This window comes from Aristolochia californica, unplaced genomic scaffold (genome assembly GCF_029961685.1).
Source record: "Aristolochia californica isolate CCGP_79_NKW_82.1479 unplaced genomic scaffold, dmAriCali1.0.hap1 SCAF_5, whole genome shotgun sequence".
Lineage (NCBI taxonomy): Eukaryota > Viridiplantae > Streptophyta > Magnoliopsida > Piperales > Aristolochiaceae > Aristolochia > Aristolochia californica.
In genome coordinates this window covers 38,248,804-38,320,892 of record NW_027182214.1, presented here as the reverse complement: position 1 = coordinate 38,320,892, position 72,089 = coordinate 38,248,804, and the positions used below count along the sequence as shown (strand labels likewise).

General features: G+C 38.5%; 2 protein-coding genes and 2 non-coding genes across 5 annotated transcripts; 1 reads left to right on the top strand and 3 right to left on the bottom strand.

Annotated features, from left to right (window-relative positions):
- Window positions 1–12,799: 12,799 nt before the first annotated feature.
- On the top strand, window positions 12,800–12,872 carry TRNAE-CUC (transfer RNA glutamic acid (anticodon CUC)). Its single transcript has one exon. It is a non-coding gene; the product is annotated as a tRNA-Glu (tRNA).
- A 348-nt stretch (window positions 12,873–13,220) lies between these two features.
- On the bottom strand, window positions 13,221–18,023 carry LOC137965736 (serine/threonine-protein phosphatase PP1). Of its 2 annotated transcripts, none has more exons than XM_068812068.1 (4): window positions 17,551–18,023; window positions 14,708–15,267; window positions 14,224–14,446; window positions 13,221–13,511 (listed from the first exon to the last, which is right to left on the bottom strand). In XM_068812068.1, exons 1-3 carry the CDS (start codon window positions 17,747–17,749, stop codon window positions 14,258–14,260), a joined length of 948 nt encoding a protein of 315 aa, XP_068668169.1. In that variant the 5' UTR covers window positions 17,750–18,023; the 3' UTR covers window positions 13,221–13,511; window positions 14,224–14,257. The 2 variants fall into 2 exon arrangements, with proteins under 2 accessions (XP_068668169.1, XP_068668170.1); XM_068812069.1 differs by having other exon boundaries at window positions 13,221–13,490.
- A 14,199-nt stretch (window positions 18,024–32,222) lies between these two features.
- On the bottom strand, window positions 32,223–58,200 carry LOC137966144 (serine/threonine-protein kinase ATG1b-like). Its single transcript, XM_068812672.1, has 13 exons — window positions 57,802–58,200; window positions 56,392–56,509; window positions 56,248–56,306; window positions 37,748–37,812; window positions 34,816–34,909; window positions 34,649–34,729; window positions 34,421–34,529; window positions 34,218–34,290; window positions 33,782–34,137; window positions 33,319–33,683; window positions 32,879–33,191; window positions 32,667–32,734; window positions 32,223–32,592 (listed from the first exon to the last, which is right to left on the bottom strand). The coding sequence occupies exons 1-13, from the start codon at window positions 58,060–58,062 to the stop codon at window positions 32,350–32,352; spliced, it is 2,205 nt and encodes a 734-aa protein (XP_068668773.1). The 5' UTR covers window positions 58,063–58,200; the 3' UTR covers window positions 32,223–32,349.
- LOC137966779 (U2 spliceosomal RNA) lies at window positions 37,391–37,588 on the bottom strand. Its single transcript, XR_011116270.1, has one exon. It is a non-coding gene; the product is annotated as a U2 spliceosomal RNA (small nuclear RNA).
- Window positions 58,201–72,089: the final 13,889 nt, after the last annotated feature.

Genomic DNA, 72,089 nt, shown 5'->3' with positions numbered 1-72,089 from the left:
CTAAAGTACTAGATTTGCAATTGCCAGCTCAATTAAATTTTGTTATTATCAAAATAAAGAAGGGAGCCAATGTTCGGTCAACAATCTCCCCTTTTTTATGATGACAAACCCTAATGTTGAAAAATTATTAATTACTAAAATGACTTACTTAAGGTTACCACTATACCCTTGAGAGGGTTATCAAATTACTTAAGTTGGGCGTGCTTGGTTAAGAGATTCCTGATCACTAGAAATCTTTTAGGACATTTGACTAAACTAGCTCCACCCATAGATGGAGATGATAGTTCCTATATTAAATGGCTCAAGAATGATAGACTTGTCATTCGTTGGCTAATTAATAGCATGAAGGAACATGTTGTCCACCTTGAGACCATAAAACATATACAGGACACTTGTTCCAAGTTCTACTCTAGCACTGAGAATTTACAAAAATTATATGATGTGTTTCACAACATGTTTAATACAAAACAAGGAGAGAACTTGCATGAGTAATTGGCTACGTTTAGAGCATTGATTTAGGAGTGTAAAATTATTCATCTCTATTCCACCAATATATCAGTTCAAGAAAAGTAATGGGAGGCCTTAGTAGCTGCTATTTGCTTGCCAAATATCAAGCCATAGCTTGAAGTGGCCAAAACCCAACTCCTTAGCTCCTCTATACTTCCATCATCTGATGACATAAGTGCAACATTACTTCAGATACCAAATCATTCCTCCACAACTCAAATTAAAGTATCATCTACTATGCACATAGGAAATAGGGGTATATCTTCTACCCCCAAGGGCGTGATAGAAATTATAAAGGAGGCCAAGCGAGAGGTAGTTGAAGTAGCTTTGGTCCTTCAAGGTCAGACCACCGGGTTTGCACTCACTATGGTGGGTTGAACCATCTGGTGTATACATGTTGGAAGCTTCATGGCAAACCAGACTAGGTCACTGCTAACCAAGCCTTGGTTCAAAATGAGAAGAATGCAGATCGATCAATCCCAAAGACGAAAGAAGACTATCAAAGATGATGATTATGAACTCTTACAGAGGATGAAAACTCTTATGGTATCCCATCCATCTTCACCAGGATCTTCAACTTCAGGTGCTATCACCACTACTTCAGGTATAATTTCTACCACTTTCTCCATTTCATCTTGGATCATCAAATCAGGGGCCTCCGAGTATCTTACAAGTAATAAGAGTCTATTATATTCTCTATCTCCATGTCTACCAAACAAGTTTGTTACCATAGTCGACAGATCCCAAACCAAAGTTCTTGGGAAAGGATCCTCCTTTGTTACTCCATCTCTTCCGCCTACTGATGTCCTATTTGTCCCTCAATTTTCCTTATATTTATTATATGTTAGCCGATTAACAAAATGATTGAATTGCTCTATCTCCTTCTCACCTTCTTCTTGTGTTTTATAGGATCACACAAAGAAGCAAGTGATTGGTGGCAACCATGAACAGGGGGCCTTTATTACTTAAACTTGCCTCCAGTCACTACGATTGCCACTTTTCAGACAAAGGCAAGGTTATAGCACAACAAATTTGGTCATCCATCAACATCATCACTTCAACATTTATTTTTCATCTTTAAAAACTTTATCAAATTTCAACTGTGAAGGCTTTCAGTTGTGCAAACACCATAGGACAACATATTCTCCTTGAACTAAACTTAAAGATGTTTCTCCCTTTTTACTAATTCAATCGAATATATGAGGACCCTTAAGTGTCTCGAACATATCTCAAGCTAAGTATTTTCTCACCTTTGTTGATGACTTCACTCGAGTCACATGGCTAATTTTGTTTAAAGAATGATCTGAAATTTTTTCCATATTTAAATCCTTACATGCCATGGTGTCCACTCAATTTGGAAAACAAATACAAGTGTTTCAATCATATAATACTAAAAAGTACCTATCAGGTGAATATTAATCCTTTTTTTTTTCAGAATAATGACATTATCCATCAAACATCACATGCCTACACCCCTCAACAAAATAGTGTAGTCCAAAGAAAAAACTGACATCTCCTTGAGGTAGCCCATGGTCTACTCTACTCTATGAAGGTGCCCTACTTTTACTGGCTTGTTACCATTCTTAGAACCCGCTTCTTTATTAATAGGCTACTTCATTAGTCCTTACCCATAAATCCCCATACTCACTATTATTTCTAGATGAAGACCTCTACTCCCTTCCATAGAAGGTCTTTGGTTTCACATGCTTTGTTCATATCACATCTCGTCCAAAGAGTAAGATTGAACCTAAGTCTCTTAAGTGTATTTTTTGGGTTATCTCGTACCCAAAAAGGTTATGTCTATCATAATCCTTCTATTCAGAAGTTAATTGTCTCTAGGGTTGTTACCTTTTTTTAGGACATATTTTTATTCTTCAAAAGATGCACCTCCGGGTCTTTCATAAGTTTTGGCAGCTCTGAAGCCCGTTGTGCCACTGGATGCGGTTCTTGTTGGAAGATAGGCCCAAGCACACATGACCAAGGAAAGCTAATACATCCAAGAAAGGTGAAAGATGGGCTCAAGGACCACAAAACAAGGAGAAAACCCACATGCCCACATAGTAATGGCATTACGGTAAATAAAGAGTCATCTCATAAAGATGACACTAATGTAATTCGTTTAAATTTTAGGGGCATAATTATAATATTATAGGATTATTAATCTATAAATTGAGCTTCAGGGGAAGGGATAGGATACAAGTCTACAACCTTTTTTCTCTCCTATTTTCTCCCAATGAGTCCCTTTTTTTTTCTCCATGAGCTAAATCCATGGAGTCAAGAAAGTCAACATGGTATCAAAGCATTGATTTTCAGGACTCATAACTATGGTGTCTTAGAATTCTATTTTTTTTATCTCTTTGTCTCGTGCCCTTGTTTTTGCATGGTTTTCTTCTTCTCCGTTACCCAGAAAAGTGCATCCAGTCTAATTTGAGAAAGAAAATTTGAAGGAAGAACATTTGCTTCAATGGAGATATCTCTGCACATTTGCATGTCTGTATTGGCGACTATCATCACCTATTCAAGGAATTGGTGTCAACTATGGAATGGTGGGGAACAACCTTTCTGACTACCTGCAAACATGATTTTTCGTTATGCTCGGAAAACATCTTATTACTGCTCTATTTTGGAAACATCTTGTTTGCTGATTATATGAATTGTTGTTCTTTGTTGGTTCCTGGTGCTACCTTGTCGTTATTCCAAGGTCTCCACTGGATTATTTTCTCCACTGCAAAAATAGAAAGATTTTTGAAGTCACTCACTGGTTTTCCACTGTCCCACTCTGTTCGAAAGTGTGGAAGACGATGACTTGAAATAAAATGCCAACTTAGGTGTTGCAGCTCTTTTAATCTGTCGAGAGACCCGAAGGGTTTATGCTTAGGTTAACCCAACAGGTCGGGTCAACTCAGTCTGGGCTAACTAGACTCAGCCCACTTATTTTTTGCCTTGGTAATACGTGTTTGGGTCCCGAGTTCTATACCTATTTCTTCCATGACTCAGCTATATTGGTCTACTACTTGACTCAACTCTATCCCTTGTCTCCAGCTAGATTATTATCTTGAAGTATTGGCAACTTACTTGGTTCCAACATGTTATTTGGTGCAACTTCCTTATTTAGTGATGGACTATTTACGAATTATTTTGTGGGATCCTTTTAAGAATTTTCATTCATTTGGTACGTGTTATTTGGGCCTAGGCCCATTATAGTTGTTGCTATTATGTCACTTTGGTTGAGACATTATTATTGAAGGACTTCTCAACTGCTGATTGTTGTCAACATTGGTTATTCTGATGGAGAAGAAAACATATGGTGCCCCTAGAATGTTATCTTTTGGTGATTACCTCCCCCCCCCCCCCCCCCCCCCCCCCCCCCCTGATTTGGCATTTGTACTCCTACCATTTGAGAGTTGGTGCCCTGTGAAGGAACACCGTGATGGAGGAGTTTATTATTATACTTCTGAGCAACTCCTATAGACCCAATACTTATAGAGGATAGGTGTGTGTGCCCAACATCTAGCATGAGTCAAGTCTATTATTCACCCAAGAGGTGTTTTTTGAGCTACCCTGAGAAAACTGGTAGACTTTGTGCCCCATAGTAGGGCTACTTTTTTGTCGATGAAATTGAGTGGAAAGTATTTTTGACTATGACCTTTTGACTAGAGTATGGAGTGATGTCTCACGGCTAGGAGTGTTTCGACTCTCTCTTATATTATGCCAATTGGGTCTCTAAAAGACTACCAGCTTGAGGGGGAGTGTTGGAAGATCCTATACACCATTTGCAGCAAGTTGGGCGCTCATGATGTTCTCTCACCCCCAACTTGAGGCCTGAGATCGAGTTTTCTCTCTCACGAGGCCTGAGATAGGGTCCTCTCTCTCATAAGGCCTAAGGTGAAAGCTTCCTTCGAAAGCTTGGTTATCCTCACATCTTTCGATTCGGAACTAAGAAGAGATCGTCTGGTGGCTGATCCATGGAAATGGGGCATACAACTTGGCATGAGAGCGGACCACCGTCAACGATGCATCTTCTCTAAATGATTGCAACACTCTGGTGAAGGAATTTCTGATCGAAACAGAACCACTACGCTGCACTCCACACTGGTATTAAGGAAATCCATGAGCTTATTCGTCAACTCACTCTTTGATTTGATGCAAATATTGCTCGGACTTCTGCTATTCTGGGTAGTGCCGCAGAAATGAAATCAGATAAATCGGCGATGCCAGAAATTAGAGAACCCTCTGTTTCTCCAGCGGCGGTGACATCCGAAATTGGGGACTCCACATGTCCGAAATCGGAAGGATCCTCCCCACTATCTTCGTCGGCAAAAAACGGAAGGGAGTTTGTCGTCAAACCGTTTCTCCCTGGACGCCATACGTCCTCCCAAACAGAAGACGCCGGAAATCCGAGAGCTCACTATCTCGGCCAAACTCCCCGAGCGTCCAAAATCAGACGGCGAGGCGACCTCCAAACCGAAGACCTACTTTGCCGGAGCGGAACCTCGACACATGTTCGTCGAGAAGAAGAAATGTTTTCAATTTAGGCCACTCATTCATCCTGTTCGCCATCCACAACATCTCAAGCTCGACAGGCTAGCAGTTGGCTTGGGCCTTGAAAATTACATAAGAGCACCATTGCCGGCGTCTACAAACCGACACCCACCAAAATCCAGAGATTTCAATTTCGAAGTCGAAATCGTGGCCCTGGCGGAAGAAGAGAGGTCTTGCACAGAAGATTTCAAATTGAAATGGGTTCAATAAGATGAGGCCCCTGTTCGGGGTGGTGTAACCGGCCTTCTATTCGTGGTTGCTAGGCACAAAATCAGGTCTGCAATTGCCGTTCCACCCTTTCTTACAGTGGAACGTGCATCCCTTTCTCTCTATGCACCTATTTTGCCATGCGTCAACGGGACTTCTAATGTTGGGGAGTTGTTCGAAGTAATGCCTCAACATGATGTTGTTGGCTGGTCGGCAAAGCCAACGTGGTTAATTAATCCTTCTGGAATCATGCTCATCTTCCAATTCAAGCAGCTGAGGGCCTTACCTATGTTTGCCCTCGACAATGTTTTTTTCACAAGGGCAGGGGAGAGATTCTATTCTGATGAATGCCTACAGCAACCAGGTGGCTGTTTTGGGTCATTTTGCCAGCAGTAATAGTCCATGTCAACATGTTGTGTTAATTTTTTGCGTGATATGGATGCTACTCATTCTTTGAGTAGTGTTCCAGTGACAGCTTTGTTCTTTGACATCCGTTCTTTCTGGAGATCAGCATGGAATGATCCGCACATTCAAATCTGAGCAAAACAGTACAAAACAAGGATGCAGCAACAACATTCATGACATCAAGCTTCTAAAGGTTATAGGAGCTGTAATGTCCATCCATATGAACTCCATTGTAAGGAAACTTGTCATTGGAACTGATGAAGGATCGGTTGCGACAATTAAGATGGAAGGGCCTACCATATTGTCTCTGAGACGTTTTTCAAGTGAACCATCTACTGGTGCTTTAAAATATGAGAATTGCAGCTCCAATGCCTCTCAGAAAAATATTTTACTGGTAACCCTGAAAGATTCATCCATTTTGGCCATTGATGGATACATTGGAAATCCACTCAGCAGTTGTGGGGTCCACTATAAAAAACCTGCACAAGCACTCTTCCTGCACCTTCTCGATGAGCAAGATACATCTGGCCATGGATACATTGCCTCAAGTCCACGTTTGAACCAAGGGCAGATGAGTAACACAACAATATCAAAGCAATCACTTGTGTTGGTTTGTTCTGAAAAAGCTACACATTTGTATTCCTTACTTCATCTGGTACAAGGGGATAAAAAAGTGCACCATACGAAAAAATTCCAGGGACTTGTTGGTGGGCATCAACAGTTTCCACTCCAGAGTTCTAGTATTGGTCTAATACTTCTGTTTACAAGTGGCAAAATCGAAATAAGGTCTCTTCTAGATTTATCCTTACTACTGGACATTTCCTTGAGGGATCTGACTGTTTCAAATTCAAAATCAAGCTCAACTTTGAATTTATCTTTCTGTTGTGCCTAGGAAGGATAACTCATTTTGGTGAACACAAATCAAAAAATCCTTTTCATCTCTATTTTGTCCAGGTTTGATATATACCGAAAGCTGAAATCCATTAGCCTACTTTACCAGCACTATTCCTATGCAAAATGAAGCCACCAGTTCAACCCCTAGTAGTAACGCAAGACAAAAGGGATTATTTGGTACAGTTATCATAGCTATAAAGGGCAATAAGACACAACACAAACAAACGCAAGACAAAAGGGATTATTTGGTACAATTATCATAGCTATAAAGGGTAATAAGACACAACACAACCAGGACGTAGTAGTAGATTCTGAAGCTAGTATTGCAGGGACTCTTTCATCAGCAGGTTCATCATATACTGGTGCGTGGGAGGTTTTCGTTTTGTGGACGGAGACTGACACTGCTGCAACCTCATGGGAACCATCACAGCCTTCCGTGCTGTCTATTGCTCCTCTGGTTGGATGCTCTACTTTTTTAGTCCAGAGGGCTAACCCAACTACCACGGTTGACACTTGTGCATGTATCGAGATGTCAGCATAGGCCAGCAAACGTACATTTGAGCTTGAGGGCAAGCTCGTTCTTCAAGAGGGGAGTGATGTCATGGACTCCATAGCATCTAGATTAACTAGTCGACAAAGAGGGTGGATTATGTAATTTTCACTTTTAACTCATTAGTCGGTTTTCTTGTAATTCGCTTGAAACTTATGGCCTCTTGCTTGGGCCCTTGTTGGCGTCATTCCCTAATTCCCTTTAAAGGGACGTCTGATTAATGAAAGACCAAGCATTGATCATAGTTGCGAATGAGATCGGGTTCTCTCTCTGATGAGGCCTAAGGTGCAAACTTCCTTCAAAAGCTTGCTTATCCTCACGTCTTCCGATCCGAAACCAAGAAGAGATCGTCTGGTGGGTGATCTATGGAAATGGGGCATATCATAGATCCATGGAATCCTGAAAATCAAGCCCCCCAAAGACTCGGCCAACACCACACTTGTGGAGTTTACGGATCCCTCCAAGGTAAGCCCATCTTCCTCTATTGTATTTGGCCCACAATTTGATACTTGACCCATAGCACTATGAAAGGAGCCTTGGACTTGCACTAGGCCCTCCATTTCTCATCCTATATGGAATTTTGTTTCTCACCATCGATTGTCTTCTTCATGTTGTCAATTTCTTGCATCTATTTCTTCCATCTCTGTTCCACAGTAATATTAGGAGGCTCTAAGACATCTAAAATGGAAGGCGGCCATGGTAGAATAAATGCATGCTTTATATGAGAATCAAACTTGGGCCCTTGTTGCTTTTCCTCCCATTAAGAAACACGTGAGCTATAAATGGGTTTTCACTATCAAGTACAATCTAGATGGTTATGTTGCTCGCCTCAAAGCCTGACTCGTTGCCAAGGGATACACTCAATGTTATGGAGTGGATTATGAGGAAACATTTTCCCCTATGGCTAAATTAAACTCGATATGCATTATCTCTAGCTCGTAATTTCTATTGACTGGTTTATCAATTGGATGTAAAAAAATGACTTTTTGAATGGGGTCATAAAAGAAGAGATATAAGCATCAATCAACTGGTTTTGTGGTTGACGGAGAGTTGGTATGCAAATTGAGGAAGTCTCTATATGGGCTTAAAGAGTCTCCTCAGGCTTGGTTTGATAAATTTAGCCAAGAGATGTTGCGGTTTGGATTCAACCAATGCTCAATAGACCATTTTATCTTTATCAAGAATACCTTAAAGGGAAAAGTATTACTATCAGTTTATGTGGATGATATCATCTTACCTAGCAGTGATGCAGACAACATAAAAGAAGTCAAAGATAATATATGTCAAGAATTTAAAACAAAGGATCCTGGAGTTTTAAAATATTTTTGGTAATTGAGGTATTCCAATCAAAGCATAGGGTTATATTATCTCAGAGAAAGTATGTCTTGGATCTACTAGAGGACATAGGGATGATGGGGAGTTGACTTGTAGACACTCATATGGATGCCAATGCAAATCTTTGTGCAAGCTCTGGAGAATATGTTGATATAAGTAAATATCAGAGGTTTGTGGAAAAGCTTATTTACCTCACGGTGAACAGACTAGACATATCATATATAGTAAGTGTGGTGAGTCAGTATATGCACAAACCAAAACTTACCCATTGGCAAGTCTTGGAGAGGATACTGAAATATTTAAAATGAGCTCTAGGAAAAAAGATTCTATATAAGAATCATGGTCATTCAACATAGAAGGTTTCTCATATGCAAATTGGGTTGGATTTCCTGATGATAGGAAGTCCACTTTAAGGTATTGTACCTTAGTTGGAGGTAACCTGGTTACATGGAGAAGCAAAAAGTTGAATGTTGCTGCAAGGTCCAGTGCAGAAGCAGAGAATAGAGTTATGGCCCACATAGTCAGTGAGCTTCTATGGATCAGATACATTCTGATTGAATTGGGATTCTATAAAGGAGCCTCTATAGAATTATATTGCATCACCCAAGCAGTCATTTACAACACTTCAAATCTTATCTTCCATGAGAGGAAAAAATACATTGAGGTAGACTACCACTTTATACGAGAAAAGTTTCAGGGTGGTATCTTATCTCTCAGACATGTTGCATCACAAGGGTAGGTAGCAGACATTCTTACGAAACCTATGACTTTCAAGATCTTAACCACTATATATGACAAACTAGGTATCTACAATGTTTTCTCTCCCCCAGCTTGAGGGGGATTGTTGGAAGACATCTCCAAGTGGCATTAAAGTAAATACCTTCCCCACATCAAGGAGGTGGCAAAAGACACAATTTAATGGTCTTTGCATAAGGATGACACAAGGGTGTAACTAAAAAAGATTATGTATGTCTACATATATCTTTTCTTTTTGAGTGCTTTTAGCCCTAAGGGCATCGTAGTCATTGTAAACTTGTTTCCTCAACTATAAATAGAGACTCAAGGAATGGGGCAGATCATTAAGTCTCATCTCTTCTATAGCAAGCTTTCCTTTCTAAATTTCTTGGCTCTAGGTTAGCCTTGATAAGAAATAAAAAATAAAAAAATAAAATGAAAACTTACACCCTTGAAATTTGGATAGAGAACATTTTCCTTGAGATTTCCAAGTCTCTAAGCTTTGATGCACAAGAGATGAGTATCTGAAGCTTGAATTGCTAGTATGCACGGAGAATTTGAAAGAGAGGAAGTTTTTGCAAGATTGTAACTTTTTTCTTTCAAATAGGTTTATAAAGGAATTTAAAAAAAAAACAATTGTCGAATACAATAAATTACCAATAAATGCTCTCATTACTCTTCACAATATGTTTGAAGCGGTATTTATAAGTTTTCCCACCAAAATAGTCGTTTGTTGCCTGTTTTCAAAAAGATAAAAAAAGTATTGATTAGTCACTGGAAAATTATAATCGATCAGCCTTGTATAATGGCTATATTATTGTGTTCCCTAGGCTTGTTGATCGATCAAGCCATCAATCAATTGAATTCTCAACTTCTCAAAAATGGTCAATTGATCTATCAATCTAGTCAGATTGATCAATCATGCTTTATGGGGTTGGCTATGTAGTGCTCAGGATCATCGATTTTTGGATAGGGTGTGGATCATGCTTTATAGCTCAATGTGGGAGTTCTTGGTATGATTGATATATCATGCTTTATGAGCTTCTGCCAAATTGCATTCTGCATGATTTCTCAAGCCTATGTAGGTCGATTAATCGTGTTTTATGTCAAATTTAAAAAATTGGTTTTAAGCATGATGATGATGTAGCTAAGAGGTTTTACAAGTTTAAAATACTATAGTGCATCAGTTAAACATGATTTTTATAAATGACATGCCCTAGAGCTCTATAGCTCACGTGTACATTAAAATCAAAGTTTGATGTTGTCCTTTGACATGGCTAGTGTTCTTGAGATATTTCTATGCAGTCTAGACTCTAGCATTCACATCGTCGTTTCTTTGATGGTAGGTGCTTCTTCAAGAAGACTTGACACATAGTTGAACTCAAGTTCGTAAATTGATTTTTGTCGGTTGTTTATGGAGACCTTAATCATTGTGTTTCTTGAATGAGTTACATTTGAAATGTTTGATTACAAATATTAGTACACACATAGTTAAGTTTTGTTTTCATCAAAATATAGATGGAGGTCAACTTAGGTCAATATTAAGTCTTTTGATGTAATGCTAAAACCTTTAACACTGCATCTCATATGGTTGATGAATTTTGGAACCGTTGGCCAGGTGACTTTTCAAGAGGGGGGAGGGGGTTGAATTGAGATATTCAAATAAAAACTGATTTGCACGTGTAATCAAAATATCATGCATAAAAGCAATTCAATGAAAATAGCAACATGTACACACCATAGGGACAAACTGATTTTTTTTTTTCGATGTTCCCCTAGTGGTAGTCATCGCCCAAGAACCAGTGCTTGGGAAAATTCCACTATTACACTCTAATAGCTAGAAGAAAATAGCAACATGCACACACAATAGGGACAAAAAGATATTTTTTTTATCGATGTTCACTTAGTGGTAGTCACTGCCCAAGAACTAGTGTTTGGGAAAATTCCACTAGTACGCTCTAATAGTTGGAAAATTACAAAGAGATTTCGGTTCTCTTTGGCCACGTGTAGCTCAATACATGATTTTTGCACAAGCCAATCTCCCCAAGAAATTGTTGCTACATTCTAGCTCTAACTAGACCTTTCTATCTAGATTAACAGGTTCTAGATGAACCTTTTATAATATCGTAAAAAGAAAGGGAAAAATTACACCCTTGGAGAGATTCAATTTGCCTTATCCTTTGTAACACATTGTGAATAGATCAAGGAGCTTGTACTATGATGTTTGCAAAGATGATTGAAAGAGATAAAAGCTTTTTAAAGGTAAGGCTCTCTCTCTTTTTCTCTAAAGCCCTTTTGGTGAGAATTTTTAAGATAAAGGTTTATGGCTTAAAGATATGCCAATAAGTACTCATTCATTCATTTACTCATGGTTTGGTGGGGGTATTTATAACTTCTCCAACTCAAACTAACCATTATTTGCCCATTTGCAAAAATTAGATCGTTGATTGATCGATTATTGGTAAGTAACTAATCAATCAATTGATCATAACAGCTACCTTTCTATTAGAGAGTGACTTATTTTTTGATGGACTGATCGATCAATATGTTATCGATGGTCTAAAAAAGTATAGTTGATCGATCAATTTGATTCCCTCTGGTTGTGCAATACATGTGTGGTTGAGTATAATTTTATTTGATGGATCATGTTTGAATTCCCTTATTGGCTAGGTTCTAACTAATCGATTACTCAGGAGGGATACAAACAAATGTAATTGATATTGTGGATAAACAAAGCCAAATTAATGAAGTTGTGAAGATCATAAATTTCCACCCAAATAGTTTGTTTGATCAGGTCAAAAGCATTACAACAGATTTTGAAGCTAATCCTAGTGAAGATACTGATATTATTTTTAATACAAACAAAGATATCGACACAACATATGCATACTTAATTTGTACTCTCATAATTTATATTTTTCATTTTTATGTTAATCCATAGTTTCAAAGTTTGTTAAATTATTATTTTATCAGCATTATAAAATTATATTTAAATTATCTAATTATATGATTTTTTAAATTTCTATATATAAATATGTTGGTTCTCATTTCAAATTTATATGATGTGATTTTAGCTATTTTATTCATCTTTTATATGTTTATTTTGATTATTTTTAATGTCATTCTTTTCCATAAATTATTTTAGGTTAAAAATATTGTTAAATAAAACATTAATTATTATAAAATTTTATGCAAATGATAAAGAAAATCGCGCCAATAACAACAACCAAGTGTAAGTATATCTCAACGTTTCTCATAAGCTTATCATCATGATATTGTAATAGTTCTACAAATATATACTACACCAGTGTATAGAATTTGATAATCTTCTTGATCTACTTGAGAAGGAAGATGAATCATCTTTACATACCCCAAAATAGTATGGGAAAGTTGAGGGAGAGGAGAGAACAATCAGGATTGGGGTTGATTGGTTTGTAATAGTTCTTATCATTTCTGCAAGCTTATCATCTTGTTTTATTTTTTTTGTTAATTTTATGTATTAATTATTATATTATCCATTTTTTTCTTGTGTGTTGGGATTGGGTTTTAGAAGTCCATTGTTAGTGCTTAGAAACTTTTGTGTGCATATACATGACTCTATTGTTTTCTATGCTGACCATGAGTTCCGTTGTAGTCTAGTTGGTTAGGATACTCGGCTCTCACCCGAGAGACCCGGGTTCAAGTCCCGGCAACGGAAATGATTTATATTTTGCGTCATGAGAAAAAAGGGCCAATCTGTTTGACTTGACCAACCTTTGGTTTTTTTTAAGGATTTGAACCCGACGTGAATCGAAAACCAACCATCTGATGGGAAATGAAACACGCTACTACGATTGCGCCAGAGATTCCTATTATATTTATTTTTTCAATCAGAAAACATTTAAGCAATTATTGTATAAAAATATTATTTATTTTTAACTACTAATTTTCCTGTTGCATTATGAAACAAAAACTAGAGAAAGGGGCCAAAAGAATTTTTAATTTTATTTTTAATTTTATTTTATTTTTTATGCGTCAAAAGAGTAGGATGAATTGGACTTGCAGAGAAGAGGAATATTGTATATACATTGAAACTTGCGTAATTCAAAATAAAAAAAAAAAAAAAAAAAAAAGAGTACCTCCAGAAATACACCCCGTTTCCCTGTTGGAAACTCATTAATTATTTATACCATTAACTTTTGACAGAATAATCCAATCAATCCACGGATGTGGAGACGATGACAGCTACTTCAGCCGCCCGCCTGCCCTTAAAAGACATTTCAGGGAGAAGAAGCTGCTGTCTACCACCACCTATCGAACGTATTTCCACTGCCCGCTGCATCCATTCATGAGCCAACTAAAAATGAAGGAAGGAATAGGAAACAATGTGAAATTATTCTCAACATTAAGAACATCAGAAGCATGAATGAAAAATAACGACGACTGGTTCAGGCTCAATTCTTTGTCTACATCTTTCGCCAAGTTTTCTCTGTGTTGGAGGGGAGTGTTAATAGAGAATAAAGGCCTATATCATCTAATAATTTCTCCACTTTGAGACAGGTCTCCCATTCTAATATTACTCAAATGACAACAGACTACAAGGTCTACTTAAATCCAACTCTCTGCACTCAAACATCCATGTATCAAAAGAGTAGCAGTACAACTCAAAAAATGCCAAGAAACCTGACACCAGATTATCAAAACAGTATAAATTTGAAAAACCCACTGTGACACCAGATTTATCAGTTCGAGCAAATAAGATTTAGCATATGCTATATATACCAAAGAGAACAAAATCAAGAAAATGGAACAGAATCAGACAGCTTCAAAATACACTAATTGCCTTCGAAAATAATTGGTCATCATTTATGAGACATCTGACATAAGCCAAAGGAACCAACCCAGACCATGCAAACCCACCACAACAAAACGTTTTCTTTGGCATGATGACTCTTAAATGTATTTGCTACCAAAAAAAGATTATTGTTGAAGCTTCTCACACAATGACTAAGAAAATAGCAACCAAAAATTACTGCACATAATAATAATGGAAGGATGGTGGAACTAACCATGCTACCACTTGACAATGACCAGGCTTTGACTTCATATTTTTGTTGACATAAGGTACTTAGCTTTCTTTTCTGCTGGCTTAAGGATTTGGAAAGAGCACATCAAGTTCTCATCAACACTCATCATTGCACCCGCATTATCAAATTCACCACAGTAGTTAGGGGCTGAGAATATTGTAACCAATTGTCTGTCAGCAAAGAACTCATAACCATCCTCCACAACCTGCATTTAACAGATAAATTTCTCATCAAAACCTACTCACCAGTAAGATCTAGGGCAGAAGGGGAAGGTTACTGCTCTCTCTTGAACTGATTAACTTAGTCCCATTAGTTAAATTATAACAGTACACAACATACTATTTCAGATATCGTCACCAAATTAATCCACTCTCTTCCTTCAATAAATATACAACAATAAACACTGCTCAGTCTAATGTCCCAATGCCAGTCTACCTAAAATAAGAAACAGGAAAGTTAATGTAACCTGATGGGCACGACAAACAAGGTCAAGATCATGCTTTGTCAAAAACTCTGCAACCTTATCAGCACCAAACGTGTATGATACTCCACGATCATTCATTCCCCAGCCCTGAACATCTCTACCAGGATCTGACCAAAGTAAATCACAAAGCAGGCCCGTTTCTGGAACATCAGTCGGGCGACTAATGTTTTTAATTTGATCCAAATTGGTAAGATCAGGAGAAAGACCACCATGCATGCATAATATTTTGTCATCTATCAGAGCTGCCACGGGGAGGCAGTTAAAACTTTCTGTGAAGACTTTCCATAGTCTCACATTGAACCGGCGTTTACATTCATCATAAAAACCATATATTCTATTTATAGAAGCACATTCGTGATTTCCTCTCAGAAGAAAAAAGTTTTCTGGGTATTTGATTTTATATGCAAGAAGAAGGCATATAGTTTCCAAACTCTGCTTTCCTCTATCAACATAATCCCCTAGAAATAAATAGTTGGCATGGGGAGGCAGACCACCATACTCAAAAAGTCTCAAAAGATCACCATACTGCCCATGTATGTCACCTAAAGATCAAATGAGATAAAAAAGACGTTAGGAAACATCATTTTAAAGTGAAGATAACCAGATTTGAAGAAGGAAATTCAAATAATTATTTTAAACATGCATGCGTCCAGGAGAACCAAAGCTGACTAGCATACTTTAATTTGCAAAATATCAGTCATTTAAAATATCCAAGTTAAAAAAATTTATTGAATGTTGATTACGCACAAGCACACATACTAATCCACCGAGTGACACTTAGCCCATGACCTCACACTTGAAACCCCTTTCCCACAACTGCCCATTGAACCAAAGGCACAAAAAAAAAAGGAAAGAGAAAACAAACTAGAGTCTCCATTCAAACAGCTGCACCATGATTATTAATATAAGATATTCTAAAACAGAAAAATGACCCAAATGAAACAACCAGTTCAAATTTGTGAGATGAAGGACAGGTTTAAGCTCCATCAGAGAATAGATCTCATGGCTTTAAAAAATTAAGAACTTAAGGAAGGGTATAACTGAGGTCCACCATACTCAAAACTAGGAGTGGGCAGTTTGGCCTCCTCCTCCGTTGTTTGTCTTTTTTTTTTGTTGCTCTTTTGTTTCATTAATAAAGCTGCAAATAAAAAAAAAAACTATAAAATAGATGCACTACTTTCCAACATTTCAGGTGCACTAGAAAAACTTCTCAAGGTATCAGTTCTAGCGGACAAAAATGGTCCAATTTGATAATCTCATCGATTTGGAGTGGCACATGACAGCAAATATATACACACGATTGCAAACACCTTCTATTAAATTATTTTGAACGGTTTTTTTGCACATAACATTCTATATTGGAGACATAATTCCTTATTCATATGCTTTCAAGTGCATGGATTGGACAGTCTTTACCATTCTCATGAACAGGTGAATAACAAAAACCTCAGAAAATACAGGAGAATTTGCTAATTAAGAATGTAGAAATGAGACAAGAAACCATGAGAATGTTAAACTAGGTAAAAGAAAAGATAAAAAAACCAAATTAAAGAAGAGCATGCTCGCCACATTATGGAGCATATTGTGAGGCATTAGAAGTACATGATGTGTTTCAACAATCTTATTTAACATCTTACAGCGAATTTTCTTTTGAGAATATTTTGAAATATTAAATTCTAATAAAAAAAATATTTTAAAATATTAAACAGTTAACTATGAATGATCCCCACGAACTATTTGAATGTATTTTCAGAGAAAAGGTGCATTCCTTCCTAATTGCTTGAAATTGTTCCCAAATCCGTGCTATTTGAACATAAGGAAAAAAAGATGCAGACTACCTTGTTCCTTTTTTTTTTAAGCAAGACCAGACCATACCATCTTGTTCTAACAAATTTGTTTTGACACCGTCACATCCCATGTTTAGAAAGTCAATATTTTGGATTTTAAGGTTCATAGAGTCCATTGCCTTCCTCTCAGTGTTCAGAAAAATAAAAGTTATTAATGACTAATCACAAGCAAAAACATACTAGCTAATGCTCCCCAAGCTTGCAGTGATGTTCGAAGAAACGGCACAAGACCAACAAAAAGACTATGAGTTGTGACTTGAGCCTTTGGCTCAATGGTCTCAAAGGGGGTTTCTAGTATGGCGTCCAGGATTTAAGTCTCACTAGGGGTGAGGGGTGTCTGTGTGTGTAATCAACACTAAAAAAAACAGAGAATATGAGCTGACTTGTGCAGAACAGGAGGGCGCCATACTAGTGTTTATAGTCGTTTTGTTTTTCCTTTTTTCTTTGAATAAAGGAAATTCAGATATACGGTGAGAGTGATTTCCTTCAGTAGAACCACCTTCTGGCACTCACCGGTTTAAAATGATCTAGCAACACTTTAAGCGATAGTGGTAATCTATTTTCACAACATTTGAAGCATGAGATGGAAGCAGCCTGATTTGCCATTACCCATCCACGCAACTTAAGATCCTGATGCGACCACAAACAATATAAAATCATTAACCCCTTCCTGTTGGGATTCTGTTTTCCGATAAAAGTATGAGGAGAAACAATTAGAAAACTAACAGTGCTGATTATTAGAGTAATGCAACAACTCAGTAAAACCTAGCGTGAAACAAACAACGTTTCATTTTCAGACAAAGGCATAAAATATCTCCACTACCGATTTCTAGTCTCTAAAACTCCTAGAGGTAAAAGACAAAAAAAAATCGCCCAAAATACAGCAGACTCAAGAAAACAACCAGATTCCGCCATCGAGACTCCCCTCACAAAAAAAAAAAAAAAAAAAAGGATAGGTAGTTAGTAATGGGTACGTACCGCAGATCTTGATCGGTGCTTCTAGTTCCAACAGGTTGGGCTGCTGGAGAAAGATCTCCCTAGATACAACGCAAAGCTGCCGTATCTCAGACTCGGAGAGCTGGACTTGCTTTCCCGGCCTAGACGATCGAACCTCCAAAAGTCGCTTTATGATGTCATCCAAAACGGCAGGGTCAATTCCCTGCCCTTGCAAGGCCATCGATCTCGATCTCGTTCCCGACTTCGAGTTCTCACCAACGCAACAACGAACAAACCCTAACAGAACCAAAAAAATACGAAAAAGAAAACTAAAAAAAAAAAAAAAAAAAACTCTTTCCTCCCTCTTCTGCTCTCTATTTCTCTCTATCCATCCGTTTCAATCCTACTCCGCTGCTTTTTTTCCCTTTCTATACGAATCGCTTTATTTTTTCCGTTCAAGAAATCGTGCGTAAAACGCAGGTAAGACGGGACTGCAACTCCGGTGTGGCGGAGCTGCCAATATAAGTTTTTTTTTTTTTAAAGAAATAATAAAAACTGTTGCTACAAAAAAAGATTGTGAGCACTAGTGGTGGTGGCCCCTTCTTGCAGAGGTAAGGATAAAATTGTAATTATTGGAGATATGAGGGGTGAAAAGTTAAGCAAAGCACTCGTCCTATGAGTCAAAGTCTTCTCTAGGTTTGTCGGAGAGGCGCTCTGTAGACCGACACCGACACTAAACTAATTTAAGTTAGATTTTAATAGAAATATTTATATTATTATTTATTTATTATATTCATGACTTTTAATATTATATTAAATTACTAATTTAAGAGTGATAGTTAAGATATAGTAAAAAGTAAGAATATGATCATAGTAAATATTTTATTTAAGTAATCTATTTTTTATAATTAATTAAATTAATATTTTTATTTTACTTTGTAATTATTGTATTAATTTAAACTAAACAAAATCTATCTTATTTTATTAATAAAATACCCCTACTATTTATTTATTATATTCATGATTTTTAATAGTAGATTAAATTACTAATTTAAGAGTGATATTTTATTTTAAAAAATTAAATTATTTGTCTTATTTTGTTAATTAAATTACTATTATGTTTGAATGATGCTTAACCTATTATAAATGAACTTCTTTATTGTTGGAGTCTATGACAATCATATATTAATCAAAAGTCAAAAATAAAAATAAAAAGGAGACTTGTACATCAAAGTTCCTCTTTCAATTTGCTCACTACACTTGCATTAGCTTCATTAGTTTTAGTGTGTCTTGTTCTACTAATCATATTACATTTTAAGTCTTCTAGTTTAGAGAGGGAAGTAAAAGAATTCTCTCATATATGAGTGATGCCGTGACACTTGGTATTAAGTATCTTTAATTTAGCCATTACAATCTTCTATGTCCCTTTCGATCTAGTTCATCATTTTTATTCTTTACTAAGCATTTGTTCTTTTCAAACGAAACCTTATTTCCTTTGTCACAAAATTGATTAATGGTAAGTAAATCAAACATCAACCCTTATACATAATATGTTGAATTTATGGAAAAGAAAACTACTTCATTGACTTGATCTTAATTAGAGTACATGAACCTTTATTTATAATAGAGGAAGTCCAAATACATTTAAACTATATTTGTCCCAATTATACTCAAAATCTAACACTTAAAGATAAGTCTTAGTATAATTAAATAACCCAATATAAATAAAAGACTAACATGACTAAAACACCTTTAAACTGAAACTATTATATGAGACCTGCTTCCATAATAATTCTGGCTCTATAAGACTTCTTATGCCATCTCACGTGATCATGGTGGGTCCCATATCTTATGGGCTTGGACCAATCTTCCAACACTTTTGGATATGACTTCTTATGTCATCTCACGTGATCATGGTGGGTCCCATATCTTATGGGTTTGGGCCCATCTTCCAACACTCTTGGTATGACTTCATATGCCAGCCCACGTAATCATCGTGGGTCCTATATCTTATGGGTTTGGGCCCATCTTCCAATACTCTTGGATATATAGGTCTTCCTTATTCTTATGGGTTTGTGCCCATCTTCCAACACACTTGGATATGTGGGTTTTCCTTGGTCGTGTGGGCTTGGGCTTATCTTCCAACACTCCCCATTAAACTGGGGGTGAAAAAACATCATGAACTCCCAGTTTGCTACAAATGATGTATAGGATCTTCTTGTAAAATTGGTAGTCCTCCATATCTTCCAACATAATAGACTTCGGATATGAAAGAGTTTGTGGTAGTAATTTTACCAATTTCTTTTATGGTATCTTTGTTATTGGGTCCAAATGTTACATGACCACGGTCTTTCGGTTTGAGTTCTATGAATTTCTTCTTATTACCACTCATATGCCTTGAAGACCTATTATCCAAAGTCTAACAGGTTTCCACAAGGTGGTTTTGACCACCACAATAAGGGCATACTCGTGGGAGAGGAACTAGAAATGATTCTACCACCTCTTGTTTGGTCTCTTCTAAAATTTTTGTCATGGCCTCAATTTGAGGATGATGTACCTCTATTGCTTGAATACATAGCATATGAAGCATCATTAGTTGAGTTAGGAGACGAATCAGGGATTTGCAGCAATGTGACACTTATATCATCTATTGGAAGATATGGAGGACTGTCATTTTATACGAGAAGATCTTATACACCATTTGCAGTAAGCTAGGAGTTCATGATGCTCTCTCACCCCCAGCTTGAGGGGGAGTGTTGGAAGATGAACCCAAGCCCACACGACCAAGGAAGACATGTATATCCAAGTGTGTTGAAAAGATGGACCCAAGCCCATAAGAGCAAGGAAGGCCCACACATCCAAGAGATGTGGAAGATGGGCTCAAGGCCCATGGATCAAGGAGAAGTCCCATAGGCCCATACAATGATGGCAGAATGGTAAATATAGAGATATCATTTATGTAATTAGGTAGGTTATAATTGTAATATTGTAGGTTAATTAATCTATAAATTGAGCTTAGGGGGAGGGTTTGGATATAAGTCCATAACCTTTTCTTCCTCTTATTTTCTTTCAATGAGTCCCTCTCTCTTTCTCTCCATGAGCTAAATCATGGAGTCATGAAAATCAACATCATCAAAAGGAAGGTAGTGCAAAGGAGCTAAGAAGTTGAGTCTGAGCAACTTCAAGGTATGACTTGATATTTGTCAAACAAATTGCCACCGCTAAAGCTTCCATTTCCCTTTCTTAAAGCGAAATATCGATGGAGTATGGTTGAGTGATCTTCCACTCTTGAAGTAGACCCCAAAACCGAGCCAAAAATTCATGAATATTGTCTCATTACTTAGTATCAACATTTCTTGCAATACATCAAATAACTTTTGTAAAGTAATCGTACTAGAATATAACTTAGTATAAGTGTTCCAATCTGTTTGGTTGATTCTAAGTGGACAACATTGTTTACTACATGATCGTCCATACTATTAATAAGCCAACTAATTACCAAATTGTCATCCTTAACCCACTTTAGATAGGATTGACTTTCTTCATCAATAGGTGGAGAAGACTTGGTTAAGTGACCGAGAAGGTCTCGAGTAATATGAAACCTTCTAACCGATTGAGACCAACTAAGATAATTGGATAATACCCTTAACGGAATAATAGTAATTTTGAGTATGTTATTCTTACTACTTGTATTTCCTTCAAGCATCTTAAGTCAACCAATGCTTAGTAAAGCACAAACAAGAGGAGGATATGATGAATATCCAATCAAACTAAAACTCCAATTAAGATGGTGTAATTGCTATAATCCATTATTGAAGAATTGATATGGACTGAAGTAGAACTGATATAATCCAATAATCAAACTTGAGAAGCAATTAAATCAATGATATGTTGACCAAAATAAGAGGTAACCCGAGTGAGGCGGTTGACTTCTACCAATCCGAATTTTAAACTCAAGAAGGACCTTTAAGAGTCCAAAAAATTCGAACTTGTATTCAAACTGAAACCCCAATCTCAGGAGGCTCATGTTTGTTGAAAATATCTATTTTTCAAATTTTAAATATAATCCACTTAATGAAATTTTAACAAACTTCTTTCAAATACCAGCCTCTTTCAAATAAAGATAAGTTCTTATCCACTACATTAGCCACTAAATCGAAGTCCAAATAAACCAAAAATTGTATCTTAAGTGAAGTAGATCAATTACTCATTGGATACCACTCATTGGATACCAATTCAAATCCTCTTTTTGGTCTTCAAAAACTCAAGAACTCATGGGAGGTTCTTAACCCAAGCTTCTCTTAACGTTTCCTTATGATAGGTGTCATATTTATCATTTAAAAAGACACATTTCCCTTACTCATTTCCAAAAAACCTTTAGGCAATGAAATTGATCATAATTCTTAAAGGGTTGGAGAAGGAATTAGCAATTCCAAAAAATCATAAATCACCAAAAACCAACTGCTATTTGTGCTCGACAAAGTCCCTCAAACAATTTCTATATGTTTGGAGAATTCGAGTACCATAAATCATAAACCAACTTCATTTAATCCAAAAAATTCAAGTAAATTACTGGTCTTGAATAATGAGAGATCAACCTAAGTCTCATGCAAGTCTCATATCATTCTTCCATCATATAACCATCTACTTCATAATCTATAGGTCTTCATAACCTTATAGGCAACTGATCTTGATCAAACTTGCAATATTTGAGTGCAAGAAAATCAAGGTCGTAATATCCTTTAAACACCAAGTATTAGCTTTCACAACTTCTGATGTGAAATTCATTTGTTTCTTGATGTAATATAGAGATTAAGGGCTTGATACATAGAATGAGAGTAAGGAAAAATATAACCAAAAATCACTTATCTTTCCATAGTGGAGTATCTTCATTCAAGAACACCTTGCATGAAACCTTCAAAAGTACTTAAGCATCACTTCAACATGGGAATCCTAAATCCTCAGCTCTGATACCATGTAGAATTTAAGACTCCTTCATAATAATCTCGAGCCAAAGAGAGAGAGGAGAAGAAAAAGAAGGAGAAGAAAAAGTGAAGAAGTGAGAAAGGAGAAAGAGTTTAGGAATTGACTTCCAAGAGAAGGGAAAGGAAAGTTTGGATGAACTTGAGAAGAGAGGAGAGAACTTAATTTTCTACCTCTTAGCCAAGGGCCTCTATTTATAGTTTTTTTAGTATATGTTATAAAGACTACAATGCCCTAAGGGCTTCTACCTTACAAGAGAAAGAGACATAAATAGACAAGTAATTACATTTTTATGCCATCTTGATGAAGTCTTATTATTTACCAAGATGCCACCTCTTGGATGTGTGGGCTGTCTTCCTTGGACGTGTGGGATTGAACCCATCTTCTAACAAAAGCAATTCAAGCTCATTCTCATAGTCCCAATCGCTTACCTCTTTCGATGTAGTGGAGTCATCATCTTCAATGGTCATGAGACCCACTAGCTTTCTTCTTCCTCGAAATGGCTGGACTCCTCTTTCATAGCATCCCAAGTCAAGATCACGACTTTATTCTTCTTATTCTTTGGTTCTTTTCTTGAGGATGGGGTCTTTCCTTCTAAGTTAGGGCACTTGTTTCTTCTATGCTCTACTTTGCCAAAATAAATGTAGTTTTCTTAAACGATTTGTCATTTTTCAGTTCTAAATTGGCCTTCTCTAAAATTCTTCTTCTTTTGTTACATATTTTGAAGATGTCTAGTGATGAAGTCCACTTCGTTGGAGCTTTCTTCACTAGTGTCATTTTCAGCACTAGTCTTGGCCTTTAGAGTAAGAGTTTTCTTCTTAGGATATGCTTCCTCTTTGTCTTCAGGTTCCATCTCATAGGCTAGGAGAATCCCTAGAAGCTCTTTCAAACTCATGATAAAGCTAACATTCTCATTAATAATTATCTTCCTCATGTCCCATAACTTTGGAAGTGCCTTGAGAAGCTTATTGTTTTACCTATATAGGGAGATATATTCTCCTAGAATGTTCAATTCATTAATTATGTGAATGAACCTAGAGTTCATCTTAACTATTTATTTATTTGATTTCATTTTGAATTCATCATATTGGGCTATCAATAAACTAATTCTAGAGTCCTTGACTCTAGTGGTCCCTTCATCGCGGTCTTACATGTGGAGACCCGGTTTAACTTATTTGGTCCTAAGACACATAACAACAAGTTAATGGCCTTGGAGTTTGTTCTGAGTAGCTCCATATCTTCCCTAATCAACTCATTGAACTCCTTTGTGACAAAGTGGTCATTCTCTAATTTTTTGTCACATGCCATACGTCTCAGTCCATGGATTTGAGGAAGAATTTCATTGTTACCTTCCAATAGTCATAGGTTACACCATTGGATAGAGGGGTACGATTGGCAGATTGTCATTCTGAAAGGGGCAATTTATCTTGAGATGTCATTTGAATCGATATTAAAATCAAGATAATTTTAATTCCAAACATAATTAGGCATACTCTGATACTAATTGTTGGCCCAAGTGGCTTTTCAAGAGGGGGTGAATTGAGTTTTTACAATTAAAAACAAGTATGCACAAATTAAAATAAATGTAAATACAAGTAAAAGTAAATAAAATGCACACACCACAATAACACCAATATTTGTTATCAATGTTCCTCTATTGGTATTTATCACCCAAGAATTTGCGCTTGGAAAATTCCACTAATATAAGCTTCATTAGCTTAAAATTACACAAAAGATATTTTGGCTCTGTTTTAAGCCACATATATTCTTAAATACACAATTACAAGCAATCTCCCGTGAAAGATTGAGCTAGATTCTAGCTTTAGAAAGTTCTTCAATCATGATTCAAGGTTCTAGATGGACCTTTCAAATAAAATAAAAAATTACAAGGAAAAGGAAAGGTTTACACCCTTTTGCGAGCTTGGGAGAGACAACCTTCTCCTTTGATTTGTCTAAGCCTCTAACTTTGATGCACAATGTAAATAAGTTTGGAGCTTGAAAAGAGAAAATGATTTGCTAGAAAGATTTTTTCTTTCTCGAAAATCAACATAGGAAAAAAATTGCAAAGTTGAGAATTTTGAATGCAATAGGTATGCCAAAGAATGCTCACTAACTTCTCAAAAGAATGTTTCACAGGGAATTTATAAGTTTTTAAAGCCAAACTAGCCTTTATTTGCCCGTTTACAAAAACTTGATACATAATTGATCGATCAATGTAAAGTATTGTTCGATCATTGTAGATGTTGATCAATCAATTCAGTGCCAGATCTCTAAGTGTGTTATTAAAGTATGACCAAAAGTGATCCTAAGTTATTCTAACATGTTTGAAATATATGTATGCATTGATAAAATATATAGACTACGCAATTTTGTCCTAAGGCTCCAAAAAATTTCATCTGTCCCCAAGTTTAAAGGTTTGGGATTGTTCTCTTACATAGACTGAGTTTTTTTGTGATTTTCCAATACATCCTAAACTCCATCTTCAATTCTTTGCTTCTTCTTTTTTATAGTGTTTCTTCAAGATGACTTTGACACAGTAGTGTAGCTCGAGGTCTTTGACAAGCTTTTGTCGGTTCTTTGCATAGACCTTGACTTTTGTGTCACTTGAAGGAATTGCATCTAAAATGCTAGAATTGACTATGTTAGATTAATTAAGATTTGTTATTATCAAAATCAAGATAGGAGACAACTTTTAGTCAACACATCATCATAGCCTCTTCAGTGGGGATGTCTAACTCTTACAAAATTGATCTCACTCATAGAAGTTCACAAACTGTATGAGTCATTGTTTAGTATTCAACTTATGCACTATAACTGGTCATAACATTTTGTTTTTTGCTCTCTCAAGTAATTAAATTTCCATTAACAAACACATAATAACTAGTGGTAAATTTCTTATCCAACTTGGATTCTGCATAATCTACATCTGAGTATCCTCCAATTTGCAAATGACTGTGTAACTCTTACAACAATCCTTTTCTCGGTGCCCTCTTCAAATATCTTAGTATGTTGTGTATAGATTTGAAAACACTCCATAAATTGGTTGACCATACTCATATCAAAAGATGTTTGGTTGAGTTATTGTGGCATAAATAAGTTTTCCTACTAACCTTCACTACATGATCTTATTTTTTACTTACGTAGGTGTCTCAATAGGCCTTGCTCCTAGCAACCCATATTCCTATAGTATATATGTGACATACTTTCTTTGTGTTAGAAAAATTCTTGCTATGTCAATCCCAAAAATATACTTGAAAGGCCAAATCCTTGGTTTGAAAATGTTTTGCAAGATGCTTATTTACATCTTCAATGCCTTTTGTACTATGTCATCCACTTATGCAATTAATACCACAACCTTGAAATACCTCTTCAAGACAAACACTGAATGGTCACAATGACTTCTAGAAAATGCAAAGGATATAACCACCTTGCTGAATTTCCAAACTCTTTGGCATGAGTAATTATCTCATCTGAATTAGCCATAGTTAAAATAGAAAAAAGTCAATCCACTTTTCAATCAAACAAGAATAGGCTTACACACCAACCAACACCACCAAGAAACATAGTAAATTGCTTATGCAGATAAGATGGGGCCCACACCAATGACAATTAGGGCACCCAATCTTCAACAAATCCACAACTAACAAAATATGCTTTTAATAGGAGTAATTCAACAGTAAAAATCAAGAATCGTGAAGACTATGGATGACATCAGCATACAAAGGATGATGCAAGCATTACGCACATGTGTCGATCTTAGAAAAGAACCTAGCATACAAACTTCTAGGGATACAAATACTTCATAGAACTACTGAATTGGATGCACAAGCCATCAATTGAGGGTTTTGACACAAAAGAGAGGAAAATTTTGACCTTGAACTTCAATCACCAAAGAATTATGAGAATCTCTTGTTAGATGTTGGGATGAGTTGGGTTCCATCCTAAAATAACTACCCACTTAGAAGATCTATTGCTCAACCTTATAATCCATTAATTTTTCTTCCTAATTTTCCATTTGAGACTTTTTCTAACTCAACACTCCCTTTCATGGCCACACTTTGCATGTTGCATGTGACGAGCTTCAGATATGGGCACAAATCCTCAATGGGGCACAAAGACTCTTACCTCATGGAGCCATAACACACAAACTCTTACTTCATGGAGCCCACAATACAAATAACCTAGGGAACACAAAGTGGGCCTCAGCCACAGCCACATTCTACTCTAATACCACTATTGAGTGTTGAATTGATCCCGGTTCCATCCCAAAATGACTAGCTAGTTAGGACACCTATTATTCAACCTTATAACCCATAACATTCCTTCCCATTTTCCAATGTAAGACTTTTTCCCACTTAACATCCCCTTTCCTGGAGTAGTTGTAGACTTAGAGAGATGAGAAAAGAGTGTTTGAAAACCTATGCAACCAGATCTTATGGCTCTAATATCATGTAAAAGTTTGAAATTGAGATACAAGGAAAAAAGAATGGAATGGAAGAATGCGTGAGTTCGACACTCGTTTGGGAGAATTTGACCTCCCTTCTATACTATATATTCAGTTAAGTGACAAAGCATCAAAGTTATAACAAGAGTGAAATAACTAAGTGTGGGAGAGTTCGACCTCCCTTCTATACTATATATTCAGTTAAGTGACAAAGCATCAAAGTTATAACAAGATTATTGCTATCCCAAGAGTACATATAACAAGAGTGAAATAACTAAGTTATTCCTTTACATATATTTCAATAGTGTGAAGTTGGATCCCAGGCCTATCCCAAAATGATTAGCCAACTTAGGAATCATCTTTCCCAACTAATAAACTCAAGATCTTTGTACTCACTAATCCATGTGGGATTATTCCTTAACGCTCCCCCTCAAGTCTAGGCCTTCTTTTGTGGCTCTACAAGTGGATAATTTAGGTGTAGGCCATCTTTTGTGGCTTTACAAGTGGATAATTTAGATGTAGGCCCTTTTGTGGCTCTACGAGTAGATAATTTAGGTGTAAGCCCTCTTTTGTGGCTCTACAAGTCGATAATTTAGGTGTAGGTCCTTTTTTGTGACTCTACAAGTGGATAATTTAGGTGTAGGCCCACATATGAAAACCTGTTTTGATACCATGTGAAGTTGGGTCCAAGGCCCATCCCAAAATGACTAGTCAATAATAAGTTGAACCAAGTGTTGTTTAATAACAATAAATCAAATAATCTCCCATATGCTCATCCTTCATACTTCTTCTATTCTCCCTCAAGTTGGGAGATAATGTCAATGATCTCAGGTTGAAGTCAACAAATATTTTGCAAGTTCATATGCTAATCCACTTCTAGTATGATCAAGTAAAAGAAGGTTAATATCAACAAGTTCACTAGCTCAAATATTTTAATCTTTTCTTGCCTTAACTTTTTAGGTAAGGATACCAAATCAAATTCTTTGTAATCATTCAAAATACCAAAAAAAAACTCACAAAATTCATGGTTGGAATAATCTTCTAAATAACGTAATTTCCTTCTTCAATTAGTGCGAACTTAGCAATCAAAGAAGACACCTTTCCTTGTCTTTTTTTCCTTAAAATCTTTAGGCAAGGCAATCTTTGACAAATAAATCAAGAAAAGTTTATGAAAATAAGATGATCTTCTAAAAAAATTTTCCAGATATTGTTAGTTAAAATTAAAAAATTTCCAATGGTAGATCATGAGATACTTTCTTGATATTGTTGATCAATAACAACAACTCAAAAAGTTAAGCAAAAAATTTGGCTTAAATTTGGATCTTCGCATGCAATAGTATACCATCATGACCTTTGATTCTTCCAATGCCTTCTTAAATATAGATCAAATTGACAGGAAGATTTTCTCCTTATGAATTTAGACATAAATACCTTTCAACCAAGTATAACTTGTCTTCCTAAAATATACTTATTTTGAGATAAATAATCTTATAGATTTCGGACTCTGTAATCTGGCCTAACTGAGTATTATTTCTTCTTTTGCTAGCATGATAATTGACTCTTTCGACATTGATATCTCCATCTAAAAAAATTAGAATGAAAATTAGTTGAATAGGTAAGAAAATATACTTACAATCTTTCTTTAGATATATAATTCTTCATATAAAGTCTCATTCTTGATGGTATAAAAAGGCTCGAAAGTTGAAGCTTTCTGCTACTACATGAAACTTTTATTCTGCTTTACCTTTCCTACTTCAAATGTAGATTTCTCTTTCTTGAAAAATATGATTTTAATGATTATTTTTAATTGGAAACTAGACTTAAATATTTTTCCAAATGTATATAAATTGCTATAAGAAAAATATGGCAAGAGAGTGAAACATCAAATGAAACACAAAAATTGAGAAATAAGACTTAAGAAAAAATGAGAAACTCCTTTTTTTTCCTTTTTCTTTTTCTTCTTCTTCTTCCATTTCTTCTCCATCTTCTTCTCCTTTTCCATCTGAAGTGCGAGTCAAGTCTATTATTCATCCAAGAGGTATTTTTTTAACTATCCTCAGAAAATGGGTAGACTATGTGCCCCATAGTAGGGTTACTTTTTCGCCAGTAAAATTGAACAAAAAGTATTTTTTACTATAACCATTTGACTGGAGTATGGAGCGATGTCTTACAGCTAGGAGTGATTTTACTCTCTCTTATATTATGCTATCTGGGTCTCTTGAAAAAGAACAAAGAGACCACCAGCTTGAGGGAAAGTGTTGGAACATATGGTGGACTATCATTTTATACGGGAAGATCCTATGCACTATTTGCAGCAAGTTGGGCATTTATGACGTTCTCTAACCCCCAGCTTTAGGGGGAGTGTTGGAAGATGGGCCCAAGCTCACACGACCAAGGAAGGCCCATATGTCCAAGTGTGGGGAAGATGGGCTCAAGCCCACAAACCAAGGAGAAGGCCCATGGGCCCACACAGTGGTGGCATTATGGTAAATAAAGAGTCATATCATAAATATGACATTGGTGTAATTAGTCTATAATTTATATCTCTTATTCACTCTTACTAGGGTGAAAGGTATTCTTGTAATATTAGTATTTTTTATATCTATAAATTTCTTGGACCCTACTTCACATGGTATCAGAGCAGGTTCTAATATGTGGGTTTCCACCAAATAGGAGAAGTTTGAAGGATAAGCACAGTGGAGATTTTTTGATTTATTGATTATTAAACATAACTTGGTTCAACTTATTATTGGCAGTCTACTACTGGCTTGACTCTAGTTTGATTATTACTCTGGATTATTATCTTGGATTGCACCCAACTTATTACTTGGTGCATAACTTCTTTGTTCAAGGATGGACTTGTTGTAGATTATCTTATGTGCCCTTATTGCTCTTAAGGACTTTTACTACCTACTGGTTATTTACTGCTATATAACTACCTATTTGGTACGTGTTATTTGGGCCCATACCCATATCAAGTTTTGTTATTGCGTCTCTCTGAATTGAGACATTATTATTGAAAAAATGACTTCTTGGTTACTAATTGTTGTCAGCCCTTATTTGGCATTGGCATTTTTATTTCTACCATTTGAGAGTCGGTGTCGTGTTGGGACACCGTGATGGAAGAACTTATTACTAAACTTCTAAGCAACGCCTATAGGCCCACATATGAGAACATGCTCTGATACCATGTGAAGTTGGGTCCAAAACCCATCCCAAAATGACTAACTAACTTAGGAAGCCTCTTTCCCAACCAATAAACTAAAGATCTTTGTACTCACTATTCCTTGACAAATAGAATAACTAAGAAATGTCTTTTCTATCAGAGTAAAAGAGAAGATATTGGCTTTTCTGCTAGAGTGGTTCTAGATTGCATAAATTTAGATTAAACATATAAGTGAGGTTCATTATATTTGTTATACTTGTTTTCTAGGAGAAGGAAGGCAAGAAGTGTTGCATTGCAAGAGTCATCTCTATCCACGAGCCATCCTGCTATCAGCTCATTACTTCATACAAGCATCAATTCCACAAACCTATAGAGTAGAGATGTCTCTAACCATGAGATTATATCTAGGCTTTCAGAGTTGTCTTCTGCTTTTAGTTCTATTTCTACATCTTCAAGCAGTAAAAGTAGCACAGGATCAGATAATCTTGATCTCCCAAGTTCACTGCACTTGTCACATCCCAAACGGCTTTCTACATATATTGAGCGAATAATTACTATTGCATCTTTCAGTAAAGTGGGCCTTGGAACAGCTTCACCAAAACTGAAAAAGATAGGAATACAAGCGAGGGAAGAGCTTACCTTATGACTCTCGAGTGTAAGAAAAAAGTCTCTCTTATTATAAAGGTAATTTAATTTTTATATATTTGATTAGATTTTGATTAATAAGTTTTATATGATGTTATAATACCTTAATATAGGTTTCTATGTTAGATTTTCAAAGTTTTATTTACCCCCTTTACTCATTCCAAATAAAATGAATAATGAAATAGGTTTCAATTAATCAAAAGGGGCAACAAAATATCCTATTTGTCACCAAAACTCGTGCATTGGAACCCATGGTTATTGACCCTGAATTCTTTAGTACAAAACATTTTATTTTCAAGTGAAGATTCCTAATATAAAAAAGTGTCTTTGTTGTTGTTAAATAAGAACCCATTGTATCTTAATGTATATATTTAATTTATTTGGAGCTATTAGAGTCAGACACACTTATGGGGGGTACCAGTTGAGTGGGACATCTTTAACAATATTTGAGAAGGAATAAGGGATAAAGTAATGTAACTCTTTCACATATAGATCATGAATTTCTTAAATCAATATTATGAGTTTGATTTTTTCATTATATGCAAAAGAAAAAAAATTGGTTGCTACAATCGTGTGATTGTCACGTCATATGGTGACTTGATTTATTGGACTCCAATATACGGAACAATGAATAGGTTATTAGTTATATAGTTATTAGTTGGGGATGTTAAGTTGTGGAGCCTAATTAACACCTTACGTTATTTCATTAAGGGTAGTTTGGAGATTTTGTACTTGTATTATGGTTGTCATTGTTTTCTCTTTATATTTGGGGGCATCATTATTATGGTTTATCATCGAAGAAGATCATCAGTGCAGTTGAGAAAGGTTAGAGAAAACATGAGTGTGTGCGATTTCTCTTGTAAACTATTTCATCTTCAAAGTGGATTACTACAACAGCAAAAAACAGGACATAGTCTCACCTTGAGACGCATTAGTTTTGAATTAGAGCGTCTAATTCCAAACAGGGGATCCATTTGCGTATTTTTTTAAAATACCATTCATAGCTTGATAGATAATTTCATGCATTTTTTTTATTCAAAGTACGGTTGACTACAATGATAAATGTGATCAGATTTTGTAGTTTTTTCTTATGTAGTATTTGACATGAGTGTGAAAGAATTTCAAGAATCTATTTAATTTTTAAAAAGATTGAAATAAATGACCTATTTTGCCTTTTAACCCATATTATAGTGCGGAAATCCGATTGTATAAAAATTCCTCCATCGAATACGGCTTTCAACAAAATTCTATATATATATCGATTAAACCTGAATTTATTTGTTGACATGGACAGAGTGATGGAAGTCTTCTTTAGGAAACTACCAAGCCATCTGTAGAAGTACTTCACTTTCTCTTAGTTATGATCGAAACTTGTTTAGGTGAATTCCGTATCAACAGAGATCTCCAAAAGGCCAAATTAAGGCAATGATCAGTAACAGATGACCATGGCTGCTATTTTGCCAAAGGAAATGAAAGCTAAATCCACATTTCCATTTATCAGCAAAGCTTCTACAGTTACACAATGACAAGATAATAAACATGTTAATACAAAGAATTGCTGTACAAATCAATGAATCTAGAACGTAAAGGAAAACAAGTGGCCTTAAGGACTTGGGCTTGGTTGATCGTCATTTCTGAGGAACGCCAATCTCTGAGACATCGAGTAGCATTGCCTATTGTTGAGGACGTCGATATATGATCCAACCCTAAATCTATCTGAATTTGTTAGTGAGAAGGGAGGATTAAGAATGAGGGAAGATGCTTCCACCAGTAGAAAGGACAAGAGACGAACAGCTTTCGCATACAAACTTATAGCACTTTCCATGTCACCCATCAACTCATCAACCTGCGTGTAATTGGACAACCATGATTTTCAAAACAACTAATCCTTATTTCTATTCAGCAATTCTAATAACGTACACTCACTGCTCCATGTCTACCCAATGCCAGTGCTGATTGGAATATAGTTTCCATCGCGTCTGGCATCTCTGCATTTCCAGAAACCAAAAATAAAAAATAAAAAAAATTTAGTCAGAAATACAGAAATCTAAATATTCTTTCACATATGTACATCATACTAAAACCAAAGCATTATGCTTTCTTTCTCTTATTTTTGTATAAGTGAGGCATACCAGCAGTTGGCCCAATATCTCTGGCAAGATCTTCTGCATGGCCAAATTCAAGAAGAAATTCTCTTTCAATCTGACAGCCAACAGCAGCAGGTCTATGGAGAAGATCCATGCTACTATGAGATCCTTGGGGGCAATCAATATCCTGCTTCCTGTTGGAGGTTGTTCTGCTTGCTCTGTTCATCATCAGCTCTTGAGTTGGACTTCCTTCAATAGCAGAAGCAGCTTGTGCATGGCATATCTGCAGTGCTTGCTTCCATATTGCTAGAATAACCAGTTGAATGGAGAAAGCTTCCAATCGTTTACCTGATTCAATCTTCAGATTAATCAAGAACATGAAGCAATCAAATTAGTAAATATTCTCATCTATGATAACCCCGTGAATAAGTAAAAACAGAGTAGGACATTTAGTTTTAATTCTAAGAAAAGTCTCTATATTTTACCCTTTCATTGACCAACTCACTAATGGCAAGCGCACACTGCTGTAATGACCTAATCCTGGTCATACAGTGATTTGATGGCTGCTCCAAAGCTTCTATCATTTCTGTCGATCCTTGTGAAGCTCCTGAAGGTGCAGGACTGTTACTTCCAAGACTTCCAAATCCCAAAGGATTACGTGCTATTGCACCAGTTATTGGCATTGGTGCACTTAAACCTGTGTGATTGTTTACAGATGTTAAAGACGAATTTTCCAGTTTGGAAGGTGAATGACGTGGCTGCTTTGCAACCATTGAGGAAGATGAGACTTCTACAGGTGGACCCAACACAAGAACATAATCCTGATCAATGAACTCCAATGAATCTACAACTGTGGAATCGATTCAAATAAAAATGGAAACAAGTTAAGAACAGATACTAATGACTGAAGTACCAGAAAGCTGGTAACTAAACAGGAAAAAATCAAACCTGTGGCAGATCCCGTAACCAGTCTTTTGTCCACAGCAGCTGAAGGATGCTTAATAAATCCATCCCCAGATCTATGAGAATCCATCCCCAGATCAATGAGAACCAAGTTAAGAGCAATATCATTGTTACTGGAAGTACTGTTATTTTTTCTTTCAACTTCTATATTCTGAGAAAATCTTTTAGGAGCTGTCAAGGTTATTTTGGAAGGAAAGGATGGGCCATTGTTAGTTACATTAGAATCATCATCCAGAAGGAAAGGCAAAAAATCATCTTGAGAAATCTCTTCTGTCTGCCTTCCACAATTGGTCTTGACTAATGAAGAAATGATCCTTGTTTGAGATGCATTTCTCTTAATCCTGTATGTCAAAAGATTTCACTGGCTTAATAGTGAGAACTGGATGACAGAGTACAATACAGATGAATGGCCAACCCTTACCCCAATGATTCATCTACAGATGTTTGAGAAAGAAATCGGTGGTTAAAGAATTCTTCAAACGTCAGCCTTTGCACTACAAAGATTAAAAGAGTAAATAAGATCAGAACATCAAGATAAGTTGGCATGATGTACAAAGCATAAAATACATGAAGAAAACTATCATGATATCTCTTCAACAAGCATACATTAGAGAAAGATTTCACCTGGGTTACGACACAACAGCTTCCGACATAAATCGAGGCAGTCTGAACTCAAGTCCTTCTTATCCGAAGGGAAGTGCAGCTCATGGGATTTCAAAATGTTTTGCAGCAACTGAAAGGAAACAAAGCACACAAGATATTGGCAAATAGTACCCAAAGTGCACTGTTGCTTAAAAAGCTGTACGTATTTCTCATGATGTGATTTGAATGGCTAATCAGTGAGATACAAACCTGGATTTGGTTATTTCCAGTAAAAGGTGTCTTCCCGGTCACTAGCTGGAAAAGAATAGCACCTACACTCCAAAGATCTGCCTGCACGTCATCTGATGACTGTGAATAGAAACAACCAAAGAAACAGAAGATCAGAAAGCAGAGAATAAGACAACATAGACTATCACCTTAGCATCATACTTCTGCAGTTGCATTATCTCAGGAGCCATGTAAAGGGGTGAACCACAAAGGGTTTCAGCTAGGCCTCGAGGTTGTAGGGACCTGTTTTACAAGCCTCAATTGTTTGAGTAATGATATGGAACACTTCTTGCTGGAAAATATGCAAAGAAATTTCAAAACAAGATGCTTTTATATGATTGGTAGTAAGGATATGTCTCACAAGGGGGTGCCAAGTCATCATTGTTTTTGAATGGCCAAGTGATCATCATCAAAGTCCTTCCCAATAATGTCAAGGTCAGCTAAATGAAACCTTGTCCTTCAATGATCTAGTATATGCCAGAGCAAACTGAAGGCTAATCATAACCCAGTGACAACCTTTCTGATATCCGGGCACAATTGTATATAAGCAAGAATATTAACTTGGATACACAAAAACCTTGGATGGCTCAATTGGAGATTACTTTCATTTATTTTGATTCTTTAGGTATGTGTCTGGAGAAGACAAAGTCCTAGGAGATGAAGAACAGACCAGCCATCATGGGGTAGAGTGCTGGGTGATGAAGAACAGTCATCCTAGAAGATGACAGTGATCTAAGTAACAATATTAACATGGATACACAAAAACTGTGGGAAAGAAAATTAGAGTTAAACATGGAAACAGAGAAGATGCCACCAAAATAGACAAGAATAATGAAGAAAATTATTTGAGAAGGTTTGGCATGGTAAATGAAGATTCTGAAGTGCACCCATCAAGAGAAATTTTGACAGTTAAGGGACTAGCAAGAAATAAAGTAAAATTGAAAATGATAGCAATAGTCTAGTAAGCAATGAGCAAATGGAAGAGGACGAATGTTGTAGGATTCCCAAAATTAAGAGAAACAATACATCTATCATATGTCAGCCTCAAGGGGCCAGACTTTTCTAAGTCTTATAAAAGGTACTGACAGATGAAACAAACAATAAGGAGCACTTGGTATTCAGCAGAGCAATGAAGGAGTTCTTGTCTTAAGTCAACAATTTCTGTAGTGGCGATAGTAGGATTCACCAAAGATTATTCAAACCTTCCATACAGTCGCCACCTTTCTAACAAAGGTCTTACAAAAACAAGTTGGAGCTCTCAGAGTAGATAAAAAAGCTAACTTCATTGTTTTCCATAGTCTTCCATGTTAGGAATTAGACGCCCTAATTCCAAACTAACGAGAGCAAAAATAATAATCGCGGAAGAAAGGAAAAGCAAACATGAAAACAAAACAACAAAATTTATACAGGTTCGTCTCAAGGTGAGACTACTTCCTGTATTCCACCACTGCAATAATCCACTAAGAAGATGAAATAGTTTACAAGAGAGATCGCACACACTTACAGGTGTTGTTTTTCTTTAACCTCTCTCAGCCGCAACTGATGCTCCTCGGATGATGATTGTCAAGGTGATAAAACCCTCCCATATATAAAGAGAAAATTAGGGCAACTGGATTACAAGTGTGAAATCCCCAAACTACCCTTAATGATACAGCAGTCAATATATCGTGGATCCGCCCGAGGGCACCGCCCCCGAACCCCCAGGAAGGACCCCCACAGCAACCTTACGGCGAAAGTCGATCCGCGCCAAAGAGTAAGGTATTAATTAGGTTCGACAACTTAACATTCCAATCAATTGGTTCACATTTTGGTCTTATCTTTTTTGTTTTGTACTTTTTGTCCTTGACTATTTGTCATAGTCTACCCTATACTCTTTTGTCAGAGTGGTTCCATCCACTCTTGTTAGAGTTCGTGGTCTGAGTTAGGTACTTGGCTTTCCGCACCTTAAATGGCTAGTCTTTTCGGGTTGTATTGGCTAGGTATCTGACTCAGAACTTCGTAGTTAAGCGAGTCTGGGCGAGGGTAATTCTAGGATGGGTAACCTCCTGGGAAGTACTCCTACCTAGGATTTTGACATGGTATTAGAGCTAGGCACGCCACGGCCCGCGTTCGTATCCCGTGAGAGACGGCTCCAAAATGAGCAGGGTGGGTGTCAGAGCGGTTTCATCCTCTTGTTAGAGTTTGTGGTCTGAGTTAAGTGTTGTGATTTCCGCATCTAACAGACCGGTCTTTTGGGTTGTATTGGCTAGGCACTTGACTCAGAACTTCGTAGTTAAGCGAGCCTGGGCGAGAGTAATTTTAGGATGGGTGACCTCCTGGGAAGTACTCTTGCTAGGACTTTGACATCTTTCTCCTTCTCTTTTGTTGAATTTCATTTCTCATTGTTATCAAATAAAAAAACAGTTTATCAAGCTAACAGTTGTAACTGAGCTAGTTAACTTGCATAATGGGGACTTTGTTCACAGTGAAAGTTGCACATCAATTTCCACTTCATGTGATAACCTGAAATTTACATTAACCAATGGAGTAATGCTTTAAGCATACAAATTAAAGTAATATTCAACTAGTTCACCAACCACAAATTTCACTTTAAGAATATTAATATCATCGAAGAGACGGGATTAATGTATATCTTCAAACATTTTGATGGCATCATGCCCGTCAAGAACTCATAAGAGGTCATGTTTTTATATTATTATGTTATTGTTATTGTTATTATTTGTATAGGGGTGTGGCAGGCCCATGCAGTATTGTAACACATAGGCGACACTTGAAGACTCCTAGTAGCAAGCTATCAATAGCAGGCCCTCCCCCACAAGAAATTAATTTAATATCATGCGATCTGATGGATCACATATCAGATATTAAACTGCCAAGAAGAGATGCAACACTTGACCTAAGCCAAAAGGCCGAGAAAGGTATTGGTCACCTATTATTTTTGCTGATAAGGAGTTCCGAATAATCCTGTGTCCTAGTTTATTACCATGTTTTGCCACCTTTAACAATTGTACTTTTGTTCATGGTATAAAAGATAAATCAAAATAGATTCCAACCAAAAGACAGCAAGAAATAATAACTCACCTCGCAAAGCCAAAGTCGGCTATTTTCAACACAGAGTGATTATCATTTGTGAGGAGGAGGAGGTTCTGTTCCGCCAAAAAACACAATTTCAAATTATGTACCACACAATTGTTTGTGCATAAACTTTAGGAGTGAAACATTGAACCTTTCATAATAACAAATGCCCACGTAAAACTCCAATCAAGTACACGCAACCAAATATAAAGGTCCAAAATTAAATTCCTTGAAGAAGAATAACACTACGAAAATATAAGATTCTAACATGGAAGAAAAACATCCTTCGTAAAAAAAAACATGGCAGAAAAACAAGTGCTAAGACACAGGATGCATTAGTACAAAGAACATAAGAATACATGATATTGAAGGAAACATGCATTTGACATATACTCTTTCAATTCAGCATAAAGTGTAACTTAACAAATGTAAATTCAATGTTAAGATACAATTTCAAAACATATACCACACAATTGTTTGTACATAACTTTAGGAGTGAAATAGTGAACCTTTTAAATTTATTAATGCCCATGAAAAACTCCAATCAAGTACATAGAACCGAAATAAGCTCAGAAATTGAATTTTTGTTTTTTTAAAAGATGTATTAATAAAACGAGAGAAATTACAAATTTTGGGGGAGCATGTCCCTTACAACCAGCGATTGTAGGGTATCTCCCTGCCTGGCAAGCACATTTGCCACCAAATTTGCGGATCTCAGAATGTGAGTATAAATACAAAAAACAATTGAGGTAATTTCTAAAATTTCCTTAAAGGTATCACAATGCCTCCACAGGGGAGAGGATGCATTTTCACACCGGCCTATAACCGTCACCTTCAATATGAAGAGGAACACTGCATATATCTCAAAAGACACGGAGACCAGAGAGGAGATCATGTAACTCTACAGACGTAGAGTCAGATATACCAAGAGGGCCAGCATAAGTGAAAAGATGAGTACCGGAATGATCTGAAATAACTCCTCCAAAACCAAAAATCCTAGGGTTACCAAGAGACGAGCCATCAAAGTTTAACTTGAGATAACCAGGATCGGGAGGAGTCCATTCCTGCATGACCGGAAGTTTTTTCCCATTGTGCATCATAGCCAAATTTCTCCAATTTTCACGAATGGAGGAGACCAGATAGGAAGAGAAGGCTTTCTTGGTCAAAAGCCAAGTTGATATATGACCTACCACTCGGTCCGCAACCCGATCTGAAGATTCGCATTTTGCATCAAAACATCTTCTATTGCGCTCATTCCAAAGCCCCCACAGTTTGAAACTGGTACAGGCAGAGAGCATCAGTTTTCCAAGGCTAGGCAGAGGGGTACCAGTAAGAGATTTACTGAACGAGAGTAGATCAGCCACCATGCAGAATTGTAACCCAAACTTTCCAAGAATGTTAGTCCACACCTTTCAAGAGTACATGCATTGAAGTAGAATGTGGCTTGTAGTTTCAGCGTCAGAGTTGCAGAATGGGCACAAGGGATCAATGGAGGGGTGTCCTCTTCTTCTCAACACGGCTGCCGAGAGAATCTTGCCTTGACAGACACTCCATATGAAGAATTTTATCTTTGGAGGGGCACATAAACGCCATACAAAGTTGATCTCATTCTCCCTCCAAGACGAATTATCGCCATTTAAGAAGCCATATACGGATGAGACCATGAAAGAACCCTTTTTATCCGGCCACCAAATAAGCTTGTCGGCCTCCAAAGGACGGATTTTAAACGAAGCAACAAGGTCCATCAAACAACTAGCCTCCAAAGCCTCACTATCCAAGAGACCCCTTCTAGGATGGAGGATCATACCCCCCCTCAAAAGCTTCTGCTACTGATATGTCTCTGCGAGATGTGAGGAGAAAGAGACTTCTGAATGCAGCCTACAGAGGCTCCTACCCTATCCACAAGTCTTCCCAAAACTTGAGCGATCTGCCATAGCCTACATAGAATCTACTAGCAGAATGAAATTTTGGAAGCAGAAGGTATAGAGCTCTCCATATTGAGGAAAGTCCTCTTCGATTCCCACCAAACATCCACCAATGAGCGTCCTCACCCAGCTTAGCGAGAACCATTTCCTTCCAAAGATTTGAGGAGTGGGTATTAAACTTCCATAGCCATTTTAGTAGCAGCGCGTGATTCATGTCCCTGGATTTATGGATTCCCAGGCCGCCCATATTCTTCGACATGCATACATCATCCCAACTAACCAAATGGTACTTAAAAGCATCGCTCGATCCCCTCCATAGGAATCTTCTTTTTAGCCTATCCATAGCCTTACTAATTGACAAGGCATAAAGGACAGGGCATAATTGGGGATTCCTGCTATGCAAGACTTGAGAAGGATGAGCCTCCCCGCTTTACTAAGTAGATGCCCCTTCCATGATGCAAGGCAGGAATCAATTTTTTCAACCACCGGATTCCAAAGACTTGCATATACGCCCATTGAAAAGGGGTAAACCAAGATATGTTGTAGGTAGGTGGCCTATTGTGCATCCAAATATACTTGTCATCTCAGTAAGAAGCTCAGGGCTAACATTGAAGCCCATGAGAGAAGTCTTTCCCCAATTTACTTTCTGACCAGAGGGTAATTCAAAAAGCCCCAACACAGCTTTAATCTTTCTTACACTATCAGTGTTGCCGACTCCAAAAATGATGGTATCGTCTGCATACTGAAGAATAGGAATATTAAAAGCTGGACTGGTACTAGTAGGAGGGAGTCACCCAAGATTATCTGCCGAGTAGAACATCGCTGATAGAAATTCACCAACCATATTGAATAGAAGCGGGGAGAGTGGATCTCCCTGTCTAATTCCTCTGGTCCCTTTGAAATAACCACATACTGAGCCATTAATGAGGAGAGAGTACAATGCCGAGCCCACGCAACTTCTGATCCAGAATCTCCATCTGTTGCCAAAACCCATCTTTTCCATAATCTCATCCAATCGGATCCAATTGTCAAAAGCTTTTTCAAGATCTAGCTTTAGGGCAATTTTTGGGTCCTTATTGCGCTGAAAATGGTCAATAAGTTCATGAGCAGCCATAGTAGAGTCCAGAATCTCTCTTCCTTTCAAGAAAGCGCCTGTGAATAACTGTTGGAAGGAGAACTTTTAGACAGTGAGCCAAGATTCTAGCTATAATCTTGTAAGCACTAGAGACGAGGCTGATAGGTCTAAAATCCTTAGGTTTCTCCACACTTGGTTTCTTCGGGACCAAGGCAATAAAAGATGCACCAATCCTATGGAATGTGATCCCATTGTTAAAAAACCCATTAACCATGGCTATGATATCCCCCTTGAGACGAGGCCAAAATCTTTTTAAGAAATCTCCATTGAAGCCATCAGGGCCTAGCGCCCTGTCACTTTCCATGCCTAAAACAGCACGTTCAACTTCTCCAACTAAAAACAGCAACTCTAGGAAAGAAGCAGCAGCTGGAGAGAGACGAGAAAACCTGATATCCTGAAGTTTCGGTCTATTAGGGTATTCCTCCGAATATAGGTTTGTGAAAAACTTAAGCAACACATTAGTAATCGAGGTCCAACATGATGTTACCTCATTATTTATGCATAATCGAGGTAATACGGTTGGACCTACGCTTAGTCGAAGCCACTGCATGGAAAAACTTTGTGTTGGCATCTTCCTCCTTTAGCCATTTAAATCTGGCACGTTGTTTCCAACGGACCTTCTCTTGATGGAGAATTAAATTGAGATTAGAATTTAGAGAGATTCGGGTAGAGAACTCCGCCGGAGATAAATACCTATGTTCCTCCGCCAAGTCAAGGTCCGCAATTTTAGAGAGAATAGAAGACTTCTCAGCAACCATAGATGAGCGATGATCTGTGGCCCACTCCTTAATTTTCTTTTTTAAGAATCGAAGCTTTAGAGGAAAAGCCCACTCCCGCCTACCCAGATATGGACCCGCAATCCACCATTCATGAATATGAGTTTGGTAGATAACCATGAATTCTCGAACCAGAAAGGAGAGGGACCCCATTTCTCAAAAGAGGAGGTCAACATGATTGGCCAATGATCTGACCCCACCTTGTTCAGAACCCAACCAAAGACATTCCCAAATAATTGCAATCAATCAGGACAAGCCAAAAAACGATCCAATTTTGACAAAATTGGCTGTTGTTGGTTGTTCGACCAAGTGTAATTTTTCCCTGAGAGGGGGATCTCATCCAACCCACATCCACCAAGAAACCCCGCATAGAAGCAGAAATGCGATTGGCTGGCGGTTTCTTCTCATTGCAGTACCGAATAGCATTGAAATCACCAGCGAAAAGCCAAGGGAGTCTCCAGGACTGGTAGAGGTTACTAAGCTCTTCCCAAAAAAGGCCACGTTCACGATATCTGGTGGAACCGTAAACTCCCCCTACACACCAGATTCTTCCCGAGGAGAGATCCCTGAGCTACAAACCCAAAGAGAAACGGCCTTCAAACACTTGCAGGGAATCCAAATGTGTCGTGTCCCAAGCGACTAGGATACCTTCAGAATGACCAGCAGCGTTAACAGCCACCCACTTTATAGAAGGATTCGCCCAAAGCTCTTTGACAATAGCATCGAACATCACTTAACATTTTGTTTCTTGGAGGATCACAATAGAGGGCATGAATTGAGACAGGAAACTCGAGATCACTCCCCTTTTCCGGAAAGCCCCAATTCCTCGAACGTTCTAGGAGAGCACGATCATTTATTACCGTACTTCAGGACTCCAGATGAATTCATGTCCCCAGGCAACGGACCGCTCCCATAAGGCGGGCCAAAACCATCATTTGTTGCCATGTTTCCTCATCATACTTATGACATTCCACTTGGAGTTCCTTGACCAGACAACCAGGTCTAGTAGGAGAAAGAAAAGTTTGGGTACTGACTGGTCTTTCATGATTTTTGGGGTTAACCGGCATCGAACTTCCCGAAGCAGTAGTATCTATATCTTGTCGTTGCCTTCTTCTTTGGTAAGTAGCAATGATTGGGGGAGAGGATGGGTTTAGATGCGGGTCAGGATGAGAGTTTTGGGGCGCCATGGGTGTTGAAGGGGCAAGTGGGATGACGTTGGTAGGGGTGGCTTCAAACCGAGCTGGCTCGCAAGCGGCTCGAGTTCGGCTCAGTTCGATTCGTTATATCTCGAGCTCGAGCCGAGCTTGAAATCAGAAATGGGCTCGTTTAGATTAACGAGCCGAGCTCGAGCAAAGCCAGGTTCGGCTCGCCGGCTCGTTAATTTAACGAGCGGCGATTTGGGAATCGGGGGCATTGGGAAAATTTTCGGGAAAGAGAGTCCCGTCTCTTCCATTCCGTCTTGCCGCCTGCCGCCTGTGAAACCCATACTTCTCTGCCATTTCCATGCCGTTTCAGCATGATTTTCTCGCGGAAATCGCTGTCCGTCGGCGGGTATTCATGGGAAATGGGGATTTTGATCTTCAAATCCCTCGTTCTCCCTCTCCCTCTTCGATTCCTCAATCTCTATCAAAGACTTCGATTTTTTCGTCTACGATTTCTTCCTCTGCGATTTCTTCCTCTTCTTTCTTCTTCCTCTTCGATTTCTTCATCCGAAGTTCTTCCTCGCCGACGAACGAAAGCAACGGTCCGACAAGAGGTAAAGACTTTTATTTAATGTTTTGTTTTTTTTGAGTCGCCGACCTAACCCTACAAAATATCTAACTCTCACTTCGTTTCAGCAGTGCTCCTTCATTCTTGGAAAGGTTTTGGAGATATCCCCGAACGGCGAACACTCTATTTCTGTAAGTGTTGATTTTTTTTTTTTCATTTTTATCTTCTGTACGTTATCTTCCTCTGCGATTTCGGTGTTGATTTTGTTTTTCATTTTTATCTTTTGTACGTTCAGTGTTCATTTTTTTTTTCATTTTTATCGTGTTCGTGATTCTTACAGAAGAAATGAAACAAAAGGTATGGTACAACTAGGACGGTTATTATATGAGATCCACCCAATGCTAGAAGAAATGAAACAAAAGGTATGGTACAACTAGGACGGTTATTATATGAGATCCACCCAATCCTAGATGGAGGGGTGTATAATAGATTGATATGAACATCATAAGTTGCCCTATAATAAAACCAGTTATTGTTGATACCTTCTTCTCGGTTCCTTCTTTAATAAACTTCATTTTCAGAAGGAAGAGATAAGAGGGCCCTATGGAAAAATTGATCAAAAACCCATGAAGGAGTCCGACTGTAATGACCGAATTGATTATCTTCATGCATAAGGAAGATGGATTACCTAGTAGAAAAGATTTAAAAATCATCACAAACCTCCTTTCTTTTTTTCTTTTCTATTGCAATTTCTCGATTATTATATGATGATTTCTTAACTTTCCATATATAGAAGCAGATAGACTAGAAATTACATTTGTACGTTTTCTTCTTCTGCGATTTCGGTGTTGATTCGAGCAAAACACAGCAATGATCTTTCAAGCAATATTTGAATGATTTGATTCTGATGTTGTTCGTATTTCAAAACTCAAAGGAATACGCATGATAGAAAATTTTTCTAGCCGAACTCTTCTTATTCCTAAATATTATATTGTGGCCCATAGAACAACCATAATAATTAAATTGTTGTTCACCAAAATAAAACTCTTTTTTATGCATATGGAACTCAACCCAATTCTGTTAACAAGTCTAGTAAGCATGTATTCATCATACATATCAGAACAAAACAATGAGGAATACAGTACAAAATTTTTATTTTTATACCCAATATTTCGTTGAATTGATACATTAGAGTCTACATTTAGTGCTGGTGGTAGAGTAATAGACTCATATCGTTCTTCCTTGGCACCAAATACAGTTCAAGCTTTGATTTGTGGCAGTGATTGGGTTCAGGCTCTTCACGGTGTAAAGAAAAATCAAAAAGTGAATTTCTTTGATTAATTATTTATTATGATATTTATTAAAATTTTGTTTTATGATTACAGCCTGAGAAGAAGAGTGTAGAGATAATGCTACCAGCTACATGATTTTTCATGTTTTTCTCATCATGGTAATTTTAATATTTTTAACAACATTAAGTAACTAGTAGTGGAAGAGTATTTTTTTATCTGACAATACCTAATTTTATTTTTTTGTTTTTGTCATAGGTGGAGATTTTGCTCATGCAGGGACGTATATTATTTTCTAGCATGAAGAGAAACAACTATAGTTTGTAAATTTATAATGGATTTATAGTTTTTATTTGGGTGATTGTACATTGATAGTGATATTTCATTTAATTTTGTTGTGTTTGATAATTGTATGGAGTTTATTCATAATGTTATGCAGTGTATGGAGTGTTTAGACTATTTTATGAAGTGTATGGAGTGTATAAACAATTTCATGGAGTGTTTATGGAATGTATAGACAATTTTATGGAGTGTTTATGGAGTGTTTATGCAGGTATTATGTATATAGATTATGCCCAATTTTAAGTAGAGGTCATGCCGAATTTTATACAGGTATTATATACATAGATTATGCTCAATTTTAAGTAGAGGTCATGCCCAATTTTATGTAGAGGTCATGTCCAATTTTATGTAAAATGTATGCATAATTTTATATACAATTTATTTGATATATATTTTTTGAAAAGTTTTAAATGTATGTTGAAGCTCGAACTCGGTTAAAATTTTTGGGCTCGAGCTCAATAACAACTTTAGGCTCGAAACGAGGCTCGGCTCGAAATATTTAAATTAGGCTCGGCACGGGCTCGGCTCGGCTAGGCTTGATGCCACACCTAGACGCTGGTATTCTTGATCCGGGGGAGCGAGGAAAATCCGAGATATCAGAATCCTTACCAATGATCATTGATCGAGTTGTTTCATTTGGCTAATTTCTCTGAATGGCTCGGGAGTCGTGAATTGACAATCTTGGTTAGTTTGGACATTCCGAAGTGAGAGGGGGAGCAGGCTCGTTTCGATGCTCGGGCTGATGTAATGGTTTTGTTCGGGATCAGTGTTGTGCTAAGAATACACACGACACTGATCTCGAGAAGGGTGGATTCCAAGGACGGGTTGAGAGGGAAGAAGGGGAATCGAAAGGACCTTTCTGGGGGGGGTGTTGGTTAAGCAAGTTGCCCAGTGACTTTTTTGGGAATTTGAGAAGTGAGATAAGGATGTAGGGGAAGAGGACGTTGGGGATTGTGAGGTTTCAGGGTTCGAAAGGGTAGGGGTAGGTGAATGGGAGATAAAAATTTGGGGATTTGAAAAGGTAGATGGGGGGATTTCCGAAAAAGACACTGAATTTTCTACATTACAATTTGAAAATTGCCTTGAAAAGCGTGTTTGCCCATCTTTTGACGTTGAGCCAATGTACGAGCCAACTACCCCGTTTGAAAAACCCCATTTGAATTTGAATGGGCCATTAGACGTTCGAAACTCGCACCTGTGTTGGACTTTGGGTCGTCTTTTTGGAACAGCCCTTCTTTGGACGGCGAGCCTGAGTATAAACATGCTTCACCCTCTTGACGTTCACCATCCGTTCTTAATTTTGAAATGGCAAATAATGCTTCGGAGAACGTGACCGTATTGGACTTTGTGTCAAATTTTTGGGGCATATACGGAGTTTGAGGACACGCCATTGATTTTTTGGGAAGCTGCCCATCCTCGGGCAAAGAACGCTACCAGTAGCCAGCTGTTGCTACTGTTTGCGGACACGTATTGGAGTCATCGGGACTCTATCCAACGTTGGACAGAGCGCCACGCCAGGAGCCAGCTGCTTCTGGGAAAATCCATTGTACACTTCGAAAGCCCAACTGTCAGAATCTCTTCTCGAAATACTCCCCCGAGAGTTTAAATTTGAAAACAAGTTAGACCCAGTACTGGGTAAAGAAGTTGACTCACCTGAACCCGACGGGTTAAATCCTGAGTTGACTCAGTTGGGAGGTGAGTTGGAATCCCAAGGTGGTCGTCCCCTTCGAGTCCGGCGAAGCTCCAGCGATCGCAGAGTCTCCATGACACCGAAAGATACCTCAATCCAGACAAAATTCCCACAAAAAATTAGCTCCGTGAAGAGGGTTTCAGGCCAACACGAGTTTGCGGCAACGAAGGCCATGGTGATTTCCATCTTTCGTTTCTGCATTGTGTCTTCTGCCTAGCGTATTGTGCTTCCGAAGGAGCAGAAGATTCGGCGCAGGACCTCCTCTGACCAAAGTTCAATTGGAAGTCCTTCGACGGAAATCCATTGTCCGAGGGGAAGATTCGGGGTGGTCTCCTCCCATTCCGACACTGCTATTTCAGTTTCGAGCTCCCATAAGCTTGCGTCGAGGGCTACCTCCACTTCCTCCCTCGAATTAAGAAAAACCAGCCACTGCCGAGAGCTTAGACGGGAAGTTTTGGGAAGGTAGTCAACTTGCATTTTTTCCTGGATCTAGGATACGAGGGTTTCGTTTGTCCAAGCGTCGGACTTGGTCACCACCTAGATAGCTGATTGCAGCGTCTTAAATCCGTTCGAGAAGAGGTCTGAGGGTAAATGTATGGCAATGTTTTGGGCCTTCGGGGGGGACAGGATGAGTGGATGGAGGTCTCAAACCAGATTTCGGTGGAATGAAGCTTAGTATCTTTTCCCTCAATTCTTTCCAACAGAAGGATGCACCAATTTTTTCTGGGAGGTAGACCCGGGCACTGATCAACAAACCCTTGCGCTGGACGATTTTCAGTTCTCTCGTTCCTCTCTTTCGGAATACCGACACGAAGAAGGAGAGTTCTCCATTTCTGATCTCCCGAACCCGAGGAACATTTGACATTTCCCCATCTACGAAGCAACTCGCAAAATCCAAGGTTGTGCGGCCAGCGGGATTGAGATGAAGGATTGTCTTTTACCATTTTTCATGGTTAATCGTATCACCTCGTCGGATCTCCCTGGTTTTACCTCTGTTGGAATATTTGTTTGTATCGACCGGGCCAGTCCTTGTATAAGATCTGTGGGGTTGCTTTCCTAATAGGTTCGAGCCTTTTAGCGCAATAGTTTCAACATGGTATCAGAGCAGGTTGGTCCCGAGTTCGAGTCCCGTTCCCACCGAATTTTGTCCTAGGTATTTCTGGTGAATTTGTCCTGGGTTTTTCCAGGAATTTGTCCCAGGTTTTTCCGGTGAATTTGTCCACGGGTTTTCCCCGTGCGGGGGAGTGTTGGAATATTTGTTTGTATCAACCGGGCCAGTCCTTGTATAAGATCCGTGGGGTTGCTTTCCTAACAGGTTCGAGCCTTTTAGCGCAATGGTTTCAACAACCTCCAACGAGATTTTCGAATTCCCGCAAACCCACGATGTTTCTCCTTCCTTTCGTTTTTTCTTTTTTCCCGGAATTCTGATCCTTTGCCGTGCACCATTTTCCGTCTCCCTCTGCCTCCACTCGGTTGAGATCGAGAAGGCCAGCAGAGCTGGAAAGGTTGGAGACTTTCACCACTGTCGTCTTCGTCGTCGTTAGTGGTAGGTGTTCAGGCACTTCCCCAAGCAGTGACTTTTGGGGAAGAAGTGTCGTGGAGGGGGAACGCTTCTCCCAACGACGCCTCATCCAAGCTTCTCCTAGAGTTATCATCTGACTCAAGCTCAGAAATTGAATTCCTAGCAAAAAGACAACATTATGAAACTATAGGATTCTCACATGGAAGAAAAAACAAGCACCGAAGACAGAGGATGCATTAGTACATGTAGAAAGAACATAACAATAAAACACATTGAAAGAGACATGCATCTGCTATATACTCTCTCAATGTCCCATTCTGCTATTTCAGGTGCATACATGGTGCAACAAACACCAAGTAGCATGTCATAGTTGGGGTAATCTTTTCAAAGAGAACATGAGGCGTCGTTGGGAGGAGCACTCTCCCTCCACGACTCTCCTTCCCCAAAAATCGCTGCGTGGGGAAGCGTCCGAACCCTACCTCCTGAGACGACGAAGACGCCGACGGCGGCGAAAGTCTCCAACCCTTCCAGCTCTACTGGCCTTCTCGACCCCAACCGAGTGGAGGCAGAGGAAGACGGGCAATGGTGCATAGCAAGGGGGTGAAACTTGGGAAAAAAAAGATAAATGGAAGGTAGGGGAAGCATCATGGGTTTGCGGGAATTCGGAAATCTCCCTGGAACTCAAGCCAGGGGGACTCGACAAGGTGATTCGCCTAACCATGAAAAATGGTAGAAGGCGATCCTTTATCTCGTTCCCACTAGCTGCAGCCTTCGATTTTGCAAGTTGTTTCGCAGACGGGGAAATGTCGACTTTACCTCAACTTCAAGAGATCAGAATTGGAGAACTCTCTTTCTCCGTGTCGATGTTCCGAAAGAGAGGGACAAGAGAACTCAAAATCGTCCAGTGAAGGGGTTTGCTGATCATGGCCCGGGTCTACCTCCCAGAAAAATTTGGCGCATCGCTCTGTTGGAAAGAACTACGGGAAAAGATATTAAGTTTCATACCGCCGAAATTTGGTTCGAGGCCTCCATCCACTCATCCAGCTCCCCCCAGAAAAGATGCATCCCCCCCCCCCCCCCCCCCCCCCCCCCCTACCAATTTCATCTCAGAAACCTAGTCCCTCACTGAACCCCAACTGCCTTCTCCCATCCGCGCAGAAAACTCCCCCTCCCAATGCCCAAAACATTACCATACATTTACCCCTTGACCTTTTCTCGAACGGAATTAAGACGCTGCAATCAGCTTTTAAGGTGGTGGCCAAGTCCGACACTTGCACTAATGAATCCCTCACCTCCTGGATCCGTGATAAAATTTAAGTCGACTACCTCCCCAAAACCTCCTGGCTGAGCCCTCGGTAGTGGCTGATTTATCTTAACTCGAGGGAAGAGGTGGAGGCAGCTCTGGACACCAGATTATGGGAGCTCGAAATAGAGGTAGAAGTGTCGGAATGGGAGGAGACTACTCTAAATCATCCCCTCGGACAATGAATTTCCGTTAAAGGACTTCCAATCGAACTCTGGTCCGAGGAGGTTCTACGCCGAATCTTTTGCTCTTTTGGAAGCATAATACACTAGGCAGAAGACACGACAGAGAAACGAAAGATGGAAATCGCCATGGCCTTTGTCGCCCCAAACTCTCGTTGGCCTGAAACCCTCTTCATGGAATTGACTTTCGGCGGGAATTTCGTCTAGATTGAGGCCTCTTTCGGAGTCATTGAGACTTTGCGAGCATCGGAGCTTCGCCGGACTCGAAGGCGACGACCACCTTCAGATTCAAACTCACCTCCCAACCGAGTTAACTCAGGGTTTAACATGTCAAGTTCAGGTGAGTCAACATCCTTACCGAGTTCCGGATCTAACTCGTTCTCAAATTTGAATTCTCGGGGGAGTATTTCGAGAAGAGTAGTTGCTGACAGCTCGGCATTCGAAGTTTATAAAGCAACTTCAAATTTAAACCCCAAGTGTGGAGTCCCAGAAGCAGTTGGCTACTGGCTAGGCGCTCTGTCCAACGCTGGACAGAACCCCGATGACGCAGATGCGTGTCCACAGATAGTAGCAACATCTAGCTACTGTCTAGGCTCTCTGCACGATGCTGGACAGTTTCCCGAAGACCCAATGGCGTGTCCACGTGTCCACAGACACCGTGTATGCCCCAAAAAATTGACGCAAAGTCCGATACAGGTGCAATTTCCGAAGCATTAATGACTCTTTCGAAATCAAATACAAACGGTGAATTTCAAAAGGGAGAAGAGTGCCTATATCCAGGCTCACCGTCCAAAGAAGGGCAGCGTATGTTCCAAAAAGCTGACTCAAAGTCCAATACGGGTGTGGTTTTCGAAGTTTTAATGGCTCATTCAAAATCAAATTCAAATGGTGACTTTCAAAGGGTGTAGTTGGCTCATACACTGGTTCACCGTCCAAAGAAGGGCAAGCGCGTTTTTCAAGGCAATTTTCAAATTGTATGTCAGAAAATTCAGTGTCTTTTTCTGGAATACCCCCATCTACTTTTCCAAATCCCCAAACCTTTACCTCCCACTCACCTACTCCTACCCTTTTGAATCCCGAAATCCCACCTTCCCCAACGTCCTCATCACACTTTTCAAATTCCCAAAAGAGTCACCGTACAACTCTCTTAACCAATCCCCTCCTCCAGAAATATCCTTTCGATCCCCCATCTTCCCACTCAATCCATCCTTGGAGTCCACCCCCTCGAGACCAGTGTCGCTTGTACACTGATTCCCAGCACAGCACTAGCCCCGAGAAGAAAAATTATACCAGCCAGAATATTGAAATGAGTCTGCTCCCCTACTCTCTTTGAAATGTACAATCTAACCAAGAGTGTCAATTCACGACTCCCGAGTCATTAAGAAAAATTAGCCAAGGGAAGCAACTCGATCAAGGCCCTTCTGCCATCTCTCGTAAGGATTCTGATATCTCTGATTTCCCTCGCACCCCGGGATCAGAAATACCGTCGACATCCTACTTGTCCCTTTAACCACCCATGGAGCCCCAAAATCCTCATCCTGAGCCGCATCTAAACCCAACCTCTCCCCCAGCCATTGCTACTTAGCAAAGAAGAAGGCGACGACAAGATATAGCTACTACTGCTCCGGAAATTTCGATGTCAGTTAACCCCCAAAATTCTTAGAGACCAGTCAGCACTCAAACTCCTCTCTCCTGGTAGACCTGATCGTCTGGTCGAGGAACTCCAAGTGGAACGTCATAAATATGATGAGGAAACATGGCAACAAATGATAAGTTTGGCCCGTCTTATGGGAGCAGTTTTCAGAGGTCCGTTGCCTAGGGACAGAATTACATCGGGAGTCCAGAAGCATGGTAACGAATGATTGTGCTCTCTTGGAATGTTCGAGGAATTGGTGCTACCCGGAAGTGGGGAGTGATCTCGAGCTTTCTCTCTCAATTCAAGCCCTCTATTGTTATCTTCCAAGAAACAAAATGTCAAGCGATGTCCAATGATATTGTCAAAGAGCTCTGGGCGAATCCTTCAATAAAGTGGGTGGCTGTTAACGCTGCTGGTCATTCAGGAGGTATCCTTGTCGCTTGGGACACAACATATTTGGACTCCCTTCAAGTGTCTGAAGGCCGTTTCTCTTTGGGACTGCAGCTCAAGAATCTTTCCTCCAATAGAATCTAGTGTGTAGGGGGAGTTTATGGTCCGACCAAATATCGTGGTGTGGCCTTTTCTAGGAAGAGCTCAGTAACCTTTATCAATCCTAGAGACTCCCTTGGCTTTTCGCAGGTGGTTTCAATGATATTCAATACTGTAATGAGAAGAAACCGCCGGCCAATCGCATTTCTGCTTCTACGCGGGGTTTCTCCAATTTCATTGGTGGATGTGGGCTGGATGAGATCCCTCTCTCAGGGAAAAATTATACTTGGTCGAACAACCAACAGCAGCCAATTCTGTCAAATTTGGATCGTTTTTGGCTTGTCTCGATTGGTTATAGCTCTTTGGGAATGTCTCTGGTAGGGTTCTGAACAAGGTGGGGTCAGATCATTGGCCCATCATGTTGACCACCTCTTTTGAGAAATAGGGACCCTCTCCTTTTCGGTTCGAGAATTCATGATTATCTACAAAAAAATTTGAGGCTCTTATTGATGAATGGTGGATTGCGGGTCCATATCTGGGCAGGCGGGAGTGGGTTTTCCCTCTGAAGCTTCGATTCCTTAAAAAGAAAATTAAGGAGTGGGCCACAAATCATCGTTCCTCTCTGGTTGCTAAAAAGTCTTCTATTCTCTCTCAAATTGTGGACCTTGACTTGGCAGAAGAACAGAGGTATTTATCTCCGACAAAGTTCTCTACCCGAATCTCTCTAAATTCTAATCTTAATTTAATTCTTCATCAAGCGAAGGTCCGTTGGAAGCAAAGTGCCAGATTTAAATGGCTAAAGGAGGGAGATGACAACACAAAGTTTTTTTATGCAGTGGCTTCGGCTAAGCGTAGGTCCAACCGTATTACCTCATTATGTATTAATAATGGGGTAACATCGTGTTGGACTTCGTTTACTAACGTGTTGCTCAAGTTTTTCACAGACTTATATTCGGAGGAATGCCCTAATAGACCAAAACTTCAGAATACCAAGCTTTCTCATTTCTCTCCAACAGCTGCCTCCTTCCTAGAGTTGTCGTTTTCAGTCAGAGAAGTTGAACATTGTATTTTAGGCATGGAAAGTGATAGGGCGCCGAGCCCTGATCGCTTTAATGAAGATTTTTAAAAAAGATTTTGGCCTTGTCTCAAGGGGGATAGCAATGATTAATGGCTTTTTCAACAATGGTATCACATTCCATAGTATTGGCGCGTCGTTTATTGCCTTGGTCCCGAAGAAACCAAGTGTGGAGAAACCTGAGGATTTTAGGCCTATCAGCCTCGTCTCAAGTGCTTACAAGATTATAGCCAGAATCTTGGTTCATCATCTAAAAGTTCTCCTTCCAACAGTTATACACAAAGGGCAAGGCACTTTCCTAAAATGAAGAGAGATTTTGGACTCTACTATGGCTACTCATGAACTTATTGACCATTTCCGACACAATAAGGACCTAAGAATTGCCCTGAAGCTAGATCTTGAAAAGGCTTTTGACCGAGTAAATTGGATCCTGCTGGATGAGATTATGGAAAAAATGGGTTTTGGCAATAGACGGAGATTCTGGATTAGATGTTGTGTGGGCTCGGCATCGTACTCACTCCTCATTAATGGCTCAGTATGTGGTTATTTCAAAGGGACCAGAGGAATTAGACAAGGAGATCCGCTCTCCCAGCTTCTATTCAATATGGTTGGTGAATTTCTATCTGCTATGTTTTACTTGGCAGGTAATCTTGGGTGGCTCCCTCTTACTAGTACCAATCAAGCTTTTAATGTTCTCATACTTCAGTATGCAGATGATACCATCATATTTGGAATCGGCAACACTGATAGTGCAAGAAAGATTAAAGCGGTACTGGGGCTCTTTGAATTAGCTTATGGCCAGAAAATTAATTGGGAAAAGACTTCTCTCATGGGCTTCAATGTTAGCCCTGAGCTTCTTACAAAGATGGCAAGTATATTTGGGTGTACAACAAGCCACCTACCAGCAACATACCTTGGTCTGCCACTATTCAATGGTCGTATATGCAAGAGTCTTTGGAATCCGGTGGTTGAAAAAATTGAATCCCGCCTTGCATCCTAGAAGGGGCGTCTGCTTAGTAAAGCGGGGAGGCTCATCCTTCTCAAGTCTTGCATTGCATGAATTCCCAATTATGCACTGTCTTTTATGCTTTGTCCTGTTTCCATTTGTAAGGCTATGGATAGGCTCAAAAGAAGATTCCTATGGAGGGGATCGAGCGACGCCTTTAAGTATCATTTGGTTAGATGGGATGATGTATGCTTGCCAAAGAATATGGGCAGCCTGGGAATTCGGGAATCTAAGGATATGAACCAAGCGCTGCTTCTAAAATGGCTAAGGAAGTTCAATACCCACTCTTCAAATCTTTGGAAGGAAATGGTTCTCGCTAAGCTTGGTGGGGACCCTCATTGATGGATGTCTGGTGGAAATCGAAGAGGTCTTTCCTCAATATGGAGAGCATTATACCTTTTGCTTCCAAAAATTTATTCTGCAAGTAGATTCTATGTGGGCAATGACAGATCGCTCAAGTTTTGGGAAGATTTGTGGATAGGGCAGGTGCCACTGCAGGTTGCATTCAGAAGTCTTTTCCTCCTCACATCTCATAGAGACATATCAATAGCAGAAAGGTGTCACTACAGATTGCATTTAGAAGTCTTTTTCTCCTCACATCTTGTAGAGACATATCAGTAGCAGAAGCCATTGGGGGGGGGGATTTTCTCTCGGATAATGAGGCCCTGGAGGCTAGTCGTTTGATGGACTTTGTTGCTTCGGTTAAAATTCGTCATTTGGAGGCCGACAAACTCATTTGGTGGCCAGAGAAAAAAGGCTCATTCACTATATCATCCGCATATGGCTTCTTAAATGGTGGGAATTCGTCTTGGAGGGAGAATGAGATCAACTTTGTATGATGTATATGTGCCCCTCCAAAGATAAAATTCTTCATGTGGAGTGTCTGTCAAGGCAAGATTCTCTCGGCAGACGTGCTTACAAGAAGAGAACACTCCTCTATTGACCCCCTGTGCCCATTCTACAACTCTGACGCTGAAACCACAAGCCACATTCTACTTTAATGCATGTTCTCTTGGAAGGTGTGGACCTGCATTCTTAGAAAGTTTGGGTTACAATTCTGCATGGTGGCTGATCTAATCTCGTTCAGTAAGTCTCTCACTGGTACCCCTCTGCCTAGCCTTGGAAAAATGATGTTCTCTGCCTGTGTCAGTTTCATCCCGTGGGGCTTTGGAATGAGCGCAATAGAAGACATTTTGATGCAAAATGTGAATCTACAATTGGGTTGCAGACCGAGTTACGGGAAATATATCTACTTGGCTTCTGACCAAGAAAGTCTTCTCTTTTTTTTTTGAGCACCTCTATTCGTGAAAACTGGAGAAATTTGGCTATGATGCACTCTGAGAAAAAGCTCCCAGTTCTGCAAGAATGGACTCCTCCTGAACCTAGTTATCTTAAGTTAAAATTTGATGGTTCGTCTCTTGGTAACCTTGGGATTTCTAGTTTCGGAGGAGTTATTTCAAATCATTCTAGCAATCAGCTTTTCTCTTATTCCGGCCCTCTAGGCATATCCGACTCTACGTCTACAGAGTTACGTGGCCTCCTCTCTAGTCTCCGATTCTTCAGAGAAAAATGCAATGGGCCTCTTCATATCGAAGGTGACTCAAAAGTGGTTATAGGATGGTGTGAGAGTGCATCCTCTCCCCCGTGGAGGCATTGGGATACCTTTCGAGAAATTTTAGAAATTACCTCAATTGTTTCTTGTATTTGGACTCACATTCCAAGATCCGCTAATTCGGTAACAGATGTGTTTGCCAGGCAAGGAACTACCCTACAATCACTGGTTGTAAAGGACCTGCTCCCCCCAAATTTTGTAATTTCTCTCGTTTTATTAATACATCTTTTTCAAAAAAAAAAAAACACTCAACAATTTTAAATTCAAATGTTTTGAATGCCAAAAAATATAACAATAATACAATCATGGTGCATGCAGAGAGATGCATTAGCTGACAACACTTAAAGAGCACATCTATAGTGAACACATATAGCCAGTCATGCGGGTGACAGCATTAGAAATCTCTTGTTGTTCCAGACATACATGTCCTCCAGATCTTCCTAGTTATCCAAACTTTCATTTAAACTCAAAACAAAAACATGACAGACTAGACCACAATGATAAAGACAGCCGACTTATAGAACTTAGAGAATAAACACTCCCAAAATGGACTCTCCCTATCATGATGCTCTAAACTCAGAAAATTTGTTAAGAATGAAAGAAAGCATACAGCAGCAAGGTCAAAGAAATCAAAATAAAACAAGCACGGTAGGTCTAGAAAAAATTTAAAAAAATTAAATGACAAAAAATGCTAATGCTTCACACAACATAGTATACATGATTACAACTATCGGTTTGCTATGATTTAATTCATCCATGTAAGCTCCAGTACTTGACAATTCACTAACTGCTTATGCAAATTTAGAATGAATACCTGTGGCTTTAGATCCCGGTGAATAAGATTGTTTTCACGGAGGACTTGTAAACCAGCAGCTGTAATGTGAACAATCAGTAAAACAACCTAAGAACATCATGAAAAGAAAAAATGGTTATGTTTTGTCAATTCAGTGTGTTGTACCTAGTTGTTGCATAAAGTACTTAGCAGTTGTCTCCGGAACGCTACCATGACGTTGAATATACACAGAAAGATCACCACCTCTGCAGTACTCCAGTACAAGGTGTATCCTCCCAGTGGTCTAGAGATGCACATTAAATAAGTAGTGGATCATCATTTAATAAGTATATAATGTTGACCACCAACTAAGATTCTAAACAGAGAAAGTACAACATAAAATGAAGTACTTCAAAAAGAAAATAATGACCAGGAGATTTCCCTTTCTTATTTCTTTCATTGTCAAAATATATAACACAAATATTTTAATACAATTTTATAGGTCATGATATAAATGGACCCTAAAGTTTTATGACAATTCTAAGAGAAGAATGAGTAGACATATCTCAGAAGTTTGACAATTGACAATGGATACCATATCTGCTGATTGCATGTCACTCTTCTAGGACCAGAAAAGTATATCAGGTGTTCAGATTCTCTCTTATTTAAGCACCGGAGTTTGAGAGTTAAAAAAGGTTTGCTTTATATTGCAAGAAAACAAGTCCCCTTCCATCCATTTTTAGGATGCAAAAACATTAAAAATATTAGGTTGGTGAAGTCACTGGCTATCCATCACTTGGTTTTTGTTACATACGCCTTTCAAATGAAATATGCAGTTAAAAGCAGTTAAAGAATTAAAAATTTGAATCAAATACTTGACCCCAACAAATGAAGGATCCAAACAGACTTACAATGAAAGTTTAAAACATGCAAGTCTAGAACAGCTCCAAACAGATGCAAACAGTCTGGAACATGAAAGTTTGTTCTACTTAATAAGCATCTGACACAATGAATAGATTTTCAATACTTCATAAAGCTTTTTCCAAGGGTAGTTGCAGATTGCAAGGATAGTTGTTAATTGCATCAGTAATTGCAGGATCTGGCTGCAACCAACGTAAGTGGAATCTACATAAATTAACACCAGAAAGGCAAACTAAAAGAAGTAAAACCAAGTTACAAGACTGAAATAGCACAAAAGTATTATAAAAATATAAAAAGAGCCACTGAATATGTATGTCAATTCCTTTTTGCGCAATCAAACTGAGCTTATATCATCGATTTAAAGGTACATAATTTCATAAACCGTCACAAGTAGCAAACCGGATGACCTACCTAAAAATAGTTCAGTTCTCTCAGACCTAAGATGATCTTCCCAGAATTAAAAATGGTAAATTTGCATACTCGATCATCGACCAAATCGAAGAAAATTCATTTGGCAAACGAAGAAAATGACACACAAAACTCCAAGAGTAAGCATATAACAACAGACAAACTAGGCTTCTATTAGCAAAGAACAAAACAGACCAACCAAATCTTGAGCAACGAAAACCAAAAAACACAAACTGACAAAAGAAAGCATTTCCAGCAGCTACCAACCTCGATGATGTCGTGCAACCGAATAATATTCGGATGGTTAATCTTCTTCAGGATGACGATCTCCGAAACCAGACAATCCTGAAGCTTCGTATTCAACCTCTCCATAACGATCTCCTTTACTGCGACCTCCGTTCCATGAACCCGGTGCCGCCCGTGCCAAACGGTTGAGAAAGATCCCGACCCGATCTGACGCCCGACGATATAGTCACCGATAACCCTAGCTCTGCTCGTCGTCTGAGCCATTGAAACCCTGGAATCCATGACGAGGAACGGCGCCTAGGAAATGGCGGGAAAGCCAGCTCGAGACGATGCGCCCCTGAAAAAAACTAATCAAGGAGCTCAAAATTGCCGGGAATGGTGGGCGAGGTAATAAAATGGCGGCTTCTTATTGCGCAGTGGTGGCTCGAGACAGCCGCGGTCTCTATCTGTCTGGATTTGGAGGGAGGCAGGAGAGAGAGAGAGAGAAAGAGAGACCGGAATTTCTGGCCCCACTTGAAGACAAGTTGTTGGGGAAAGTGGCCCCCACTGACGTTGATAATCACTTGGACATAATATTCGTTGTAGTTAGCAGAGGAGAGGGAAGAAAACGTTTTCCATGAAAACAAGAGAAAACAAAGCAGGGAAAAATCATTAGTCTTTGCATAGAAGAGCCTATGCATACGCCCCTTATTAACTCACTTCAAAATCTCATATAAATATAAGAGAGTTCATTGAATTAAGTTAGGGTACTAATCAAGCTATAAATTAAAATTAAGTATATGTTATTGATAAGCCTACCTTGAAGTGACAAGGAATAGTTCAAAATGAATTTCCCTCCAAGGAGTTTTTTTTTCTTTCTTCCTCAGGGCGACGAAAGCTCTCAAATTTTCAGATATTTTGGCTTCTTGAAAATCTAAGAGTCTTGATTAATACGCGTTTTATCTTGGTATAGTTAACAGATGTTCTCCCCTATTAAGCACTACAAGCCAGATAAATATTTTTAGAATTGACCTTTACTCATTCAGATTCTAATATTTCTTTTATGAAAATTAGATTTACAAAAAAAGTAAGGAAAATGCAAAGTGCATAGGCTCTTCTGTGCAAATACTAATGATTTTTCCCTTGTAGGATACTCTAATTTTGATTTTACAGGAAGTCTAGATGATAGAAGAAGCACCCTAGTACTTGCCACTTTCTGATGAGCTGTTTAAGCTCATGGTTCTCAAAGAAACAACATTGTGTTGCTCCGTCAATAGTAAAATTAAAATACATGTTAGCTGCACTATGTTGAACTCAAATTTGTGGATGAATCAAATCTTAAGGGACTGTTAATCAATTTCTCCAATACCAAGAGATCGAATTTTATTTTCGATACTTGATTTTCTGTTCGATACATAGATATAGAAGTTTAAGACAGAAATTACAATAATACCCTTATAAGATACAAATTTACAATAATGCCCTTATATACAATAACATCCCCCCTCAAATTGATGCTGGTAAGTCAACCAACAACAATTTGCCAACTAAAAATTGATGTCGTTGTCGAGTCATTGTTTTGGTGAAGACATCGGCCACTTGGAGATCCAAAGAAATTTAAGGAAGAGATATCACCCGACTATCCAAGGTATCGCGGATAGAACGACAATCAACCTCAATGTGATTGGTGCGCTCATGGAAAACAGGGTTTGTGACAATCTGAATAACACTAGTGTTATCAGCATGAAGAGGGGTAGAAGTAGTTTGAGGGAACTCAAGCTCCACAAGAAGACCACGTAACCATACAATCTCAGAACAAGCAGTAGACGTGGCACGATACTCAGCTTCAGTAGAGGATTTAGAAACACTGTCTTGTTTCTTACATCTCCAAGAAATTAAGGCATCACCTAAAAACATACACCAACCCATAGTAGAGCGACATGTATCTGGACACCCAGCCCAATCAGCATCACTATAAGCAATAAGTTGAAGAGAGGAGCCTGTAGGAAAGAATAACCCACGAGTAGGAGAACCTCGAAGATAGCGGATGATGCGTCAAACTGCAGCAATATGGAGATGACTAGGAGAGGACATAAACTGACTGACCTGATGAACGACATAGGAGATGTCAGGGCGAGTAGTGGTCAAGTAGATGAGACTCCCAACCAGGTGCTGATAGAGAGTAGGGTCATCTAGAAGGTCCCCTTCATCTTTCTTGTATTTGACATTTACCTCCATATGAGTATCAACAAAATAAGTGTCCTCCAAACCAGCCAAGGTAATAATATCTTGAATATACTTATGCTGGTTTACGAAAATACCATTGGCCCAATGATGGACTTCCAGTCCTAAGAAGTACGTGAGCTAACCAAGATCTTTCATATGGAAAGTGGCATGTAACACCTACTGCAGCTTGGTAATCAGTCTAGAGTCAGTGCCAGTAATAATGATATCATCCACATAAACTAGGAGAATGACCATGCCCTTGGCAGACTTATGATAGAATAGAGATGAATCATATTGACTCTGTGTAAACCTGTGGAGAATAAGGGTGACACGAAATTTCTCAAACCAAGGTCGGGGGCTTGCTTAAGCCCATACAGAGGACGACGAAGCTTGCAAACCTGATCAGGAGAGGAGGTAGTCATACCCGAGGGGAGCTTCATGTATACATCTTCTTGGAGGTCACCATGGAGATATGCATTCTTCACATCCATCTGATGCAGCGGCTAGGACTGAGAGGCTGCAATCACGAATATAATACGGACCGTGGTCATCTTGGCAACCGGCACAAATGTCTCCTCATAATCAATCCCATATTCCTATTTTTTTACCAGAGCTACTAAACGAGCTTTGTACCGATCCAAAGAGCCATCAGAGCGAAGTTTTATAGAGAAAACCCATTTACTCCCAAGAGGCTTAATTGTAGGAGGGCAAGGAACAATATCTCAAGTATGATTCTCCACAAGTGCTTGAAGTTATATTTGCATTGCATCTGCCAAGACTCATGTGCCATGGCCTGTATGTAACAAGTGGGAATGGAAATGGAAGGTAAAGTAGCCACAAGAGAGACAGTGGAGGAGAAACCATACCAATGAGGAGGCCTAGAGGGCGAGTAGACCGGCGAAGAGCGGTGGCAGCTGGAGCAGAAGTAGGATCAGGCGTCAAGACATGATTGTGAGGGGGCACAGAGGAAGTGGAACCAGACTCATGTCCACTACATCTTCCAAACACAAAACCAGGTTTGAACCTTTCCACAATTGTCGAAGAATCAACAAAGCAAGGTAGAAGAGATAAATATGCAAATGGCAGCTCAACATGAGATGGAAAAAAATATTGATTTTCAAAGAAAACCACATTTCGAGAAACACGTATACGACGAGCATGTGGATCATAACAAACATAACCCTTTTGAGGTATAGCATAACCAAGAAAAGCACACTTAACTGATTGGGTTATAAGTTTATATCATTCATGAGTAGGGAGATGCACAAAATAAACACAACCAAATGTTCAAAGATTAGAATATGAAGGAGAATGGCCAAACAACTTAAAGAATGGAGAAGCATGATGTAATGTAGGAGAAGGTAAGAGATTGATCAAATGAACCGAAGTAGAAAACACTTCACACAAAAAACGAGAAAGAATAGATGATTCAAGTAAAAGGGTTCTGACCACATCAAGAAGGTGACGATTTTTCTACTCAGCAACACCATTTTGTTGTGGTGTCAAAGGACAAGAGTGCTGAGAGACGATCTCTTTGCTTTGAAGAAAGTCCTAAAACTCATTAGACATGTTTTTTCCTCCAGAATCAAAGCGCAAGACTTTGATGTTGGTAGAGAATTGAGTCTCTAAAAGCGCAAGCAAACGCTTAAATACTAAAAAAACTTCGGCCTTAGCCCATAGAAAGTAAACCCAAGTAAACTGACTACATTCATCAATAAAGGTGGCAAAGTACTTGTAATGCGCATGAGAAACAACAGGTGTAATCCCCCAAACATTAGTATGAATAAGATCGAAACATTGTAAGGCATGAGATGCATGATGAGAAAAAGGTAGAACTTTACTTTTGCCAAGTTTGCATGATGGACATTCAAAAGAAAGATCAAGAGAAGAACATGCTTTTTGTCCCAATACACCAGAATTAAATAATTTTTGAAGTACATCAAAGTGTGGGTGGCCTAGACGTTTAGGCCACATCTTAGGTCCAGAACCGACAACATTACATGCAAAGGAAAGGAAAGGAAAACTAGGACTAATGGTAGAAGGAAAAACATAAAGAGGAAAGAGTCAATCCACTTTAGGCCCCTTCATGATCATCGTCCCTGACACTTAATCTTGCACAACACAATCAGATCGAGAGAAATGGACATTACAATTATTATCGACCAATTGACCAACAAAAATAAGATTTGTGGAGAGGTTAAGAGACACAAAAACATCAGTTAAGCAAGAGAAAAAATCACCAACAACACTGATAGGTAGAGAATTGCCATCAACAATGTTAATTTTCTGATATTGGAAAGAGAAACAATAGTATTGGTCATATAGTTAGAAGCTCCAGAGTCAAAATACCATGGCTTAGATGAAACTTTATGATTACCTGAGAATCAAAAAGTAGAGAAAGCAGAAATGATCATCTGTTGTACCATCTCAGGAGTGACAATGTTCGGGTTTGCTGAGGTTGGAGGTGCAGCAGGAATAGGAACAACCGGTGAAGTAGCAGGCAATGCAGTAGAACTAGAGGCACCAGCGGAGGCATGATAAGCAGTACCCTGCTTCCTTTCAGGTCGAATGGGGCAGGCAGAGATGATATGACCTTGTTTCTTGCAGTAGTTACAAAACTTCCTAAGGCAATCCCGAGCAATATGACCAAAAGCTTTACAACTAAAGCACTGAACAACACGCATGTCTCTTCCCTTAATCCTCCCCTGTGCTGCATAAGCCACAATAACAGGGGCACTAACATTAGCTAGATGTTCTATGCCAGCCTGAGTTACTATATGTTGATCCTCACGAAGAAGTTCACTGAAACAAGCATCTAGAGATGGTACAGGATGACGAATCATCAAATTAGAACATGCAATTTCAAAATAGGAACAGAGCTTCATCAAGAATTGATCTCTCTTGATGGTTTCATGCACGCTTGACTAGTAGAGAGAGCTACAATGGGAACAGTAGAATAAACAATGTCTACATAGTTAGCCCAAAGGTTTTGAAAACTAGAAAAATATTCCTCAATGGAGAGACTTCCTTGACTGAAATTAGCCTTCTCATACTTCAATTGCAAACGCCAAGCCATGTTGTCTTGATGGTAAACCTTGGCCAGGTAACTCCACTTGTCAGCCGCATTTCTATAAGGCCACAAATTGAGAACAAAGTGAGGCTCAACGGAGCCAAGGATTCAGGTCATGACCCTAGCATCCTTGACTGCCCACTTGGACAAAGCCTCAACCTCTCAAGGTGTGGGATTACTCCCATCTATATGACCCCATAACTCCTTTCTCATAATGAATAAAAGAAACTGAAATTCCCAAGTAGTGTAATTTTTACCCGTGAAACGGATAGGGAATGAGTCTAACCTATCAGATAACATGATAAAATCTAGATTACTTGGGACTGAATCTCCCCTTCTTTCTTACTAAATCTAGGACTGAATCTATAGAAGGAGTCGATATAACTTGTTTATCACATGCAGGGGGAGTTTCACTTGAACTCAATCCAGTGAGGAATTTCTTCAAACACCTAAACTTCACTGTTAAAGAACCTTACAACTTCTCACTGCGAGCACGAGATGAGTCCGCTGACCTTTCTCTTTCTATCGGCTCTGCTTTGAAATATTTTCTTGGTAAAGAGTCTTAGACCGCGACAAAATCACAGATGCCAGAATCCTTGCCTAAACCGAACAGATTCGCCAGACCCTTGCCTCCCTTCCCAAGGGCAGACAACTTCGTCTACGATTGTCGGAAGTTCTAGTCGAATACCGAAACCAAAAATGGTAACGACTGTCAAAATTTCCTGTCGAACACCAAAAAACAAAAATCCCAACCCGAAACCCTCTCTGGATGTTCCCGTCAAACACCAAAAATGAAGCCAATGACTTCGTGAGAACCAGATGAGTGTTGGATGTTCCCATCGAACACCACAGAACCCTCCTTGATGAAAAGGACTCCGTAAGAGTCCACCAAAACCAAATCAAAACTGAGAACCTAATCTGACGAACTGAGAAATTGGAAGGAAGAGAACTTACCTCTGAGAGCACCAAAAACGTCGAAGAATACCTTTGGCGCCGAGAATCTTCGAACGTAGCTCTGATACCATGTCAAACGCCTAGCCAATACAACCCAAAAGACCGGTCTGTTAAGTGTGAAAAGCCAAGTACCTAGCCCAGGTGGACCAGGGGTGGATGGAACCTAGCTCAGGTGGATCGGAGCCACCTAGCTCTGACACCCACCGTTCCCGTTCCCGTTCCCGTTCCCGTTCCCTACCGCTTCCGCTGGAATTCGAATACGGAACGTGGTGCCCTGCTTTGATACCATGTTAATCAATTTCTCCAAGACCAAGAGATCGAATTTTATTTTCGATACCTGATTTTTTGTTCGATAGATAGATATAGAAGTTTAAGACAAAAATTACAATGATGCCCTTATAAGATACAAATTTAAAATAATGCCCTTATATATGATAATAGGGACTACAATATTGAATTTAATTGTATCCCTATACTTTGTGATAATATTTCTGCCATATATTTATCATTGAATTCTTTGCATCATAGTGGAATCAAGCATATAGAAGTAAACATCATTTTCTTAGAGACAAAATTCAAAAAGACATGATTGAATTGAAATTTGTTCCAACAAATAAAAAATTGCTGAAATTTTTATAAAATCTCTAAGCATTAAAAAAGACTAAAAAATTAGGAGAGATCTAGGCATGGTTAATATGCAGGAATTTTAGAAATTTTTGAAAAAATAGTATTGGAGAGTCAAATACATAAAAAGGAGTAAAATATTTTCTATCAAACCAGTCAAATCCACATTACAAAAACTAAGAACAAGCTCAGAAAAAAAGGAGTCAAATCCTTGGTACTGAATTCAACCGTAGTTTCTTACAAAAGTTTCAAAAATATTGGAGTCATCGAATTCTTTTGGGTGGAGTTGACTGCTAGTATAAAAAACAGAGGAAGAAAACCTCTATCCAAAAAAGATCAAAATCTTCACCCAACAAGAGAGCTTCCTTATTTTGATAGAGAAGTAGAGAACGAAGAGCCTCTAATAAGAAGAATGAGGAAAACACCTGGTACTCCACCTCAAGCTGAAAAAAAATCAACCTCCTCCTGCATCTTCACATCCTTCTCCATCTTCAGCTCAACTCAGTCTATCCACTAGGACTCCAATGAAGAAATACAAAGAAAGGAAGACGATTGTCATGCCTAGGCAGTCGTAACTTGCTCAAAGAGGAGCTCTTTCTGCTTTGGAAGGACCATCTATAGGACCCTTTGCTCCTCTTCACCTCTAAGTATACATAAAAAACAGTAAAGTTTGGGTGGAGCCAACATTATTGGATGAGTTGCATGACTTAAGGAGAATACTAGAGTAACAAGAAATTCAAGCATTCTGTCAATCCACACGTTTCCCAGTTAGTGAGCTGGTTGTCCAAAACTTCTACTCTGAAATGTGAGTAGAATATACAAATCAACTGACTATTGATTCATCTTTCCTCCAAATATGTTGTCATTACCACCAGAAGCATAAATGGATTTTTGAGAAGAAAGAATGGAGGATAATTTCTTCATCTTGGCAATTTTCCATAGAACTCTTTGGGACTCACAATGGCCCAAATCAATCAAGACCTTAGTGGGAATGAAAAGATCGATGATCCCAATTTAATGATAGTTCCAGACAAAATGATATCATTGATTAGTGGATACACTATAGAGAGAAAAAGTGGATAAGAAAATCAGATTCACATACAATATAGTAATTTACTGTATCAAGCATGGGCATAAACTAGACATTGGAGCATATGGTTTGATGCCATTATGGGTGCACACAAGCAAGGATATAAACTTAGTTCACGGCTAGATCCTCACTACTCTCCTACAAAAATCAGACCTAATTCAAGATTACCGAATGAGGAGTGGAGGGGAGTTTGTTAATAAAATTACATGGAGAGTCATCTTGACACACCGATCAGGCTCTCATGCCACTCAATAGCTAGAGGAAGAAGTTGAAGGAAGAGAAGAGTTAGTAGTGGAAGAAGAAGAAGAGCCTACTCTAGCTTAGAGTGGAACTCAACAAGTTCGTATTGAACTTTGCTTTGACTTTTAAGGAGTTCAAAGAACCCATCTTCCAAAGACTTGACAAGATAGACAGAAGGCTACCTCAAATTGAGTACAATATTGATCCCTCCCCAGTCTAAAGTAGTTCCATATCATTTGTAGATGGATGACAATTTAGGAGAAATCAAACAAGAAATGGTTGAAGTGTCCCAATAGACTGAAACATCTGCACAAAGGGAGGTCAATAGTCAGACCTTCAAATCTATGTTCGAGGCCTTTGGGATTGATATAGTACATCCCCCAAAGAACTAGCCCCCTACCTTAGCACCTTCTCCACCCATTGATAGTTGATTTTTTGTATTTTAGAGTTGTTGTTTGTTATAAACTTTGAATGCAATGAATGTAATCTATTTTAATTTTTATCTTGTGACTAATTTTTTTTATGATTCTAAAAGGGGGAGAAATATTTAAAAATAAATGAGTATCAAAGTCCTAAAGTAAAGGTAAGTTAAACATTTCAAGACCGATAAACAAGTTAGAGGTAGTAATTTAGGCTAAGTGTCAAAATTTCTAACTTAGAATGCATCATATGACATCATGCATTGAATTTTTAGTCATAAATTTGTCATCATCAAAATGGGGGAGAGTGAGGAAGAAGAAGCTCATAAACTTCTCAAAGTACTAAGATTTTGATAATAACAAACATGTGCATTTGATGATATCACCTAAGTGAGAATATATTTGGTAAAACAAGAAAATTCAATAGAAAGAGTCAACTCTACACGAAAGGATTCTGGCACAGAAGCTAGAGAAAGTTGTTGTAATTTAAAAATTCAAAGTTCTAACACTTTTAGGAAAAGTAGGAGTTGAGCATATTGCACTATAACTGAACACAGAAAGAAAAAGGAAACAAAACAATTTTGAAAAGTCATTACAAGAAATGGCTGGAGTCAAATCCATACTCATATAGAATCAAGCACATGTACTAGGAGTCAAGTCAAAGCTCAGAAATTCAAAATTTAAATCATATCTTAGCAGAATCTCTCATAGGAGTCGACTCCATAAGGAGTCAACCCCATACAAAAAACATCAAACAATGAGTTAAACCCAAGTAATAGTGAGTTTTGATTTATTTAAGGAGTCGATTGTTGTAGGAAGAACACGTGTATGAGAGTCAACTACATCAAAATGATTCAGCCCCAACAAAAGTTGTATGACAGGAAGATTTGACCCTTGCAAAAAGGAGTCGACCCCTACATAAAAAGAGGATACAGGATTTGAGTCAAACAGAGGATACTAGCCCCAAGCTTTAAAACTAGAATTTGAAGATGTTCTCCAAATCATGTAAGTGGCCTATCAAAATAACAAGAAGTACTAGGAGAATTTAATATTTTTCAAAAAAATTGGAATTTTCTTTCAAATTTTTTTTATGAGATGTAGGAATGAGCATGATATTTTTTTGTAATTACTATTTTTTTAACTTGGATTTTATCCTATAAACACCCAAGTCTTTTCTAACCTAAACAACAACTTTGTCCACGAAAATTCCAATCCTTGTTTGTCATATCCAAGCGGTTTCAAAGGGCACGAGTTTAAAATTTTATATTGGAGTCATTGAATCTTTGAGCTGAATATTTCTATATTTGATTGTCATATCTCATGAGCACTATCTCAAAGTTATGAGAAGTTTTGATTGTTATCTTATTGAGTTTTTATTTTCAATTTAAAACTTCTATTTTGATTAGCATTAATTATTTTCTATCTACTATAGTGCTACTAATAAAATTTCATAGTTTCACCAAGGATTCTTTGTTGTAACTTTATCACTATCTTGAAATTGTATATCTTCCTTTTGAAGTGTTGTAAAGTGTTACAATGTGGGACCCACCATGGTTGCATGAGCTGGTGGGACCCACCATGAGGATGTGAGAAGCCAAGAGGAGTCATCACACAAGCTGGCATGAGTTGGAAGATAAGAAGCACAAGCTGGGATGAGTTGGAAAATTTTAAGATTAAGTGGGACCCGCAAAGATACCATGAGCTGGTATCCTTGTCACATGAGCTGGAAGATAAAGTAGGACCCACAAAAATAAACCACGAGTTAGCATCTTCAGCCTATGGTCACGTCCTTTTAGAAGAGTTAGAGTTAGAGTTATATTAGACTTCTAATTATGTTGAGTTATCTTATCATGATAAGCTTATCTTTAAGAGTTAGAGTTGGAATGTAATTAGGAGAATGAAGTTTAATTGTACATGGACTCTACCACTTTCCTTTACTATAAATAGAGGAGCTTGTACTCGGAATTAAATCATCAAAGGAAGTAGTTCTTTCTTCTCTCTCTTGTAGAGTTCTCTTTTTGTTTAAAGTCTTTCTTCCCTTTTTCTTCTTCTCTTCTCTCTACCTGATAGCTTTCTTTTTCTCCCTCTCTCACCTTGCTCGAGATATCAGTAAAGGGATCCTAAATTCAACATAGTATCAGAGCATCAAATTTAGGATCCCCACGTCAAAAGAAATACTCTAAGAAGGCATTATCAAAGCCACTCAAAGAAGGCTCTTTGTGAGGGAAGATTGAAGTTCTTGAGATAAGTTTCTTTATTATTCTTATTATTAATTCATGCTATTGGTTTCTGAGTTTAGATGATGATTTAGAGATGATTTTATGACTATCTTCATCTTATAAGTTTGTGAAAATATATGCATCTCGGATTAGAACAAGTTACCAAGGCAGTTTTATCAGTTTGGAAATTTTTTGATTGAGACTAGTTTATGATGAGATTGATATATAAAAAAGTTATAATTATGTGGAACAAGATTCCCTGACAAAGAAGATTGATATTGAGCCTTTTATGTGTGGCTATTTATTCATTGAATTTTAGAAATATGATTACTTAGCTTCTACACTAAGCCTCTCCATGAACAGAGTTGATTGAAGAATTCTACTTGTTTTTTTTTATTATTTGTTGGGTAATTGTTTAAATTGACTTGCCTATTATGGCTAAAGAAGACATGGGTAACAAAAGTGATATACTCAGAATTACTACTATACCCTTGTGAGGGGTATCAAATTTCATGAGTTGGTCCACATCAGTTAGAAGGTTTCTTATAACAAAGGACATACTTGGTCACCTCATCAACCGTGGACCACCTATTGATGAAGAGGATATTTTTTTAAAACAAGTGGTTAAAAATGATACTTTGGTGATTAGTTGACTAATCAACAACATGGAAGAACATGTCTCCAACAATGTTATTCATCTTGATACTGTTAAAAAAATTTGGGAGACATGTGTTAAGCTATATTCTAGCCTCAACAACTTATATAGGCCATATGATATTCTTCAAAGAATATTGAACACTAAATAAAGAGAAAATATTCATGAATATTTGGCCCGCTTTAGAGGCCTTCTTCAAGATTGAAAATTAGCTCAGCCTACCACCACGGATGTCTCTGTCCAAGATAAGCATAAAGAAGCATTAGTCACTACCATTTGCCTTACAAATATTAAACAATATCTTGAAGTTGCTAAGAGTCAACTTCTTAATGCCTCTGTTGTTCCCACCTTTGATGATGTATGTGCCACATAACTCTGTATTCTAGATGCTTCTTCCTCTACTACTGAAGTATCATCACCTATGTACTCCAGACATATGGGAACATCATCCGACTGTGGTCGAGGCCATGGCAGAAATTATAGAGGAGGACGAGGAAGAGGTGGAAGGAATGGTTCAGTCATAACAAATGGCAAGGAATGCACCTAGTGTGGGAGATATGGCCACACTATAGACGCGTGCTATTACAGGGTGGAGTGCACCTATTGTGGAAGATATGGCCACTCTATAGAAACATGTTATAAAGCTAATGGCAAACCAGACTGGACGAAGGCTAATCAAGCCGTGGTAAGTGATACAAAGGAGGACCAGTCAGCCACATCAATAGAAAAGAAAACCCTTACCGATGATGAGTATGACTTGTTCTAGAAAATGAAAACAATGATGGGTTCTTTTCCAAGTTCCTCGTCTACTACTGCTACCACCACCGCTTTAGGTATGTTATCTGCCTCCTCTTCATCCTGGATAATTGACTTAGATGCCTCCGAGCATCTCACAGGTAACAAAACCCTATCACACTCAGTTTCTCCTTATCTCTCACATAAATTTGTTACCATAGCTGACAGTTCTCAAACTAAAGTTCTAGGAAAAAGATCCACTTCTGTTACACCATCACTTATACTCATAGGTATCCTTTTTTATCCTACTTTTTCCTTGAATCTTTTATCTGTTAGTTAGCTCACCAAATATTTTAATTTCTCTATCACTTTCTTACCCACTTCTTGTGTGTTTCAGGTTCTTATAATAAAGTAGGTGATTGGTGGAGGCCGTGAACAAGGGGGGTTCTACTACCTAGACGTGCCTAAAATAAATACTGTTTCAACCAATATAACTGAGACAAGGCTATGGCACAACCAGTTGGGATATCCATCTGCACAATCTCTTCATAATATTTTTCATACTCTTAAAGCAAGGTCAGAATTAAATTGTGAAGTCTATCAAATGAGTAAACACCAGAGGACTACATACTCACCTCATCATGAAGTTAAAAGTGTTACTCCTTTTTCCTTAATTCAAACAGATGTATCCACCCTTGAGCGTCTCAAATATTTCCCAAGTCAAGTACTTTATTATATTTATTGACGACTTCACTTGTACCACTTGGTTATTTATTTATTTTTAAAGAACGTTCTGAAATATCATTGATTTTTAAATCGTTTTATGCTATGGTACTCACTCAATTTGGTTAGAAAATAAAAGTACTTCGATCTGATAATGCAAAAGAATATACCTCCAGAGACCTTGACTCCTTTTGTCAAGAGAATGACATTATCCATCAAACATCATGTGCCTACACCCCTCAACAAAATGGTATAGCAGAATGGAAGAACCGTCATATTCTTGATGTAGCTTGCAATTTACTATATGCCATGAAAGTTCCATAATTTTATTGGCCACATGCCATTCTTATTGCATGTTTTGTTATAAATAGGCTATCATCGTCCATTCTCAGTAATACATCCCCTTACTCTTTATTGTTGCCACATGATGATCCTTTATGACTACTTTTAAAAGTCTTTGGGTGTCAATGTTTTGTTCATATTACCTCCCCTAAACACAGTAAACTTGATCCCAACTCTATCAAGTGTATCTTCTTAGGATTCTTTCGTACACAAAAGGGTTATGTTTGCTATAATCCCACTCTCCAACATTTACTTGTGTCCAAGGATGTCACATTTTTTGAAGACTCTTCATTCTATTCTGACAGTGCTCCCCCGGGTCTCTCTTCAATACCAGCTTCTCCTCGACCGGTTGTGCCCCGTGATACGGAAACTACTCAACCCCCTAACACATTAGCTAACACCACACCTACTGAGTTTACGGATCCCACCGAGGTAAGTCCATCTTCTCCAATGGCTTTGGCCCTCAATATGATACTCGTCCCATTGCCTTGAGAAAATAACCAAGAACTTGCACTAGGCCCTCTACTTCTCACCCCATATCAAATTTTGTGTCTCACCATCATCTATCCCCTATATGTTGTCAATTTATTTCTTCTATCTCCTCCATATCAATCCCACAGTCCTATCAGGAGGTTCTCAAACATCCATGGTGGAAGGTGGCAATGAACGAAGAAATGCAGGCACTTTATGAAAATTAGACATGGGATCTAGTTCCTCTTCCATCAGATAAGAAACATGTTGGTTGCAAATGGGTGTTTACTGTGAAACACAATCCGGATGTGTCCATTTCTCAGCTAAAGGATCACCTCGTTGTTAAAGGCTATACACAATCTAATGGAATTGATTATGAGGAATCCTTCTCTCCAGTGGCCAAAATGAACTCGATACGCGTTTTATTATCGCTGGCTACTAATTCTTCCTTGAAGGTATATCAACTTGATGTGAAAAATGTGTTTCTTAATGGGGAAATCAAAGAAGAAATTTATATGAAACAACCACCTAGTTTTGTGATTAAGGGGGAGTCAGTATGCCA

Coding starts and splice junctions, on each gene's coding strand:
- LOC137966144 (XM_068812672.1), bottom strand. CDS start 58,062: ATGGATTCCAGGGTTTCAATGGCTCAGACGACGAGCAGAGCTAGGGTT. Junction 34,910..37,747: donor GCCGACTTTGGCTTTGCGAG/GTGAGTTATTAT, acceptor CTTGTAAAACAG/GTCCCTACAACCTCGAGGCC. Junction 33,684..33,781: donor GGTTACGGGATCTGCCACAG/GTTTGATTTTTT, acceptor TCGATTCCACAG/TTGTAGATTCATTGGAGTTC.
- LOC137965736 (XM_068812068.1), bottom strand. CDS start 17,749: ATGGCCTTGCAAGGGCAGGGAATTGACCCTGCCGTTTTGGATGACATC. Junction 15,268..17,550: donor AGCACCGATCAAGATCTGCG/GTACGTACCCAT, acceptor TTTGATCTTTAG/GTGACATACATGGGCAGTAT. Junction 14,447..14,707: donor TTGTTTGTCGTGCCCATCAG/GTTACATTAACT, acceptor TGTTAAATGCAG/GTTGTGGAGGATGGTTATGA.